Source organism: Sarcophilus harrisii, chromosome 5 (genome assembly GCF_902635505.1).
Source record: "Sarcophilus harrisii chromosome 5, mSarHar1.11, whole genome shotgun sequence".
NCBI classification, from domain to species: domain Eukaryota; kingdom Metazoa; phylum Chordata; class Mammalia; order Dasyuromorphia; family Dasyuridae; genus Sarcophilus; species Sarcophilus harrisii.
The window spans coordinates 13980976-14053064 of NC_045430.1; the positions used below are offsets into that span (position 1 = coordinate 13980976).

The 72089-nt window shown below is 41.3% G+C and overlaps 1 protein-coding gene across 2 annotated transcripts; it reads left to right on the forward strand.

Moving 5' to 3' along the window:
* Positions 1–1547: 1547 nt before the first annotated feature.
* MFNG (MFNG O-fucosylpeptide 3-beta-N-acetylglucosaminyltransferase) lies at positions 1548–26621 on the forward strand. Of its 2 annotated transcripts, XM_031937982.1 has the most exons (9): positions 1548–1697; positions 1953–2332; positions 10060–10108; positions 11891–11993; positions 17709–17862; positions 21378–21463; positions 22112–22277; positions 23837–23922; positions 24849–26621. In XM_031937982.1, the coding sequence occupies exons 2-9, from the start codon at positions 2108–2110 to the stop codon at positions 24898–24900; spliced, it is 921 nt and encodes a 306-aa protein (XP_031793842.1). In that variant the 5' UTR covers positions 1548–1697; positions 1953–2107; the 3' UTR covers positions 24901–26621. The 2 variants fall into 2 exon arrangements, with proteins under 2 accessions (XP_031793842.1, XP_031793843.1); XM_031937983.1 differs by lacking the exon at positions 1548–1697 and having other exon boundaries at positions 1815–2332.
* Positions 26622–72089: the final 45468 nt, after the last annotated feature.

Consider the following 72089-nt stretch of genomic DNA (forward strand, 5'->3'; position numbering starts at 1 on the left):
TGGGGGGGAGGGTACAGAAAGATACAAAAGTCATGTATGGGAAATGTTTGGCAGTGGTGACCAGATCACTTTGGAGTATGAGAGTGCAGAGTTGTAGTGGGAGGTAATAGAGGGAGTTGGAATAAATCATAAAGGGCACTGAATGCCAGGCAGAGGAGTCTGAATTTTTCATCTTGTTGGCCATAGGGAGCCACAGAAGTGTCTTGAGCTGGGGTGTGAGTGTATGATATGAATTTGGCTTTAAGATGATTGCTCCAAAATCACATTCAGGACTGAATGCTCATAGTACACAAATTGTCTCCATCTTCAGCTAGCTTTCTAATGGAGGGAAGAGGAGGGGACTTTCTCAATCTTAAAAGTAGAAATAAATGTATAAGGCACCTAGGTGGTGAAGTGGAGAGAGTACTGGGTCTGGAGTCAAAAATATCCGAGTTCAAATCCAGCCTCAGCTACTTAGGGTGGTGTAATTCGCTTAACTTTTTTGCCTTAGTTTCCCCCCTTTGTAAAATGGGTTTAAGGGCTGTTATTATGAGCTCAAGTGAGATAATATTTGTAAAGTACTTAGCACAGTGCTTGGCACATCATATAGGTGTTGAATCGCGTTTCCTTCCTCCTAAAGCTGATCTTCCTAGCCGAAAGGGGAGTATAGCAAAGTTAGGCAGGGGTCTGATGAGGGGGGGGGGTCCTAGAGTGGGAAAGTCCTAGAGATCTAGGAAGCTGGGTTCTGGAGAAGCTCAGGAAAAGCAGGATCGGGTGCTGGTGTGCTTTGGGTAAGGAAGGTGGCAAAGCTTCATGGGATTTGCTCTCAAAATGGAGGAAGTGGGTCTAATGTGGGAGTGTGGGGGAGTCTTCAGAGAGCTGCTCTCTCTGAAGCTGGAAGACAAGGCAAAGTACTCGAACTCAATTGAAGTACCTCCCCCCAATATCCTCTGGATCCAACTTTCCCCCCATAGGATTTTCATCTTAATATTCTGATCTATCCTTGTCTTGTCTTGCTCCCTAAGGGTTCTTCCTCTTTTAGGGTAGGGAACTCTGCCCTCTCTGGGTGTGGTGGACAGGGCACTGGGACCAGGAGGTAGGAAGTCTGTTTTCTTGTTCTAGTTCTGAAATCCCCTTTTCAGTGGGATCTTAAGTTCATCTCCCAGTCTCTCTGGACCTCAGTCTTCAAGGAGATAAAATCATATTTCGGACTAAGTAATTTCTAAGAGGCCTCCAGCTCTGACATTCTATGTTCTAAGGTCCCTTTTAGCGTTGCCATTTCAAGTTCTAGATTCTCTTCCCACTGGAACCTTCTCTGTTTTCAAGCTCCCTCCCAGCAGCGACAGTCCATGTTCCAACACTGGACGCCCTTCCTGGGCTGGCGTTCTGTGAATCCAGCTTTTCGTGGCAGGCCTCCCTCTGTGTGCTGTGGATTTGCTGAGGACTTTTTCACTTTGATAGAGTTGAATTGGGACTCCCGCAGCTCAGGAAACCTGGAGAGCTCCCGCTGTCTCTGGTTTCCCTTCCTCCCTCCCTCCTCCCCCTGCTTCCCCCTCCCCCTGCCCAAGGGCAGCAGCTGCCAGGGCTCCCTGGAAGGCCAAGGAACCCCGCCCCAGCATATAAAAGGAGGGGGCGGGGCTCAGGCTGGCCCTGGCAGCCTCGGCTGCCCGCTGGCCCACCGGCTGCAGATCGAGCAGGTGGAGGACAGGAGCTGCAGGGTGGGTGTCGGAACGGGGATCCCAGTGCTCTGCTCTGCTTTCTCTGGTCTCCCCTCTCCTCCCTTCCCTTCCCCTCCCCTTTCCTCTCCTCTCCTCCTTTCCCCTCCCCTCCCCTCCCCTCCCCTCTTCTCTCTTGCCCCATTCTCTCCTCTCTCCCAATTCTCTGGGTTTGGGGATTTCAGGGTTCTCACATCTGTTCCTCCTTGTCTTCTCCCCTCTCACCCCAAGTTTTTCTCTTCCCTCTTCTGCTTCCAGACCATTCCTGTATCAGGCCCTTGGCCCTCGAGGCTGTTGGATTTGGGACAAAGACTGGTTATTCATCCCTACTTCCTTTGGGAAGAAGGGATTGAACTGGGACTTTGAGGACCACACGTAGAGAAGGGCTCCCTCACCTGTTCATCTCGTACCCGATGCGGGCTCGTCTCCTGCATGGCCTCTCGGGGGTCTCTGTCACCCTTTTCTGCATCGCCTTCCTCTCAGGGAGACACAGGATCCCAGGACTCAGTGGGCCCGGCTCTGGGCTGGGGGCTCTGGGACTCACAGAGGTCTACATCGCTGTCAAGACCACCCAGAACTTCCACAAGTCCCGACTGCAGCTGCTGCTGGACACTTGGATCTCAAGGGCAAGGAAGCAGGTAACTTGAGAGGGCTGGAGGGGACTGGGTCAGATGTGGCAGGGGCCTCAGGCTGTAGAGAAACTCTGTCCTGAGCAGTGGCCCGAGGGGGCTGGCTTGGGGAGGGCTTGCAGAGGGTCAGAAACCACAAGACAGGAAGAAGAGCTATCCCAAAGTGAAAAGTTCTGCCCTTCCAGAGAGTGGCATCCCTCTCTCTGGAAGCCTTCCAGGAGAGGCTGGAGAAGTACTTGGATAGGATGGAGAGGTAATTGCAGCCTGGCTAGGGGATGGACTAGGACAATATCAGGGGTCCTCAAACTTTAAATAGGGGGCCAGTTCACTGTCCCTCAGACTGTTGGAGGGCCAAACTATAGTAAAAAAAAAAAAAAACCACTTTGTTTTGTGGGCCTTTAAATAAAGAAACTTCATAACCCTGGGTAAGGGGGATAAACATCCTCAGCTGCTGCATCTGGCCCACGGGCAGTAGTTTGAGGACCCCTGGGTGGCTGGAGCAGCCTTGGCTATGCAATAAGAGGACCTGGATTTAGATCCCACATCCCATTCTACCTTTGTGACCCGAACGTGTCACCTCCCCAAGAACTGACTTTAGGATTGGACTCAGGCCAGTCCCTTTGATTCTCAGAGATTCTGTGTTTTTCTGGGCAATGTTATCTCTGCTAGGAGCCATCCCAGGTTAAGGTTCTGCTCCACTAGACCTAGCACTGAGTGACAGAGAAGTGTGTGTGTGTGTGTGTGTGTGTGTGTGTGTGTGTGTGTGAAGGTGAGTAAACTATGGCCCCTGAGGGGTTCTTACTTATTATAGAGTTAGAGTAAGGGGAATAGAATCCCAGGATCTCAGAGCTGGAAGAGGCCTGGGAAGGAGTCCTCTTGGCCATTCCAGGCCCTAACGAATCTTTTCCATGTTGTCCCTGACAAGTGCTCCTTCAGCCTCTGTTTGGAGGTCCTGAGCAATGGGGGAGCCCACAGCCCTTCTGAGACTACACCCCCACTCCGGGATGGCTATAATGCCTTGCTCAAATCCATGACAAGAATCTACTTTTTTGTAACCCCATTGTTCTCTGTCCTTTAGAGATCAATGTGGGCCAGTTAGGTGGTGCAGTGGATAGAGAACCAGCCCTGAAGTCAGAAGGACCTGAGTTCAAATCTGCCCTCAGTCACTTAACTTTTATAGGAAGAATTAAGAATTAAGTGTGACTCTGGGCAACTCACTTAACCCCAATAGCCTCAGGGGAAAAAAAAAAGAATAGAGATCAATAACTCAGTGTCACCAGGGAGACTGCTATCAACAAATCCACATTCAGATATGATGGCTCAGCAAATTAGGGTTATCTGGGATGGTGTTAATTGAGGCAAAGCCTCCGGAAATAAAGACTGCCCTACCCTGAGGTCCCAGGATCCCAGATCTAGAGCTGGAAGGGACCTCAGAGACCAGCTAGTCTAACCCCTTCGTTTTCTAGATGGGGAAACTGAGGCACAGTGAGCTGAAGTGCTTTGCCTAAGTCACACATAGAGAATTAGACTCATAGCTCTTGAGTGAAAAGGGGCCTTAAATGGCATCTAGTTCACTATTCTCATTTTTACATATGGGGAAACTGAGGCAAAATAAATTGCTCAAAATCACCCAAACTGAAGAATACTCAGAAGAGAGCAAGCGGGATGGTGAAGGGTGTCGAGGTCATCGCTTCTGAGAATTGGTTGAAAGAATAGGATGCTTAGCCTGGATGCAGCACAATGCCAGGCAAAGATCACTGGCTCTGACCTCAGAGATCCTAAATTCACATCTGACCTCTAATACTTGCCCGCTCTATGATCTTGGGCAAATCACATCACCTCTGGGAGAGGCTGCCTCCTCTGTTTGACCAGAGGGTCTCAAAACAATAAAATTAAACACTTATGTATACACACACACACACACACATATAAACAGCTGAGGAAACTAAGGTTGAGATAGTGTAAGTGATATGGAGATGATTATAGTAGCCTTTGTATAATATTTTAAGGATTGCAAAGTACTTTACAAATATTCTTTTCATTTAATCCTCATAACAACTCTTTGAGGTAGATGTTATTATTGCTGCCATTTTACAACTGAGGAAACTGAGGTGAATGAAAGTTAAGTGACTTGTCCAGGATCACACAGCTAGTAAGTATCTGAGATAGGATTTGAATCCAGATCTTCTTGACTTCTACCTACTTAAGTGAGGAGTGTGGGACTATCTCACTTCTGAGACTCCATCAGTGATGCAATCTCTTTGAGGGTCTCCCTGTTTTGAGTCTGGGGGTGACTATGGGTGGGGGAGACTGACTTCTGACTTCTGATGGGCTTGGAGCTACTTTTTCCTAGGGATCTGTCCCCATTAGGGACTCTTCTCTCTAACCCTAACTCTAACCTCCTTGTCCTGTTCCCACGAACTTCTGTCTTTTCAGATCAGGAGGGAGCTAGATGGAGGGGAAAGAGGACTATTCCTGTGTTGTCTCTTGCTGATGTGGTGTTACCTATGGTTCTCATAGTACTTTGGGGCATCTTATTTATTATGATCTGTTTTGGCAGCTCTCTCCCTCTCTGCCTCTTTTGTGCGTTCTCTCCCTCTCTCTGTCTCTCTCCCCATCTCTGCCTCTCCCCAGTTCTCTCTCCATCTTTTGCTCTCTCCTCTGCATCTCTTGCTTTCTCCCTCTCTGCCCCTCTTGCTGTCTCTCTCTGCATCTCTTGCTCTTTCCCTGTCTCTGTCTCTGCCTGTCTCTCTCTCTCTTCATCTGTCTCTTTCCCTCTCTCCCTCTCTGCCCCTCTTGCTGTCTCTCTCTTTGCATCTCTTACTCTCTGATGGTGTCTGTCTCCAACCCCATCTCTGATCATCCCCTACTCCCAGGCAGTTCTGATTGCCTCCCGGGCCCTTGGTGACTCAGTCTCCATCTTTTTCTGGTCCATTCTGTTCATCTCCCTGACCCATTAGTTCTTTGCCTTTCCTGCTGGTGCCCGCTCTCAGGGCCTGGGGCTCCTATCACATCACTTTTGCTGGACAAGGCCCGACTTACTTCCTGTTCTGTAGGGCTCTCGCTTTTCCGGAGGCCCAGAGTGGGCCAGGCTCCCTCCATTCCCATCCCTGACCTTTCACCTCTGCATTCTCCCTTTGACTATCCAGCTGGGCCCAAGGCCTCTGACAGTTTCCTGTAGAAACAGGGTTGGGGGCTGGGCTCCAGGCAGGGAGATGCTAAGGCTGGCTCAAACTGGAGGGAGAACCGGGAAGATCCAGGGCTTCTCCCCATTCTGCTCCCTTGGTACCCCAACTCCTTCTTTATCATTAAGTCTCCTCTCCTCCTTCCCCCTCTTTCTGTGAGTGCTGGATTGGGAGCAGAGAAAGCTCCGGAGAAGAATGGGCCTTGCAGGGAGGAGCCCTTTCCCCCATTCCTTCCCCCTGCCCTTCCTGATATTTCCGGATGGTGGCCCAGGGTGGGCCGGAGGGAGGCATGCTGTCACCTCCTGTGTGAGTTTCCTGTGGGGGCTGTTTTCATGGGGAGACTGCTGGGTAGGCGCTGTCTTGCTGAAAGAGGCAGGATCAGGAGGTGCTTGGCTTGTGAGTGTGGTGGGTATCCGTGGATGTGTGTGAGTGTGTGTGTGAATGTGTGAGTGTGTGAGTGTGTATGTGTGTGTGTGTGTGATAGCAAAGAAACTACTGGATTCGGGTCCAGAGGAGCTGAATTCAGATTTGGACTCTGATACAACCTGGTGACCTTAAGAGACCACGGTCATTTGATTTCTGGGGCTTCTCTAAAAAGGGAATTAGACTAAGTGACCCCTGAGGTCCCTCCTTGATCAAAAAGCTTTTGATTTTAAGTATGTGTCTCAATGAAGGAAGTTTACTAAGGGAGGAAATAGAAGAATAATGGGATTATAATAGGATTAGAGCGTTAGACCTGCTGCAGGCTGGCTTTAGAGCTCATCAATCCTCACTCATTTTACAGATGGGGAAACTGAGGCTCGAGGATATTAAGGGATTTTTCCAAGTGACAGGGAGGCCACAGAGATAGTGGGAGAGGTGGGGAACCCAGGATTCCAGAGCCAGGGTTCCTTCACTACAAGCACTGAGATAGTGTAAAATGTTCTGAAAACTTGAAAATATCATAGAAGAGTCAGCTGGTATGATTCCCTTTAAACCCTGAGTTTCTGTGATCTTTGGAGCATAGTAAGCACATATTAACTTCTAATTCTTATTAAATATTATATTTATATTTTAAATATATATTTATATAAATATAAAATAAATAAATTTATTAAATGTTCTAATTCCTTCATTAATTAATCAATCCTGTGGGGTTCCTGGATCAAGAGAAGTGCTCCCCAGGGCATCCTGAACCCCAGCAACTTTCTGAGTCCGGCCTGTGTGAGCATCTGGCCCCTTCCAGCTGCGGCATCATTCCCTTGACAGGGTTGGTTGGAGGATGAGGAGGAGGGGGGATGCTGAGGTTAACTCTTCCAAGCTGATCCTCCCCCAGCTCTAGTTCTGTGTGTTAAGTGGGCAGAGCGGCAGGTGGGGCCATTGTGTGACAGTTTGGTTCATGGGCCTCTCTCCATTGTGTTTGGGGGGTGGGAGAAGGCTCCCATCCCTGTTTGTTTGCCCTGCTGATCCTGTTGCCCTCCCTCTCCCATGTGGTTGTGGATGGAGTTGGGCGGGGGCAGCCCAGTGGGCGGGAGCCCCATGGCCCTTTTCTTTGGAACAGATGTGTCTCTTTTCAATCTATTGAACCCTGGGTGGCAGCTTTCCTTTCTGTGTTCCGGCAGCCGTTGGGCATTTTTACAAAGTCTTGTCTTGTTCGGCCCCTCCCTCCTCTCCCCTTTCTCCTGCTTACCCAGAGACAAGGAGAACTTACAAAGATTACAGAAAGGATCACAGAGGGCACCGAGCATCCTAAGATGCTCGGAGGTCAAGTCTGTAGAAAGCAACAATGGCGAGCGCCGAGTGTTTACTACTGTTAATAGAAACTCAGGGCAAATGACTCGCTCGTCATCATACTCACTAAGTGGCAGGGTCAGTGTTAGAACCCAGATCCTTTGTCTCCAGCCCCTGGGATCTCTCCCAGGCACTTCTGGGTATAGAATTAGATCAAGAACGGGCTCATTTTACAAATGGGGAAATTGAGACCCAGAGAAATTAAGTGACACAGAACTAGGATTCCAGGTTCTACTACTCCACATCCAACCCTCTTTCTATTGGTTTATAGATTTAAAATGGGAAGGGGCATTGGTGGCCATACAAGTCAACATCTCGTTTTTATAAATCTTTCTATCGAGAAAGCTAGATGAATCTGCTGTCCATGGTTGTAGCAAAAATAAGCACCAGAAACAGGATCAGAATCCAGACTCAGTGGTTCCTATCCAAACCCTTCCTTCTTGAGTCAGTCCCCTTGGAGGTAGAAGCTGGCAGGGCAGTCCCTGAGCCTGCATCTGAGGCAGTTCCATAGCTTAGCATGATGGGAATTAGATCTGGAAGAGAAAAATAAGGCTAATCCCATTTCCACAAGATAGACCTTCAAATACTTGAACACCACTATCTAGCTTTCCTCGGAGTGAGACGACATATGGAAAGTGCTTTGCAAACCAGAAGGTCTTTCGTGAATGGGACCTATTATGGTTGTCTATGATTCTATGATCCTGTCCCCTGAGGGAAAATGAGGCACAGTGAGGATGATTTATAAAGCCAGAGGTTACAGAGAGTCTCAAGACTAAAGAATAAGCGATGTACTTCTTTGAGTGGGAGTGGGGAGGAGGGTTAAAGAAGAGTATGTATGTGTGTTTGTAGTGTGGGCGTATGTAGTATGTGCATATATGTATATGTATGTAGTATGTGTATGTACGTGTATGTATGAAGTATGTGCACGAAGCATGTGTATGTATCTATGTAGTGTGCAGTGTATATGTGTAGCATGTTTGTGTGTATGTCTATGTAGTATGTCTATGTAGTGTGTGTATATAGTATCTATATATGTCTATGTAGTATGTATTATCTATGTAGTATGTGCATGTGTGCAGTGTGTGAATGTATGTATAGCACATGCATGTGCGTATAGCGTGTGTATGTACTGTGTGTGTATGTGTGCATGAAACTAAAGCCAAATCCATTTCCCAGGGGTCCAGACTTAGAATGAATTAACCAAGAAATCAGCAGAGAGGATGAGAAATGGGGTAGGGGTGGGGGAGCAAATGAAAAGCTGGAGAAGAGGAAAGGGAGAGGAAATGACTCTGCTGGAAAACTGCCTGCTGAGCTCCCCATTTCCCCCTGCCAATGGGAAGGCCAAGCTGGGAGGCCCTGAAGGATGTAGGGAGCTAGACTTAGGAGTCTGTACCTGTGTGTCAGGGGATGCACGTGATACTGATAAGGATGTTACTGTAAAGTGTATACGTGTTGGGGAGACTGGACACAAAGTGTGTGAGTTAGAGAGAGAGAGAGACCAACAGAGAGAGAGAGAGAGAGAGAGAGAGAGAGAGACAGATACACACACAGAGAGAGAGAGAGAGACACACACACACACATACACACACACAGAGAAACACACACACACACACACACACAGACCGAGAGACAGAGACAGATACACAGAGGGAGATAGACAGAGAGAGCGAGACAGACACACACACACACACAGAGAGAGAGAAACACATAGAGACAGAGACAGAGAGAGAGACACAGAGATAGACAGAGAGACACAGAGAGAGACATAGAGATAGACAGAGAGACAGAAAGACGAAGAGAGAGACAGAAACACAGAGACAGAGATAGAGACAGAGACAGACAGAGACAGAGAGACAGAGACACAGAGATGCAGAGACAGAGACAGAGAGAGACACACACACACACACACACACACACACACACACACAGCTCTCTACAAATATCAGACTGCAGACTGCTACTTGGTAGCAGGAATTTACTCACCTGGGAGTTCTCTAGACCAGAGAAATCACAGATCCAGTTCCTATTTTTCTGAAAAGTATGTGTGCATTAATTTTAGTAACAGCTACCTGAGATAATTAGGAGGTAGGGTGCTGGGTCTCTAGTTGGGATGACCTGAGTTCAAATCTAGTCTTGGATGTTGTGTGATACTGGGCAAGTCATTTATGTGTTTCCTGCCTCAGTTTCCTCAATTGAAAATGGGCATCACACAGTTCCAAAGGACTCATGATGAAAGATGGTCTCTACCTCCAGAGAAAGAACTGATGAAATCTGAGTGCAGATTGAAGTTAACTATTTTTTGCTTTAATATTTTGAGTTATTTTTATTTTGGTTTGTTTCTTCTTTCATAGCATGACTAATATGGAATGTTTTATATGAATACACATATGTATCCTTTACCAAATTGCTCACTGTCTTAGGGACAGGGAGGGGAGGGAAGGAGGGAGAAACTTAAAAAAAAATGTATCTTTATATGTAATTAGAAAAAATAAAATATTACTTAAAAAAAGAAAAAGGAGATCATAAAAGCCCCTACCTTCCAGAGCTGTTGAGAGGATCACATGAGATAATATCATTAAAGCAGTTAGTGTAGAACCTGGCACATAGTAGGTCCTTTATAAGTGCTTCTCTCCCCCCTTTTTCCTTCCCCTGTCTCTGTGTAAGAGGACATAGATGTATTGAGCTAGAGAAGCCACACGTGTCTGCCATGGTCATCCTAAAGGGAAGGGTCTGTGACCAGCTCCCAGTAACCCCTTGTTCCTTTCTGACTTTCCCCTGTAGACTTACATCTTCACTGATGGAGAGGACCCAGCCCTTCAGGAGAGACTAGGTAACACCCCCCCCCCACCTTTTCTTTCCTAGGTCGGGTACCCCTACTATGGGACTGAAAGTTGAAATGGGATTGTAGAGTTTCCTAATCTGATGATGAGGGGGACATAAAAGGCTTTAGCCTTTGACTTTGTAGGTAATAAGGAGAACTTAGGATCTCTGACTTGAGTTGCACAGATTGCTTTTTCCTTTGTTCTCTGCTGCCTCCTGGCCCTGGGGCACTGAGATGGGTACATGGGAATCCTTGACACAGTATTTGGGGAAGAGCAGGTGAAGGGAGGGGAGTGCCTCCTCTCCTCCATTGCCTCAGTTTTCTCAACTGTAAAATGGGGTTCATAATAACACCTCCTTCCCTGAGCTGTGAGGATCAAATGAGATAATTGGAGAGCACAGTCCTTGGGACATAGTAGGTACTCTATAAATACTTGTCGTTTCCTCTTTCCCCGATGTAACAGGATATAGATTTATCTAGAAAAGAAGCCAGGATGTGTCTTAAATAGTCATACCAATGACTAAGTGAGGAGAGGTCTGGGGAATCTGATTCCCCCTCCCCCCAAAGTTAGAGTTATTAGCTTCTGCTCTGGGACCATTTTGAGGAGTGATCATTCTTTGAGGGAAAGGGGATGACACTCCTTTGGTACCTGATTTTCCCTTCAACAAAAGATGGGGCTGATCTTGTGAGTTGTGAGGAGGAGAGATGATGCCTTAGGAAGCAGAGGGAGAGTAGGGAGGGGAAGCAGCATGGCTAGGATTGGGGGAGGGAGATAAAGATGAAATGATCATTGGAGAATCTGGAAGTGAGTCTTAGCTCTGTTACCTAATGAGATAGAACATGTTGGGAAAGTCACTTTCTAAACCTCAGTCCTGCTGATAATTATAAGAAGAAGATTTGCACTAGATAATTCTGATGTCCTTTCCAACTCTGACATTCTCTATTCTAAGGTCCTTTCCAGCCCCGACATCCCCTGTTCTATGCTCCTTCCCAGCTCTGATATCCTGTTCTAAGGTATCCTCCCAGCTCTAACATCCCCTACTCTAAGCTCCCTCCTAGCTCTGACATCCCCTGTTCTAAACCCCTTCCCAGCCCTGACATCCCATGTTGTGAGCTCCCTCCCAGCTCTGACATCCCCTGTTCTAAGCTCCCTCCCAGCCCTGACATCCCCTATTCTAAACCCCTTCCCAGCCCTGACATCCCCTGTTCTAAGCCCCTTCCCAGCCCTGACATCCCCTGTTCTAAGCCCCTTCCCAGTCCTGACATCCCCTGTTCTAAACCCCTTCCCAGCCCTGACATCCCCTGTTCTAAACCCCTTCCCAGCCCTGACATCCCTCTGTATTGAGACCCTATCAGCTCTGATACTTTCTCTTCTAAGGTCCCTCTCAACCCTGACATTCCATGTTCTAAAGTCCTTTCCTTAAAGGACTGGCCTTGGAGTGAGGAAGACCTAGATTCAAGTTCTTCTGCCATAAACTGATGAGAGACAAGCCACTTCATCTGTTGGCAACTCAGTAAATTATAAGTTGTTGAGCTCCACAGGTGAAGGGAGTTTTCCCACGCTGATGAATTCATGGATCCCAGGTGCAGACCAAGCTCTCTTCCCATTCTGCATTTCTGTGAGTCAGAATATTATTCCACCCCCTGAGCAGAGAAATGAATTCCATTCACTCAGCACCTGAGCCCTAAATTCTGGGGGAGACTAGACTGTTGAAACACAGCCTAGCAAGGGTCAATGGAGCAAAGGTACAGAGAGCCCCCTTTTCACTGATTTTCCTGTCTTTTCTCCAGGGCCTCACCTTGTGGTCACAAACTGCTCTGCTGAGCACAGCCACCCAGCCTTGTCCTGCAAAATGGCAGCAGAATTTGATGCCTTCCTGGCCAGTGGGCTGAGGTGAGTGGGTTTGGGTGGTGTCGGGTAGGGTCCTGTCCCAAGTGAGGTGGGATGGTTATGGAGCCAGGTTAAGGACCCTGGGGATTCTTAGAAGATGGTAGTTTTAGCTGAGGCTGAGTGGTTTTAGCCTTCATCATAATTATGGGAGCTTTTTGAGGGCAGGGACCCTATTTATCCCCACTCTTATCTCGCATGAGCACATGGCTGGATGAATAAGTAGCTAGCTTACTGACCATCCATCAACAAGCATTTAGTATATCCCTACTATGTGCTAAGTATTGGGGCTACCAAGACAAAAAATGAAATAGATCCTGCTCTCAAGAAGCTCTTATTTTACTAGGGGAGAAAAACTGTAAATAAATAAACATATACAATGGGTGGATGAGATACATACAGGGTGTATTTGAGGGGGAAAATGAGGCACTCGCTGTTGGGAAGGGATAAAGAAAGGCTTCTCCATGAAGGAGAAGATGCTACTGGACCAGTTTTGAGGGACACAAGGGCTTCTGGGAAGTGGAAGTGATTTGAGAGGGCAGAGACATGTCCATGAATTGCTCTTTGAAATTCCCTCTCCTCAGTCTGTGAGCCTTTCTCCATCTGCCTTTATCCCTGTCCTGTCACCCCTCCCCTCATGACACAGGTCACCTTTTTCTTGGTGTTATATTTCTTTGTGGACACTTAGATAATTGGATTGTAGATTTAGAGATGGAAGGGACATCAGGTCATCAGATCCAATCCTCCCTTTTTTTTTTAAGTTAAATTTTTTTCAATGAATAAAGATTTATTGTTTCTCCACCTCCTCTTTCTTGGAAAAAAATAGAAAAAAAGAAAAAAACAAAAGCCTTGTAATAAATATTCCCAGTCAAGCGAAACAAAGTCCCACATTGTTATTGTTGCTCAATTGTTTCATTCGTGTCTGATTCTTTATAACTCCATTTGAGGTTTTCTTGGCATCGATACTGGAGTGATTTGCCGTTTCCTCTTCTGATTGGTTTTACAGGTGAGGAAACAAGCAAATAGGATAAAGTGACTTGCTCAGGGTCACACAGCTAGTAAGTGTTTGAGCCAGATTTCAACTGAGGAAGATGAATCTTCCTAACTCTAGAGCCTGCATGCATTGTGCCATTTACCTGGCCCCACATTGTATGCCCCAAATGTGTTTAATTGTAGATCTTGAGTCCATCACTTCTCTGTGAAGAGGTAAGTTGCAGATTTCATTCTTGGTCCTCTGGAATTAAAGCTGGTCACTGCGTCAGAGTGCTTAAGGCTTTCAGAGCTGCTGTAGGAACTGAAGGAAAGTGAATAGAAACAAGAGCACAATTTATCTAACAGTAGCAATATTGTAAAAGTAATTAACTTGGAAAGACCTTAGCATCTCTGATCAGCACAATGACCAGCCATAATTCTGAAGGACTCATGATGAAAGATGGTAACCATCTCCAGATGGAAAACTAATAGAACTAGAGTATAGACTAAAGCATATTTTTTTCTTCCTCTCTCCCTGCTTTTCTCTCCCCTCCTTCCCTCCCTCCCTTCCTTCCTTCTTTTCTTTGTCCCTCCCCCCTCCCTCTTTTCCTTCCTTCTTCTTCTTTTCCTTTTTCTCTTTCTTTCTTTCTCTTTCCCTTTCTTCCTCCTTCCCTTCCTCTCTTCCCTCTCTCCCTCCCTCCCTTCTCTCCCTCCTTCCTTTCCTCTTTCCTTTCTTTTCTTTTCTCTTCTTTCTTTCTCTCTTTCTTTTTCTTTCTGTTCCTTCCTTCCTTCCTTTTTTCTTTCTTTCCATGGTTCATTCCCAAATTTATTTTGCACAATTCCACAATTTTGTGATGGATTTGTCTTTTTTTTCTTCTCAGTGGATAGGAAAGGAGAAAAGAGAAAAGAAGATAATTTGAAATAGAAAATAAAGCTAAATTCTTTAAAATGTAGTTCTAACCCCTTCATTTTACAGATGAGTAAATTGAGATTGAGAGTGGTTAAATGACTTATTCAGGGTCACAGATCTAGTAAGTGCTTGAAATAGGATTTGAAGTCTATTGGAGTTCAAACTCTATTGGATATTGATGCTCTAAGCTTTGTATTCTATCCAATGATTAGAAGCTTCTCAAGCTCTGTACATGTTTGATGGAGAGAGTTAGGAAGCTATGCCATTGGATTTTCTTATTTATTTTGAAAATTTTTTCAAATTCATTATTTAAAAAACACTTTAAAAATCACTTTCATATGAATCACCTTGGGAGAGAAAAATCAGAACAAAAAGGAAAAACCACAAGAAAGAAATATAAAAAGCAGAAGAAAGAAAAGGTGAAAAATAGCATTTTTTTGATCTACATTTCATTTTTATAGATCGTTCTCTCTGGATGTGGATGTGGACGTGGATGTGGATCCAAAATTTATTAGAATTGCTTTGGATCACTGATTACTGAGGAGAGCTAAGTTAATCACAGTTGATCATCACACAATCTTGCTGTTGAATGCTTTCCTGGTTGTACTTACTTCACTCAGGATCAGTTCATATAAATCTTTGCAGGCTTTTCTAAAATCAGCTTATTCATCATTTTTATAGACAATAATATTCCATCACTTTCATATACCACAACTTGTTCAGCCATTCCCCAATTGCTGGGCATCCACTCATTTTCCAATTCTTTGCCACCACAAAAAGAGCTGTGACAAACATTTGGGTTCTTCCCCCTCTTTTATGATCTCTTTGGAATACAAGAATAAAGTGATATTGCTGTATCAAAGGACATGTGATTTTATAACCCTTTGGGCATAGTTCCAAATTGCACTACAGAATGGCTGGATCATTTCACAACTCTACCAACAACGCATTAGTAATCCAGGTCTCCCATATCCCCTCCAACATTTATCATTATCCTTCCCTGTCATTTTAGCTAATCTTAGAGATGTGAAGTGGTACCTCAGAGTTGTCTTAATTTATATTTCTCTAATTAATAGGGATTTAGAACTTTTTTTTTTCATGTGATTAGAGATGGCTTTCATTTCTTCATGTGAAAAGTGTCTGTTCATATCCTTTGTATGTCAATGGAATATGAAGAAAGAAGATATGAATTTTTAGCTCTGGCTTGATGGGGAAACAGTTAAGCAATTCAGTGGATGGAATTTGGGGCCTAAAGTCAGGAAGAACTGAGTTTAAATCCTGACCCAGACAGTTACTAGGTGTAAAACACTTATTTCCCTCAGTTTCCTCAACTGTAAAGTAGGGATAATAACAGTCCCTAATCCCCATGGTTGTTGTGAGGATAAGATGAGATGATAGAAAAATCACTTAAGAGTGCCTAGCACATAGTAGGTGCTTGATGAATGAGAGCAAATCACTTCCTCTTTGGCCACTTCCCTCATCTATATAACATGTTGGGGTTAGACTAGGTTGACTGGCTGTTTCCTTTTAGTTCGGGACATTCCTGTATTCTGTGCTTCTGGCCCGATAAGCAACGTAGATTATACACACTCCATAGGGAGGGGGAGCTCAAATGTACTGGAGTGGTCAGGGAGGGCTTCTCAGGGGAGGGGGCTCTTAAACTGGGTCATGAAGGATGAATAGAATTTCTTTTAAAGAAATGAAGATGGTCTTGGGGAGAGAGAACTCCTTCTGTTTCCAATTTCTGGCTGTTATTGATTGTTCACAGCTCAGTGTGAATTCATTTAATTAGATGGCTTTCCTCTTGACTGTTGGCTGGGAGCCTCCACACTGAAGGAATGGAATGAATTGGGATGGAAAAGCATTTATTAAACCCTTTCTTTGTGCAAAGTCCTATGAAGTGACAGGGCTACAAATAAGAAAGAGAAACAGCCTCTGCCCTCAGAGAGCTTACACTTTAATTAGGAAACGGGACACACTTAGAAAAGGGAAATTTGGGAAAGAGAACATGCTCATTCATTTTTAAAAATAATACTTTTTTTTTAATAGCCCTGAGGTACTAATAACACCATTGCTTTCATTTGGCCTGGGGGAAACTGAACCAGAGAGTTCAGTGACTTTTCTAAATTGGTAATCTATAAGTATCAGACTTTGAATTTAAATCCAGATTTTCTCATCCTTCCTTCCAACACCACAGTTGGAAAGATGCAGTGCAAAGAGAGCAGGACTTGAGCTCAGGAAGACCTGATTTCTATTCTGCCTGAGATCCTAGCTGTCACACTGGCCAAGACACTTTAATCTCAGATTAATTTTCTCCTTGTCTGTAAAATGGAGAAAGGGGGATTTGGATATGATAAAAGGGAATTTGGAGCATTGATTGGTGCTATACTTTATTTTCTAGGTGGTCAGAGAGCAAAATGAGAGAGGGCATTAATTCTTCTCCCCCCACCCCCAATATTTTATTTTTCCAAATATGTGTAAAGATGGCTTTTAACATACATTTCTGTAAACTTTTTGTTCTAATTTTTTCTCTGTCTCTTTTATCTCTCCTTCTTCTCAAGACAGCAATTAATATGATATAGGTTATATATGTGCAATTCTTTTAAATACATTTTCATGTTTGTTAAGTTGTGCAAGAAAAATCAGAACAAAAAGGGAAAAAAAATACTTGAGAAAGAAACAAAAAGGTGGAAGTGCTTTAATCCACATTCAATCTCCATAGTTCTCTCTCTGGATGTAATAAACATTTTCCCTAAAGGAATTGATTCTCAGTGGGAGGGAACATGAAGGACAAATCTTATCTGTTTTAAAATGTTGTCTGGGATCTGCCTTTGCTTTACTATGTGCTAAAACTTTGGAGAAGGCTTCCATACCTCCCATCCTTTCTCTGTCTTTTTGGTCAAAAGCCTCATATTCATTTTTTTCATTACATCTTAATAGGTTTTAAAATCAAATCCAATTCCATTGTCAAAACATTTATGAAGTTCCTAGGTATGGTCTAGTGTACTGGGGGGGTGGTACAATTAGTTAAAAGAACAGTCTCTGCTCTCAAGGAGCTTAGACTCGAATAGTGAAAACAGGCAGAGCAGCAAATGTTGTGGGGAGTCCCTAAATTGAGTTTCTACCCTCTATAAAGGAAGACATTGGGAGGAATCAGATAATCTACCCTTCAGCCCTCAGAGGGCTTGAGTTAGCAGCTCGATAATGAGATTAGAGGTGAGAACTTTAGCCTGGGAGGAATAATTTGTTCCTGGTGGAAACCAGCAAGAGAGATTGCTGCAAAGTGGAGAGGCTTCTCCAGAAAGAAAGAAGGGAATATACTCACCCAGAAATCCCAGAACCCAGAACTAAAGGGAACCTCAGATGCCAAATCTGATAATCTGTCACTCTAACATGTCATCAAAACTCTTCTTGAAGGCAAGTACTGCCTCCAGAAGGCTATTCCGTCCCACCAAAGTACTCTTAGGATATTCATGTCTTTTTTATCCTACAATGAGTCTGAACCCTCCTCCTGTAGGTGTGATCTCTCCCAGTTAGAATGTGATTTCCTTGAAAGCTGGGACTGTCTCATTACACCAGTAAGTGCTAAAAAAAGGCTTTTTCATTCATTTTATGAGGTCCTCCACCATTCTGTGACTCTTTTGTTTATGGTCCATTAAGCTCTTCAGCTCTTTTTCAAGAAAACCGTTGTCTAGCCAGTTAGCCTCCTTCCCTCAATTCTCGGTTATCATTCCCTCCATCTCAAGTAAGAGGTTATATCACTACTTGGTGTGAGGCTAGAGGGATTGGGGATTCCAGATTCTACTTCAAGAGATTATTGTGTCTGTCTCTTCTCCCAGTTGGTTCTGCCATTTGGATGATGACAACTACCTGAACCCAAAGGCTCTGCTGAAGCTCCTGTCCTCCTTCTCACCCACCTTGGATGTGTATGTTGGGAAACCCAGCTTGGACAGGCCCATCATGGCTTCAGAGCCAATGCCCAACAACCAGACGGTTAGTGCTGTCCCTTATTGGCTACATTAGCTGGGAGTTCTCGGGGAGGAGAGAGAAGGAAATCTTTCAAGATGACAGGCTCATCGATTAGAGGAATGGGGAATGGGGACTTAGCAGCTATAAGCATTGCACAGCAGAATGAGCATTGCCTCTGGGATCAAAGGACCCGAGTTCAAATATTACTTATGGTTTATGTTGCCTTGTGACTTTCAGTATGTCACTTGGCTTATCTATAGACTGAAGAGGTTGACTTGATGTCAGTCAGAGAGAGGAAATGACTTGTTCATTATGGAATAGAATGATAAATTTGAAGTCAAGGAAACTTGGGTTCAAATCTTATCTCAGACATTTGCTAGCTTCACAACCTTCAGGAAATCCCTTTCTGAGGCAATTGGTAGCAGAGTGGATAGAATGCTGAGCTTGGAGTCAGAAAGACCTGAATTCACGTATAATTTCAGATACTTGCTAGCTATATGATCCTGCAGCACTTAAATCTCTGCTTGCCTCAGTTTCCTCAGCTGTAAAATAGGGATAATGACGGCCCCTAATTCAAAGATTTGTTGTGATGATTAAATGAGATATTTGTAAAGTACTTAGTATAGTGCCTGGTACTGTAGCCATGTCCATCTCTTCCTTACTCCATTTAGGGTTTTTTTAGATACTGGAGTGGTTTGCCCTTTCCTTCTCCAACTTATTTGACAGATGAGGAAACTGAAGCAAAAATGGTTAAGTGACTTACCCAGAAGCACATAACTAATAAATTGGTGGGACAGATTTGAACTCAAACCCTCTTGGGTCCAGGTCAATATCTAGCTGTCTCATAGGTGCCATATAAATACTTATTCCCTTGCCTTGCCTTAATTAAACCTTCCCTTTCTGAGCCTTAGTTTCCTCGCCTGTAAAAAGTGAGGAAAAATACATCTATTGTGAGGATTAAATGAGGCACTCTGTGTGTGTGTGTGTGTGTGTGTGTGTGTGTGTGTTTGTACAAGGCTTTGTAAACATCTAAGTGTTATACACATGTAAGCTATTTCGATTATTATCTCGTTCTCATCTTTTTTTTTTTAATTTTATTTTTTTTTATGCTGTTCAGTTAGAAATTGTCCTGGGACGAGCTGATACCTTGCTTTGTTTAGTGTTTAATGCAACCTACTGGATAAAGGGCTGACTGAGCAGTCAGGAAGACTGCTCCAGTTTCATTTCTGATTCGTGCTGATTGTGTAACTCTGGGAAAAACCACTTAACCACTGAGTGCTCTAAGACTTTAAGTGGCAGAGGAAGTGCCAACCTAGATGGCAGAAGGATTTTCCTTACTTGGGAAAGCCCTAGATCTTTTTGTTTGTTTATTCAGGGAACTTTATTTGACAAAATGTTACACAAGTCATTGTGGATGCCATTTTTAACAGGGGTGATTCTTTGGTGGAGATATGGAGAATGTTTTCATTTGGATTTTCCATAAAACAAAATGTAAAATGGAATAAAACCATTGCCCATGAGTGCCACTTTATCAAGGCCAGCAGTTACATAGGAAAATGTCAAGTTATTTCAGGTTTAGTGCATAGAAATGAAGCACTGAGTTTTATGTTCAAACAGATTTAGTGGGAGAAATCTCTATATTTTGAAAGCTTTTCATCCCATGTAGGCTGGAGATATTGAGTTTTTAGTATGTGACGCTTATTAAAATCATTGTCCTTAAAGTTTTATGGATCAGTGTTATATCTAGGTAATAATTCTGTTTGTCATGATTGTCCAAGGTTAGTGTCGATTATGACTTGAGTCTTGATTAACTTTTGCTTTTACTCCACCGTCTTGACTTTGCTCCCTATGACTTAAATTTTCAAGGATAGTTAGGGGGAGAGAAGATATTTACTATTATTATTTTAACCCAAGGTCTTATAGCAAGTTAGGGCCAAAGTGGCAAGCCTAAAAGTCAAGGAATCAGAAGGAAAAGAGTTTGGCAAATGGTACTGAGAAAACCAAGAGAGGAAATGGGGTCAAGATCAAGAGTGTCAGATGTCTTAGGCAAGTCACATGAGGTCAAGGCAAATGAAAAGGGTCCTTAGATTTGTCAATCTGGAAGTCACTACTGATTTTGGAGAGAGCAGTTGCGGTTGATTGGGGGGATGGAAGCCAGACTGTGAAGATTTGAGGAATGAGTGGGTGGTGAGGAAGTCAATGGAAGCAGTTCGTGTTGACGGCTCTTTCTAGGATTTTGGCAAGGAAGGGGAGGAGAGAAGGAAGGAATGACAAAGTATTTATTAAGCAGATGGTCAAGGTCAAGGAAGCTTAATTTTGTTCCTTCTTTTTTTTAGTTTGGGGAAGCCCTGAATATATTTATAGGCTTTGGGGAAAAGAGCCAAGAAGAAGGAGAGATTAAAGACGTCTGAGAAGAAGGGATGATTGATGAAACAAAGGCAAGGAGGAGAATTAGAACATGATTAGAGTCAGAGCTGGAAGGGACATTAGAGTTTTCTAGCTTAACTCTTTCATTTTACAGAATAGGAAACTGAGACCCAGAGATGTTAAGTAATCTTCCCCAACCCACACAGGAAATAAGTATCAGAACCAGGATTTGAGATGGAGCATATAAAATGGAATATACCAATAGCCTTGGCAAAAGGGATGGCCACTCCATCTCTTAAAATTTGTGGGAAGGAGGAGAAGATGGGTGAGATACTGAGAGTTTTAGAGTTATTGAGGGGATAGTTAAATCAATTTCCCACCAGATGACCACAATTTTCTCAGTAAAAAGGTAGGTGAGATTATCTATCATGAGGGATTATTATGAGGTCAATGGATAGTAAATGCTTCTTATAGATAAAAGACTGGGAAAAAATGTGGGAAGTATGATAGATAACAGCCAAGAAATGTCTATAAGGAAGATTACATAGCAATGGTAGCCCAGTTGAGATGAGAATACATGATTCTATGACATCCCTGCTCACTTGGCTTAATCTAGAGTAGAAGGGAGAATTGTAGGCAGTGGAAATTGCTAATTGATGGGAATTGCCTGGGTGGAGAAACACAGGAAGCTCAGAAGCAAGAGATTTCAGGGGAAAGAGAGGGTTACTCACAGTGGCTGGGTAGGAAAGCTAGAGGTGTCAGGAAAGGCTTCTTGGAAGAGAAGGATTTCATAGAAGCTGAGTTCTTGGGATGGAAATGGCCTTTATATGCTTATAGAATGTCTGGTTTGGAAGGAACCTTTGAGATCATCTGGCCCAATCCAGTTATGTACAGATGAGGAAACTGAGGCTCACATAGAGAGAGTTATTTGCCAAAAGCATCAGAGATAAATTGTGAATCTAAGGTATCTTGATTCCAGATTCAATGTTCTTTCCACTCTACTTTCCACTCTATCCTACTGTTTTTGGGGAGACTGGAAGATGGGACCATTGGAGTATTTCTCATGTTGAACCACACAACTGCTCTGGTTGGGGGGATTTGAAGAATCTAGTCATGTTCTAGGGCCCATAAAATCCCTAACCAATTCCATTGTTTGCTCTTTTCTCCCTCAGAGGCCAGTACGATTTTGGTTTGCCACAGGTGGAGCTGGCTTCTGTATCAACCGAAAATTGGCCAGGAAAATGGTGCCATGGGCCAGGTGAGCAGAGACCCCCAAGGGATGATCAGAGAGTGTACAGCTAGATGGTATGTTTGGATATTGGGGCTAGAGAGAAGTTTCTTCTGTAACAGGAGGTACTTTCTCATATGTAAAATAAAGTTATTGGACTAGATGATCTCTAAACTTCTAGTTCTACATCTATGAGCCTACCTATACAACTTTGTGTTTCTTTCCTCTGGGCCTCAGTTTACTCATTTCAAAGTGGAGCAAGACAATAATGTCTTTCAATTTTTTTTGAAATGTGTTTAGCACGAGGCCTGACACACAGTAAGCACTTGATAAATGCTCACTGACTTACAGATATCATAAGACTTTATGTCAATGAATGTTGAGGATTATCAGATTGGATGATGTAGGATACTGCAATGGAGAGTTCTGAATTCAGGACAGGAAATTCCCTACCTCCTAGCTGAGTGATCTTGGACAAATAACAGCTTTCCTGGGTCTCAGTCTATTGATATTTTGGCACTTAAATGAGATGAGGGTCATCTGATGAGAGGGAGCAGAGGTGATTATGAAATGCCTCAAGAAGGAGGACTTTGAAGAATGATTATGAGCCAAGACCAGCTAAGTCTACTTTGGGTTTTGTCTCAAGTGACTCAACAAGAGAGTTTGTTCTTTTCTCAGTGGCTCCAATTTCCTGAGCACTTCTACTAGTATCCGACTACCAGATGACTGCACTGTGGGTTACATCGTTGAGTCCAAGCTGGGGCGCCGCCTGCTCCCCAGCCCTCTGTTCCACTCCCATCTGGAGAACTTGCAGGTTCTTAGGGCTGCCCAGCTCCCAAATCAGGTGAGTTGGGAGAGGCGGGAGAAATGGATTCGCAGGTGGAAGAATTACAAATGGACCGAGGACTATCCCTGCAGTGGGGATATCAAATCTTTCTATTCCTGTGTCCCATTGGGGTGCCTCTTTTACTAACTCACCATATAACTTTGAGTAAGTCACATCTCTCTGTCTCATTTCCCAATTCTATAAAAAGAGAGTTTGGGAATAGAAGGGCTCTTCCTTTCAACTTTAAAGTTCCATGTTTTGAGGTCTTAGAATCTTAGAAGTACAGCTGAAAGGGATCCCAGAGGCCAAATAGTTCAACCCTTCATTTTACAAAGTGGGAGACTGAGGTGCTAAGTTACGAAGGTAGTAACTACAAAAGTTGAAATTTGACCTCAGATCCTCTTTCTAATGAATCAATCTTTCCCAGCTCTGATATTCCATGTTCTAAGATAGTCTCTGTTTTCTGTGGGTATTTCATGGCCTGCATCTTTCCACAATCCCCCAAAGAGGAGCCACTTAATATACAGAAAATCTGTTCCTGATTCTGTTAATACACCAGAATATAAACATATCGGGGGTAGAGATGGTTTCATTCTTTGTGCACCCACAGTTCCTGGATACACAGGAGGCAATTAATAAATATTCATGGATTTCTTGGTTGATGTGTACATTCTCCCCAAGAGAATATAAGCTCTTTTTACGCAGCAATTGTCTCATTTTTGTCTTTTTATTCCTCATTCCTGGTATATAGCGGACTCTTAATATGTGACTGTTGGTTTATGGATTGAAGCTATTCATCACTGGCTTTTCATTTTCACCAGCTCGCTGCAAGCCCATTATACATTTCTTCCATGAAGTCTTAAGACTTATCATGGGTATTATGATATGGCCCTATTCCCACTATACATCAACTTGTTGTTCTTTGTGTCACTTCTCTTTGTGATTTTCCAAATATCATGTTCGAGTCCCAGGATCCATGTTATGATAAGAAATCTTAGTTGTCCCATTTTTGAATCTCATCATGGAATGCATAAGTGAAAAAGCATTTATTGAGCATTTATTTGGTGTCAGACACCCTGCTAAATGCTTGGGATCAAGCAGAAAGACAAGACCATGGCTACTTTACAAGAGCTTACACTCTTATAGAGGAAGAGACCATATATAGTAGATTCTTGCTGCAAGTCAGGAGGAGAGACTTCAGAATTCTTAGTGTGCATTCGCAAAGTAGAGAGAAATGGATCTTCTTTAGTGTCATTTCTGTGAAATAAAATCCTATCAGTTTCCAGTATTGAATCATTTGACAGCCCTGGGTCTTCAGTAGCTATTGATCAAAGATTTAGAACTGGAAGATTTATCTCCTTAGTTATCCAGTCCAACCCTCTCACTTTGCTGAGGAGAAAATTGAAACCTGAAGAGATTAAGTGACTTGTACATGATTGTACATGTTGTCATTAAGAGGGCAAGATTTGAACCAATATCTGTCAAGTCCAAAGCCATTGTTCTTTCCACTTATCTCTGATCCTATTCCCATGTCCCTTCCCTCCCTCAAACCCTTGTCTTGGTTTCTCTCCACTTAGGTTACTCTCAGTTATGGAATCTTTGAGAAGAAACTCAATACCATTGACCTGGAAGGTCCCTTCTCTGCCCAAGAAGACCCCTCCAGGTGTGTCCTTCTCTGATGGATCCAGAAGGGATGAAATTGTGTTGGGGGGGAGATGAGAAGGGTAGATGTGGCTAGAGAGGAGAGAACGATATATGGGCAGGTTTGGGACTGTTATTTTCAGTGGAGTCAAGAAGGATGAAGGTGCTAAAGAGTAGGGATGATATTTTAAGAGGGGAGAAATGATCAGAAAAAGAGATTTAATCTACAGAATTTCCCCAGTTTGATCGATAGAGTTTGCAATGGAGATAACCTAGAGTAGGAACCAGGACTGGGAGAACTGGCATTTCAAAATCAGAGAGTTGGAAGGGACCTTCAGGATTATCTTGAGCAGCTCTTAGAGTAGCAAGGTCCTCCCTAATATGCTCTACATACAAGTGACCAACTCATTTTCACTCAAACACCTCCAGTGACAGAGAATGCAATACCTATTAGGATAGCCCATTTGATTGTTGGACACCTCTGATTAGATTTGTTATATTGAAACTTGAATTTTCCTCCCTCTACCTTATACATAGTGATCCTGAGTCTTCCCCTTGGGGTAATAGAGAATCTTATAGAATATGATGTGAAGGAAATTTACAGGGGGTATGTGTTTTGATTTTTGGTGCTTATAAAATTATATTTCCATTTATTCCAGGGTAGCTAGGAGCACCATTCCCCTGTCTCCTCCCTCCCCTCAATTTCAATAGGAGATGACAGTCCCCAAGACTGACACCCCTTACCTATAGCAATTTACCCCCTGCCAAACCTGCCCTCCAGGAAATGTGGTTTTCCTAGTGTAGCTCATCCAAGGGAGTGCCTCAGACACTTACCTAGTAGAGGGAGCAGGGAGGACTTGGGTTTCAGGCATTTGGACAGTAATTTAAGGGGGAAGTTGGAGGATAGGAGAGAGTCTCATTTTTTCTTTTGTTGGTTATTCTTGTCAGGTTCCGATCCCTTCACTGTCTCCTCTATCCTGACACTTCCTGGTGCCCATAGCAGACTATCCAGTGACTCCTGACATCTCTGTATTGGGACAAAGGCCAAGGGAGGCTTTTGGTTACTGGGTCACATATAGAAGATCCAAGGGTTACTTCCAGCCCAAAGTATCCTTCTGCAGCAAGCTCCCCAGAGTCCTCTGGTCCTCGGGGAAGAGCAAGGATATTCCCAAGGGTGGAGTGTCTTGGTTTCCTGACCTCCTTCAGGATGAGGTCTGGGTTTGGACAATGGCTATCATCTAAGGCATCTACTGATTTCCTCCATTAATGGGATGCCATTTCTCGCAGATAACCTACTGAAGTATTGAGTGGCTAAGGAAGCTGGGAAGATTAAGTTGGGAGGCGGAAAAGATTGAGCTCCATGAAAACAGGATTAGAATTAGGGACAATTTTTTTTTTTTTTGAGAAAAAGGTCCAGGATGTTTCTCTATTTTCATGGAGTGGGAGGTCCTTGTCTGTCTACAAAAGGCAAAACTCTCAGTTGAATCTTGGGGCAGAGTTGACCTTCTTTAAACCTTTCTTACCTGAAAAATGAGAGGATTAGATTGGATGGGTTGTCTATTAGTTCTGCCATTCCATATTCTAAGGGCCCTTAGCTCTGACTGTATATTCAGATCACTCCCACTTTTTCCCATTACTGATATTTCATGTTACCTTGACATTCTGTAACTCCCTCTTTATTAACCCAGACTTTTGCTGGAGCTCTATCCTCCTGATGCTGTCTATCAATACCTGTGACCTGGTTACATCTCTCAGTAGAACAAACTGAGATATTAGAGATCAGTCAAAAATTAGGTTCTTTTCCAAAAGCTTATGAATATATGCTGGGACCCATCTTAGGACACTTATATGGATCCCTCTAAGACTCTAAGTGACAGAGAAGTTGCTAATTTGCATCAATAAAGGGAATTTCTTCATTTGGGAGTTCCTTACACCAAAGAAATCACAAGTTCCCTCCCTCCCCCCAAAGCACCTTGCTACAGAGCCAAAGAACAAGAGAGTCCATTGAGTAGCTGAGTCTGCAGATAAAAGTCCCATCCCTCCTACTTTGGCCCTTCTTCTTGTCCTAGACATCCTTCTCCAGTGATCAGTACTAGGATCTAGAGCAGGCAAGGGACCTTGGAAATGATATGGCTTTAGTCTCCTATTTTGCAGAGGAGAAAACTGAGGCTTTAGAGGGAAATTAATTTGCTCAGGTCACACGGGTAAAGTATATCAGTTCAGCTTAGAAACCACATTTTCTGATTCCAAATCCAAAGCCCTTTTCATCACTGGACTTCAACGCCACTCCTAGCTATGCTGTGCTGTTATGATGGCAAAAAAGTATGTGGGTTGGTGGTAAGGGAGGAAAGGAGTATCAAGAGGCAGGGACTCTGCTTTACCCTTTGGTCCAAAAAATGGAAATGGCTTTGAATTGGGATGTGGAGAAACAGGTTACTGTATGCTTAAAGCTGAGTTAAATAATCAGAAATATGAGATAGTAAGGGAGGTCCCTGAGGATAATGATCCTGGGCCTGGCACATAGTAGGTATTTGGTAAATTGATTGATTGATGGGTGTCTGGGAAGATGCTGGTTGGATCGGGGAGAGATTAAAACATTGTTACTTTATTGATGGTGTGTTTTCTCTTACATTGCTGACATTTCCCAATGCACCTTTTCCTCCTTCACCATGAAATTCTATAGCATCGTCTCCAATCCAAAAAAAAAAAAAAAAAAAAAAAGCTAAGAAACAAATCAATTCAATGTCCTTGTCTAATAACATACATTTCATTTTTTACCTGTAGTTCCCGACTTCTGAGGCAAAATAAACCAATTCCTTGATGGTACCTCATTGCTAGGCTGTAGCTCTCCTCACATTTTTCTTTCTTTCTGTTAATGAACATTTATTTTTTCTCCCTCCCTCTTGTAATTTGAAAGAAAAAAAAAAGGAAAAATAAAGTCCTCGTTACAAATCTGCCCAGATAAGCGAACAAGTGCCAACATTATTCATGTCCAAAGATGTGTGTCTCGTTGTGCATCTTGAGCCTATTACTTCTCCAGCAGGAGATGGACAGCTGGCTTCACTGAGAGTCCTTTGCAATGGTAGTGGTGGGGTCATTATGTAGATCAGAGCTCCTTTCACAATTGTTCATCTTTGCAGTGTTATTGTATAAATTGTTTTCCTGGTTCTGATCACTTCATCCACAGAAGTTCCTACAAATCTTTGAAGGCATCACCTTCAGCATTTCATAATATTCATCTAACACAGTTTGTTTAATCATTCTGCAGTGGATGTTTCTACCTTCTCCCATCTTCCAGTCCCAAGATTGGGTCAAACCATTACATTGGTAATATCTTACTATATATGTATCATTCCTCACCCATAGTATCTACCTTCTCTCTAAAAGAGGGAAATAAATTTCAGTGTGAGGAAGGAGATTGGGGAGAGGGGGAAAGAAAGGAAATAGATTTCGCTCTCAGAGTGAGGAGGGAGATTAGTCTATCTCCAATGGTGTAAACACCCATGTTAAGAAGAGAGGAACTCCATGTCTGACTCATCTCCTCCCCCTTGAGGTCCCCCCAACTGACTGTAAGCAATAGCAATTGGGACCCACTCTCTTACCACTAATTTTCTTTTGGGGTCGATAATTTATTAGTTCCATACAATTCAATCAATGCAATCAACATTTATTTAAAGGTCTATAATGTTCAGGCTGGAAGAGATCTTGGTAGTTAGATGATGCAGTAAATAGAGTTTGAGACAAATCCTGAAGACTTGAATTCACAGCTAATTTAGAGACTTACTGGTTGTGTGACTCTAGGCAGGTAATATAACTTCTCTGTACCTCAGTTTCCTCATCTGTAAAATGAGGATAGAAATATTATCTACTTCCTCAGGATTGTTGTGAGGATTAAATGATATGAGACTTCTAAAGGTACTTTGAAAACTTTAAAGTGATTTATAAATACTAGTTATCACCATCATCATTAACATCATCTTCTAGAAATGATTTTGCTATAGTCTTACTTAGGCCCGAGACTGGGATATATGGGGATGTAAGCAAGGTGTAGTGAATAAGAGTCAGATTTTAATACCTTTGTGTAAAAGCATGATACAAATGATTCCTCTTACTTATCATGTGTGATCTTGAGCTGGATGACCACTTGTTAGGTTGTTGAGGGCATTTTTGCTCAGGAACAGATTGGACCAAATGATCCCTTCCAGCTCTGAGATTCTGTGATCTTAATTAAGTCATTTATCCTGTGCATCAGTTTCTTCATCTGTAAAATGAAGGAGTTTGACTAGATACTCTCTAAGATCCCTTTTGACACTGTAGTAGATAATAATATTCAAATTTTGAACCCTCAGTTACCTCTGATGTTCAGAGGGGAGAATACAAGATGTTAAGGTACTAAAAGAAGTCCATTAAATGGATGCTCAGTAGGGAGGCAAGAATGGGACTCATATGAAGATTGAGCCAAGTGTGACTCTCTTATGAGTCTATTGTGAAGGTAGAGGGAAAGTATTTAGGATGAGAAGAAAAGGCATTTTGCAAACTTTGTAACTTTTATCCCATTACATGCTTCTCGGATATATTAATAAAGATATAGATGATTCCAGGTCAAGTAGGGATTAATTTAAGGGTAGGGGTCAACCTCTGAGACTACTTCCAACTTGGAAATTCTATGAAATTCTGTGAAAATTATTCAGTCTGCCATTTATTAGATTGGAAGCTCCATGTAGACAGAAACTTTTAATATCTCTCATTGTTGAGCATAGTGCTTTACCATAGTAGATGATGGGCTCAGGAGTCAAAAAAGATCTTGGACAGAATTTAAAAAAGTGAGCTGAGACAAATGAGATGAAGTTAAACACAGATAAATGCCAAGTTTATAACTGGCTTAAAAATAATGTATTCAATACAAAATAGAGGGAGTATGTAAAATAGACAACATGAAAAAGACCTAAAGGTCTTGGTGGATTTCAAGCTCAATGAGAGGCTACAATGATGCAGTAACAAAGAAATCTAAAGCTGGATTAGAAGAAGCATAGTGAACTGGAGTAGGGTGATGGAAATATGGCCATATTCTATCCCAGGTAGAGCAGGAAATTTCTACTCCACTCTGATTATCCTCTTTTAAGAAAGACTCTTTTAAACTAAAATAAATCCAGAGAAAGCATCCTGTCTGGTGAAGAGACTAGAGGTTATGTTATAAAGGATAGGTATCAGAAACCAAGCCTGGAGAAGAGAAGATTTGGATGGGAGTGGGGAATATTGAAGCATTTAAAGTATGGCCATGTACAGGGGGATTCAATTTGTTCTATTTGGTGCCAGAGGGAAAAAGTAGGAACCAATAGTGGAAATTGCTAAAAAAGAGATTTAGGTTTGATGTAAGAAAATGAGAGTTATCTGAAAAGGGAATAAGTTACCCCGGGAGGTTGTAGCTTCCCCACTGAAAGTCTTCTGGAGGAGACTAGAAAAATCCCTTGTTGGAGCTGCTGTGCAGGAGATCCCTATTCAGTCATGGGTTGAATGAGATAATCTTTTAGCCTCCTTCCAGCTCTTGAGTCTCCCAACCTCATGAACACTATGAATGCTGAGATTTTAGGATTCTGTGGATGTCATTCTCTTGTCTGTTTTTAGAAATACAGGCAGATTTGATAGCCTCTGATGGTGGGTTGCTGAGTATCCAGGGGGGTGGAGAAATTGAGAGTCCTGCCATCTGGCTCCATTGTCCAGAAATTGTAGAGGGGGAAGGGGAGACAGAGAAGACAAAGAAGGGGGATGGAAAAGGGAGGAGGAAAAAGAGAAAGAAGAAGAGGAGGAGGTGGTAACAGAGAAAGGCCTGGGGAGAGCATGGGTTTCTATTTACTTATTCACTCATTCATCTATCTATCTATCTATCTAACATCTATCTATCTATCTACCTACTTTACAAATCAGAGGCCTGGCTTTACTATTTATTTGCCAAGTGTCCTTGGGAAATCAAGATTCCCCCTCTGCTCCTTAATTTCTTCATCTGTAAACTGACTCAGGTAGACGTGATGATTTGTGAGTTCCCTCTAAGCTTTGACATTTTGTGATAATAAAGGAAAGGATTATTTCCCCAAGAGTACCCAGAAATCATTAAGGGTGCAGAACTACTATTTGCCTTGAAATATTTACATAGTCATCCTCCCTCATATTCATCTGAGTCCCTTTCCCCTCCCCTTTCCCAATAAATCCCCCAGCTCAAGAAGTTATTTAGTAAACACACTTTGCCCGTCTCCATCCTCAACAAAAAGATCGATTGCCTCTTCACCCAAATGTGGAATGGGAGGGGGAAGAGCAAAGAAGGAAAAAAATACATTAGTCTACTTTTAGGCCACTTGCTTTATCTCTCATCAATTTCTTCAGCACTCATGGGACCATCAGGTGTTGGAAGTCAATTTTTTTGCCCCCTTCTTCTTCTTCTTTTTCTTTTTTTTGGTTGAGGCAATTGGGATTAAGTGACTTGTCCAGGATCACACAGCTAAGAAGTATTAAGTGTCTGATTTGATTTGAGCTCAGGTCCTCTGACTTCAGGGCTGGTGCTCTATCCACTGCGCCACATAGCTGCCCCTGCCCTTTCTCCATAGTTAGAAGCATAGATTTCTCCATGGGATAGTGGAAAGCATACTGGTTCTATAATGAGAATATTTAAATAAGATCTCTTTGATAAATATCATCACCTTTCTGAGGAGCCTCAGTTTCCTTCTCTACAAAATGGGGATAATAAAATGACTCCTCATACTAGGAAAAATTGAACGATAGAGGATATGGCTCGGAGACTCAGCACTTGAGGGCAGAAGGTGAATGAATATTCAGCACCATGGACAAAGACATTTCTTCATCTGCATAGGTAAGTTGGGGGTCTTGTATTCTCTAGTTTAGAAGTATACTACTGAACTCCAAAGTTCCCTTTTTCCCATTAGAGGGCAGGAAATCCTAGCATGTGAAAGTTGGCAGGAGGACCTGGGAATATTTGAAGGGAAGCCTTGAAGGATTCAAGAGAGCTGTCTACAAGTAAATGAAGGGCTGTCATGTGTAAGTGAAATTGCACTTGTTTTGTCGGCTCCCACAGGGCAATCCTAAGAGTTCTAATTTCAGAGAGATAGATTTTGGCTCAACAGAATCAAAACCTTCCTTGATAATGAGAGCCATCTCAAAATATAATGATTGAAGGTAACGTTGTCCAATACCTGAGCTCTTCAAATTGGATGACCTCTTGTTGGGGATGTGGTAAAGGAGACACCTGTTCAGGTCTGGCTAGGGCTAAATGGCCTCTGAGGTCCTTTTGGTGGAATACTCGGTGATTTTGTGTCTCGTTCTTTTTATGTCATGGCTACAATGCCTTTGGGGTCTACATTTGGAAGGATGAGCTTAGCCTGGAGCAGCATGTAATTGATTTTATATAGAGGGAGCTGTATGATTAATATTCTCTCTAACTTTTAAAAAATGAGTTTAACCAGTCATGGGCCATGAATTTTGTAGTCTTGAATAAAGGTTAATGATTCAAGTCAACCAAGATTTATTGGCTTTAATAATTAATCTGTATTGGCTATCTGAAATTGGGTCTGGACCCCCAAATCTAGGAATAACAAGCACTGGATTTAAAGCCAGGATACCAAGCTTTGAATCCTTTGTAGCCTTTATAATTTATCAATTTATAATCTGTGTGACCTTCAGTAAATGATCTCTGTGGGTCTTAGTTTACTTATCTATAAAATGGGTATAATAAAAGTTTTGGAGGATAGCTAAAGTGCTACATAAATATAAATTATTACTATTATATGATCTATCTTTGATCTCTAAAGTCATTCTTCACTCTAAATCCTATTGTCCTATCTTCTTATTCAGTATTTAAGAAATTAAAAGAGAATACAGCAGTATGGAAATCCAATTTATTTACTGTGTCTGACAGGATGTTATTTATATGGTACCTTCTCCATCTCTTCCCACTGTGAGTACTAGTACTTGGATAGAAACATGACATACACACATTCTCTCTAACCATCCTTTGTGCATGCAGCTAACCTGCTTCAGCACAAAACAAAAAAGAGGTTGGGGCAGTGTACATAGTTGAATTAATTCATAGCCCAAACAGATATAACTACAAGACAGAGACAGAGAGACAGAGAGAGAGACAGAGACACACACACACACACACACACACACACACACACAGACACACACAGAGAGAGAGAGAGAGAGAGAGAGAGAGAGAGACAGAGAGAGAGAGACCGAGAGAGGGAGGGAGAGACAGGGAGAGAGAGAGAGAGAGAGAGAGAGAGAGAGAGAGAGAGAGAGAGAGAGAGAGGGGGGGGGAAGGAAAAGGAGGAGGAGGAGAAGAAGAAGAGGAGGGGGAGGAGAAGAAGAAGAGGAGGAGGAAGAGGAGAAGGAGAGGAAGAGAAAGAGGAGGAAAAGAAGGAGAAGGAAAAGGAAGAGGAGGAGAAGGAGGGGAAAAGGAGGAGGAGGAGAAGAAGAGGAGGAGAAGAAGGAGGGGAAAAGGAGGAGGAGGAGAAGAAGGAGAGGAAGAGGAAGAGAAGAGGAGAAGGAGGGAGAAGAGAAAAAAGGGAGAGAGAAGAGAAAAAAAGAGAAAGAAAGAGAAAACATATCTAGATGTTTTACAGTGTGAAAAAGCCAGAGCCAAGAACTACTTTTGACCTTGGCTCTCTCAGGGCTGTGATTGGAGGAATTTGAGCATAAAGAAGCCTGATAAATACTGGAGAGTCTCAGGATGGAGTTTGTTTTCTCAGCTGGAAAATTGGGATCATAATCCCTGTTCTCTCAGGGCTGCCATGAGGATGAAATGAGAGAATGAAAGTGAGTGTTGTGTTTTGTAAACTGTCTAGTTCTGGAGGCAGGTAAAGGTTGAGAGTCAGCTTTAGAGTTAGAAAGAACCTTTGTCCAGCTGCCTTAGTTTATAGAAGAGGACATAGGTTCAGAAAAGCAGGACTTACCCAAAGTAACGCAAGGTTAGGACTTACAAGTCTTTTGTAGGGTTCAAAGAATGAATTTCAAATGGTGAAATTTGGGGCCAACGTGACAAGACAATGAGGGAAGCTATGTTGGGAGAGGGGAGGGGGCTTTCCTGGCATCTAGTAAGCCGGGGCCCCTGGGCAGCTGCATATAGTGCTCATTACTAAGGCCAGCAGGCCCTGTGCCCGGGGACAAGCTGGCCCTACTGAAAGCCTGTAAGCTTCAGCTGCTGTCCATCCCTGGCTCTGACTTGGGCTATGTTTGGCATATTAGGTTGCTGTGATTGGAACTGGGCGCTGCTCCCCTGTGCTCCATCCTCCCCCGGTTACCGCTTGGATTCTGTTCCCTGCCCGCCTCTTGTTTTCCATCCTGTTCTTTCTTTCTCCAGCAGAAAGAGATAGGACACAGATATGGATTCTAGCTTTGCATTTTAGGTGACTCAGGCATGCCATGTCAGTAAGGTTAATTTTCTAAGCCTCAGTTTTCTTACCTGTAAAATGGGGGTAATAAAACTTGCTGGAGCTCCTTCCCAGGATTTCCACAAGGGATTCCTAATATGCCAGGGGATCTGTGATCTTTTTCAGTCACGGATACTGCAGCCCAGCTTTCCCTTCTCCCCCTGTCCTGTGCCACTCTGCTTCGGGGAGTGAGTGACAAACTAAAGAACCACAGGAAGTCGAGATATTATTGTTATTATCCTGCAGGGCTGGACTCACCCATAAGCAGATTGAATGGTTGCCTTCAGAATGTAATTTGAAATGTGCTAGAAAGAACTTCCTAACTACAAAAATGCTTCCTATTTAAACCCAGAATCACAAGAGTGTGTAGAATTATGTCCTACCAGAGTTGATTTAGAGCTCAGAGAGAACTTGAGGGCATTTTTCCGGGGCACAGGGCCTGCTGGTCTTGGTAATAGGAAGATTGCGCCTCTAAGCCCCCTCCCTTCTCCAACCACATCTTCCCTCATTATGTATCATGTTGGCCCCGAATTTCACCATTAGAGATTCAGTCCTTTAGCTTCCCAAAAGATCTTTAAGTCCTAATTTTTATCTAACACCTTTTAAAAAAAATTAAAGCTATATTAATACCTTTATTTAATATCAGAGATATTAAATAACTTGGCCAATGTCATAAAACGAATAGATGGCTGACATGGGATTTAAACTTGGGTTTTCCTGACTCTAGGACCCTAACCACTGCACCATACCATGGAGCAAGTGTATTGGGTTTGAAGGCAGAGGACTGGATCCAAATCTCAGTTCTTTCAATTGATGCTACATTGGGCAAACCACTTAACCCCATTCAGCTTCAGTTTCCTCTTCTATAAAAAGAGAAAGTTGAAATAGATAGATATTATCTAGAATATACATAATATATAAATATCACACACTATCATATATTATACATAATATATAAATATCACATAATATACACCATGTATAATGTAGACGATTCCATACATTATACATAATATAGAATATATCACGAGGACGTTAGGTGGCGGAATGGAGAGATGCCAGGTCCGGAGCCAGGAAGATTCTTTTCCCCGAGTTCAAATTTGGCCTCAAATACCTATTATATATGTGACCCTGGGCACTTCACTTAAAACAGTTTGTCTCAGTTTCTTCATCGATAAAAATAATGGAGAAGGAAATGGCAAACTACTCCAGTGTCTTTGCCAAGAAAATCCCAGTTGGAGGTCACAAAGAAACGATTGAACAAAACCCAATAAAATAATGCATCATACATTATAGATAACATAGAACATACTACACATAATATATAACACATTATACATAATGTAGAACATATCACAACAATATATTGTACATTGTACATAATGTAAGAGAAAGATTTGAAGTGGAGAAATTCAACCTTATTTCCCCATCGCCCTCCTTGGTTTTTTTTATCTGTCCACCATGGATTATGTCCTTTTCCTAACCTGTGTTTTCTCTCTATAGAAAGTTACAAACAAATAATGAAATATATAATAATAAATAATAAAATTGACCTCAAAATAAAAGTGATCTTGGTTAGAAATGATGTGCATCATGCTATAATATGGAGCTAATAAAAATTATAAATAAATAATGATTTATATAATAAATAATATTGACCTCAAAATAAAAGTGATCTTGGTTAGAAATGATGTGCATCATGCTATAATATGGAGCTAATAAAAATTATAAATAAATAATGATTTATATAATAATAAATAACAAGACCTCAGAATAAAAGTGATCTTAGTTGGAAATGATGCACATCATGCTGTAATATGGAGCTAAGAGTTAAGGAATCAGGGGACAGCTAGGTGGTACAGTGAATAGAGCATCAGCCCCAAAGGGTCAGGAAGACCTGAGTTCAGATCTGGTCTCAGATACTTATTACTTCCTAGCTGTGCAACCCTGGGCAAGTCACTTAACCCCAATTGCTGAGAGAGAGAGAGAGAGAGAGAGAGAGAGAGAGAGAGAGAGAGAGAGAGAGAAAGAGAGAGAGAGAGAGAAACACCCTGGGCAAGTCACTTAACCCCAATTGCCTCAGCAGAGAGAGAGAGAGTGTGTGTGTTAAGGGACCTGCATTCAAATTATGGCTTTTGCTACTTAATGCTGCACAAAAATTTGGATGTCATGTTGGGCCTTGGTTATCTCCCTTGTAGGATGAAGATGTTGGACGAGATGACCTCTAGCTCCCTTCAAGTCTTTTTTTTTTTTTTTTAGGCAATTGAGTTTGGAGTCAGTCAAAGACCCAGATATGGATCAATGACTTGCTCAAGGTCACACAACTAGTAAATGTCAAGTATGAGAAGCTAGCTATAAACTTGGGTTTTCCTGACTCCATGGCTAGTACTCTATTCATTGTGCCATTTGACCCAGGCTCCTTTAAGTCTTATATCTATGACTCTATGAAATAAAATCCCTTAATGGATGATAGAACCAGAAGGCAACAGATAGGCAACCAAGATGGATGAGTTGGTCCCAGAATTGGAGGGAGAGTGGGTTGAATTATGTTTGAAAAATTACACAGTGTTTGTTTTTAACCCTCTCAAGCAGCTCCCTGACCCTAATTCCCATCCATTTAATATCCATGCACTTCTGCTGATGGCCTGGGGTTTAAACTTTGGGATCTCATAATCTCTGAAGAAGCAAAACCCTGCTCAATCCTTGGAAAGGCAATCGATAGAAAGACCAGAGTGGTGATGGGGCTAAGTTAACATGGTTTCGGTTTGTAACCATGACTTCTTTGTAAGAAACAGCTTAAGAGGCAGAATTTAAGAAATATGAGGTCACAGTAGGAAGTGGACTAGTCTTGTTAAGAGAGCAAAGGATTTGCTGATGGAAAGCCACATACAGAGCCCATTCAAGGACGGAGACTTTGGGTGATCAGTTTGTAAAGGCTGCCTTCTCAGAATCATATTTTTATATGAATAAAAGAAAACATGAGATTACAAAGAAAATAAATAATGTTAAAATAAAGCTGGAATTTCCCCCATTTCCCCCATATTTTCCTGGACTTTTTCTTGATTCTCTTTGAAATACTTGGCTCTATCTGTTCTATCTGTAATTTTTTTCTGAAACAATTGGGGTTAAGTGGCTTGCCCAGCTAGAAAGTATTAAGTGTCTGAATTCAAATGTGAACTCAGGTCCTCTTATTCAGGGTCAGTGCTCTATCCACTGCACCACCTGCAAATATTTTTAAGGTCTATAATAAGGTCTATAATATATAATGGAGGTTTCCTCAGGTGGACCCCAGAAAGGAAATCAGGGACCAAAGAGTGCAAGATTCTGGGAACTTAGAGTCTGGCTTAAAAAAAAATAAAGTTGTTTATATTAGAATGGATTCCCTTAGGAAAAAACAAGTTCCCTTCACTAGAGGTCTCAGGCAGAAGCTGGAAGCTGCTTTTCAGGGATGTCTCAGCAGCAATTGCCGTTCTTGTAACAGATGACCTCGGAAGTCGTTTTCAGTTTCGAGATTCGGTGATGCTATAATCAGACAATCAGTGAGACTGTAATCACAGAGACATCAAGCTAAAGGGGCAGTAAGATTTGCCCTTGGGTCACTAGATCACAGGATTTAGAGTGAAAAATGGCGCAGAGATCACCCAGTCCAACTTCCTGATTTGTGTGTGAGTACTGGGGCTAGGACCTTAGGACTCCTGGTTTTTTATAGTCAGGGCATGGAGGCTCATTCCCTGAGTCCAGGTCTCCCCCTTCTATATATTGCACACACCAAGTGATCATGGTATGGGGCAGTCCTGTAAAAGGAAGGGGAGGCAGAGAAAAGTTACTCTGGAGTCCAAGTGAATGGGAAAGTGATTAGGTTCAAATGGGTGTATCTCTCCTGTGGAGGGATTGGGAATGGAGTAAGGGGGAGGAGAAAATGTGGGGGGAGAGAAGGAAAAAAAAGGGAGTGAAGGAAAGAGGGAGAGGGAGGACACTCGGCTTGAAGTTGTGGTGGGTTCTGAGAGGAAAGAGCAGAAAGCTGCTCAGGTGTGTGGGGAATAATTGTACAAATAGCACCAGCAGAGGGCGATCTTGTCTTACCACTCATTTGACAGACTCCGGACTGTCAGAGCAGGGAGGGAACTTAGAACAGGGAATGTCAGAGCTGGGATGGTTTTTAGAACTGGGAATGTCAGAACTGAGAGGGGCCTTAATGGTCAATTAAACCAATGCCTTCATTTTTACAAAACAGAAGTATGAGGTTCGGAGAAGGGAAGTCACTTGCTTAAGGTCACACAGTAATTTAGTGGCACATCAGAAATTGAACTCAGGGCTGAGCATTAGGAGTTGGCCAGAGAAGATGGAGCAGTTTATTTATTTCCTGGGATAGTGATGTTGGTGAATTAGGCCTGCCCTGCTCAGATTATATCTTATAGGAGGGCTAGTCTACACAGTCTATTTACCGTGTCTGTCTACGCCATCTACTAGTCACCTGTTGTAAAAGTGGAATGAACAACCTCAGGAGGTAGTGAGCTCCCCATCATCGGAAGGAGGTCTTCAAGTAGAAGATTGGATAAATACTTATTGGAAATGTTTTTAATTGGGTCTCCTGAACACATTTGGGGTTTCTGAATTTCTGAGTTTCCTCATTTGCCTTCTATGTATGACTGGACTGATGAGGTGAATGGCTCCAGCAAAAGACCATATCCCTGGTAGGAACTCAGTATCTGAGTGGACTCCAGTGAGGGCTAAACTGTACCTCCTACCTAGAATGGTCCTCCTCTCTTTCACTTCCACCTGATAGTTCTCTTCAAGATTTAGCTTCAGGACCACCTGCATTTCAATATTTTTCCTTATTCTCCCAGTTGTCAGCATTCTCTCCCACTTGAAAAAGTAACATTGCCCATTAGAAAGCATGAAGCAAGGTTTCAGGACCTTTAATCCAAATTGTCCATTTTACAGATAAAAAAACTGAGGTCTGTGGCGTTATCTTGTACAGACAGAACTATCGTGTACTGATGCCCACTGTTATCTTTGACAATCTGGAGGTTAAGCCATAGACATCAGCCCCCGAGACAATCTTATATAAACAGGATTGCCACGATTAACACACACAATTAGCATAGTTAATACACTCTGCTTAGAGTCTTTTCTCATAAAAAGTTCCACTTTCCCCCTCGTTAATTGTGAGTTCATTAAGAACTGTGCCTGCCTTATGGCATTATAATAAAAGTTTACTCGTTGACATGGAGATGGTTTGAGCCTATGAATTTACTCCAGAGAACTCTCTACCTTCCTGACTTTTTTGTGACTTGTTGGATCTCATCATGGACCACCCCATGGTTCATCTCTATCTTTCCTCTCTGTTTCCCCACCAATATCCCCAAAACCTCCATGGAGACCAGGTGGTGAAGCTCCCTTTGCTCTCACCCCATGAAGATGAGGGCCATCCTTACAGTCCCTTCGGGTCCCATTTCCTATCTCTTAGGGACAATAATCCTCAAAGATGAATGGTATTATTATCATGAAAACTTCTAGAACCATACAAAGGATTGGCTTCATAGCAATCCTGTCTGGGAGGGGAAGCAAGGATGACTAAATCCCATTTCTTTGGGGTCTAGACTTGAGAGTTCATCAGGCTAGGGGATTTCCTGTACAACAGAGACTCCCTCCACCAAGATCAATCCACAACTACTCTGTGCTTTAAAGTCTTAGAGAGCTTCTGGAGGATGTCGAGAGGTTCTGTGATTTGCCAAGAGTCACCTGATCAGTTTGTATCAGAAGCTGGACTTCAATTGTATTGAAATGCAGTTATGAAAATACATGAATAAAAGTTCCCAGACTCCAAATTAAGAAGCTCAGTTTTCCTGCTTCATCCAGTATACTAGCTTGCTTCTCATGATCCCATTTTATAGAGATGCAAACAGAGGCCCAGAGGGTTTTAAGGATGGCTACATAGCAGTAGAATCAGGACTTGGGCTCACGTCTACTAATTCTGAAACGCAAGTGCTTATGGGAGGAGTATTGATGATAGTGATTCTAACATGAACTTCTTTTCCCTCTACTGGGTCCTTCTTGGGAGTTGGGGCTAATTTATAATCTGAAAAAGTCCCTGCATAATTGTGCCTTGATTAAGCTAGTATAATTAGGGGCTCTGGATTCCTCTCCCCTTTTCCCTCCGATTATTTCTGCCTAATTGCTTTAATCTGTATTTCCAGTACCCGGTAGGAAATCAGAGGCGGCTGTCCCAGGGGAGGCCTGGGGCTGGTGAAAGCTCATTAAGGGAGACAGGAGCTGGCTGGGTGTCCTCCCCAACTCCAAAACCTCTGTGTAGTGGAAAACCAGGGCGGGGGGAAGGAAGGAGAGAGAGTAACCGGAGCCAGAAGTCAGAAATGTTCTGTTTCCTAAAGTTCTGATTTATTAGTAAGGGATCCTAGAGGTCCCAGAAAGGGTCGGGGAAGAGAGGAAATGCCAGAGTGTTTGCTCCCCTTCAAGAGGACTCTGGAGATCAAAAAAGTAGAGAGGAAAGAGTTCTGGCTCACCTCTTCTTAAGGACATTACACCATGTCCAGAAAGTGAAGACAGTCACCTCCCCACTCTGGACCTGAGTTTACTTATCTATAAAATGGGCAGTTTGGATTAAATGCCCTGAAAGCTTTCTAATGGGTAAAGTTATATATTTTTTTAAGTGGGAGGGGATGCTGACAACTGGGTGAATAAGGAAAAATACTGAAATGCAGGTGGTCCTGAAGCTAAATCTTTTTTTTAAAAATCATTCCATATCTTTATTTTTTTTTTATATAGCTTTTTATTTACAAGAGATATGCACGGGTAATTTTACAACATTGACAACTGCCAAACCTTTTGTTCCAACTTTTCCCCTCCTTCCCCTCACCCCCTCCCCCAGATGGCAGGTTGACCAATACATGTTACATATGTTAAAGTATAAGTTAAATACAATATATGTATACGTGTCCATACAGTTATTTTGCTGTATAAAAAGAGTCAGACTTTGAAATAGAGCACAATTAGCCTGCGAAGGAAATCCAAAATGCAGGATAAAAATAGAGAGATTGGGAATTCTATGTAGTGGTTCATAGTCATTTCCCAGAGTTCTTTTGCTGAAGCTAAATCTTGAAGAGAACTACCAGGTGGAAGTGAAAGGGGGGGAGGGGAACCTGTACAAAGGCATGGAAGTGGAAGATGTGACATGTCAGTTACAGGAAGCATCAAGGACTCCAGTTTGGCTGGACCAGAGTCCATGAAGAGTAGTAATATGGGCTCATTCTATAAAGGCAGGTTGAACGCAGAATTTGAAAGGCTTTCAATGCCAGCTAGAGGACTCTGAATTTCATCTTAAAAATAAATGATGGGCAGCTTGATGGCACAGTGGCTGAAGCACCGGCCTTGGAGTCAGAAGGAACTGAGGTTAAATCTGGGATCAGGCAATTAACACTTAGTAGCTGAGTGACTCCGGGCAAGTCACTTAACCCCAATTACCTCCCCAAAAAAGAAAGAAAAGAAAGAAATGAGATCCACATACGGTTTTGAGAAGGGGAGTCACTCAGAATATTTTTAATGACCTACTTTGGACTTTTAGGACCCACAGAGCGGGTGAGTAAACAGCTTTTTGGGTCGCTTGGTAAAGAGGTGAGGGATAGAGGGTTGTGCTAAATGTAGCATTTGCTGACAAATAGTGTCAGTCACTGAATCTCTTTCTGCCTCGTTTGTAAAATGGGGATAATTATAGCATTTGTTTCCCAGAACTGTTGTGAAGAGTAAATGACATAATATTTGTAAAGGGCTTTGAAAACCTTCAAGCTCTATAGTTGTTATTATGATTATTTCATATTCCAAGGTCCCTCTCAGTTCTGACATCCCACATGCTAAGGTCCCTCCCAGCTCTGACATCCCCTGTTCTAAGGTCCCTCCCCCCTCTGACATTCTCTGCTTCAAGGCCCTTTCCATCACTATCAGGTAGTGATTGTGACTTCTTGACCTGAAAAAATTAAATAAGGATAGTGGGATTCATCTAATAAAGCTCTGACATCCCCTGTTCTAAGCTTCCTCCCAGCTCTAACATTCCATGTTCTAAAACCCTTCCAGTCATGATATTCTCTGGCTCTCAACATGTGCCTGCTGTCAGATCAGTTCCCTCCCACTCACCTGCCTCAATTGAATTGTTCTTCCCTTGGGGTGAGAGTGTGTGGGTGGCCATTTCTCTGGGCTGCTGAGAGCAGCAGGACAGGCAAATGTGGACTCTTGACTTGCTGACTTTCTTTTTGCTTCCATGAAACTAAAAACCCAGTCTGGGTGGAGCCATGCTTTCCCAAAGCACTTTTGATTCAGCAAATTTGATTCACTAAGTTTGATTTTCTCTCTGCAGGCCTCAGTTTCCCAATCTGTTAAAATAAAAAGATGAGGTCAGATGTTCTCCCTCTCTGTCTGCACCTTATGATTCTGGGTAGAATCTGTGTAGAAAGCAGCCTGGGCCTTAAGTCAGGAAACCTAAGGTTTCTCCTGGTTCTAGGGCAAATCACTTTAAATCTCTGGGGCTCAGTTTCTTCACCTGTAAAATAAGAGATCCCATATTTTTTGAGTTTATGACTCAGTATTCAGCCAGTGAAGGCAGAACCTTGTGCTGAGCCTTGGAGAGATACAGTGTTTCTTTTTTGTGATACAATGGTTCTTTTTTGTGTTATAATGTTTCTTTTTGTGATATAATGTTTCTTTTTTGTGATACAATGTTTCTTTTTGGGTGATACACTGTTTCAACAAGATACCATGCCTGCCCTCCATACAGCTTACTGTCTAGTAACTTTTTAATCTCTTACTTTCTCTGATTTTCAAGAGCAGTGGGCAGGAACAATTACTTTCACTTGATTGATTGATCGATAGATCCATTCATGGCCACACATAGTGTTAGAACGTCCCTCAGGGGGAAGGGAATTCCCTATCACTGAGGTTTTTTGGGGTGTTGTAGAGGGAGAGAGTTCTTAGAGTTGAGGGGGGCTGCCAGTTCTCAGATTCCAGAAGACTTTGGCCTTCCTGAATCTTCTCATGGATTTTGTTGCTTTCAAGAGATCCCTCCAAGTGGGAGATGGGAAAAGGTCTGGAGAGAAGCTAGTGGGGCTGAATTTCCTCCTCATGTCATCCCTTCCAACATCCCAAACCTTTGGTCTGATCCCTCCCTTCCCTCATTTCCCCCCCCAAATGTCAGTTTCTTTTCTAGCATTGATTTGTTTTTAATCCTGCCTGAAAGATTAAAGCCAAAGAGATTAATAGATTAGGATAGGCAGAGAGGGGGTGGGATCTGCTTTCTCTTTCTCCCTCTGGGAGGTGGAGAAGGAGGGAGGAGGCTCTGGGTCCCTCATTCTCCCAGCCCTCTGGCCCCCAGCATCTGTCTGCTGCTGGCAGATTGGGAATCACGATGCAGAGAAGAGGGCTGGCTCTCGGGAGATCTGGGTTCTTGTCCTGGCTGGTATTTCCCCTGAGATTTGGGATTGATAACAGCCTCTCTTTGGGCTGCCATTTCTTCTTCCATTACTTAAATAGGTTGGATTTGAGCAATGGCTCTTAACTTGGAGTCAATGAGCTTGGATGAGAGAAATTACATCTTCTTTCCCAGTATAATTTCATTATATATAATTCAGAATAGTTTCCATTATAATCCTATGTGTTTTATTTCATACATTTAAAAATACTCATCTAAGAAAGGGTCCATGGATCTCATCAGATTGTTAAAATGATCTATGACGCAAGGAAGGTTAAGAAGCTTGAGTTAGATCTCTTTCAGCTCTAATACTCTATAAGATCCTTCCCTGTTCTGACATTCTTTATTCTAAGACCCTTTTTGTTCTACATCCCATGTTCTAAGCTCCCTCCCTATTCTGACATTCCCTGCTCTAAGACTCTTTCCAACTTTGAGTTAAAATATAAAGGTCCCTCCACCTTGTGACAGGAGTGTGTGTATAGGGTCAAACCCATTTCCCTTTAGTCATCCCTTGTTCCCTTCTATCTCCTCCTTTAGAAAGCTCTGGGTCTGACTTCTACCTTCTGGTCCCTTAGCACTGTGGTATGCCCTTCTCTCAGGGACCCGGATCAGTCCCCAGGTTCCAATTCACTGGATCTTAGAAATTGAGGTTGAGGTCAAGGTCAAGGTAGAGTCAGAATGTCTGAGCTGGGGTAGCTTTAAAGATGACATTACATGTGGGAAATGGGAGGCAGGGGGAGACACAGGTACTTATCTAAGGTCACATATAAAGTCAATGGCCAAGGCAGGATTTGAATTCAAGTCTCTCTGACTCTTTCTGCTGCCTCCCCAGTCTTGGACTTTTGACAGTTTTTCCTTACTTTTTTAGTCAATTTCCAGTTAATCAATAAGCAATTTTTATTTTTATTTTATATATATATATATATATATATATATATATATATATATATATATATATACACATTTTTTTAAAAATAACTTTTTATTGACAGAACCCATGCCAGGGTAATTTTTTACAGCATTATCCCTTGCACTCACTTCTCTTCCAATTTTTCCCTCCCTCCCTCCCTCCACTCTCTCCCCCCAATGGCAAGCAGTCCTATACATGTTAAATAGGTTACAGTAGATCTTGGATACAATATATGTGTGCAGAGCCGAACAGTTCTCTTGTTAATAAGCAATTTTTAAAAAAATGAATGAGCATCTATTTTCTTTTCTTCCAATTCAACTGGAAAAAAGGAAGGAAGGAAACAAGCATTTATTAACTACTTCCCATGTTCCAGGCACTGTGGTAAGTGCTATTTATAAATATTATCTTATTTTATCCTCGCAATGACCCTGGAAGACAGGTGCTGCTATTATCCATATTTTATAATTGAACAAACTAATTTCCCAGGGTTACCCAACTAATAAGTTTCTAGAGCTACATTTGGACTCGGTGGCCCCGTCCTCTATCCACTTAGCTTCCTAGAAAACCAAACCAAACCAAACCAAAACAAAACCCTTATAAGAAATTTGCAAAGCAATTCCAGAAAAAGCTGGGTCTAAAAATGGAGGTGCTGTCCTGTATCCTGAGGCAGAGAGGTCATTTCTCTATCAGGAGATGGGGATAATCTTGTCTAGAATCACATTAGGTTTTTACATTGACCGGCATTCTTAAGTCTTCCAAAGTGGTTTGTCTTCTTAATGAATCAAGGAATATTTATTAAGCATCTACTATGGCTCAGGCACAAGGGATAGAAATAAAAGTGAGAGATTCTCTGATTTCCAGAAACTTACATGATACTGGGGCATGAAATGTGGTTCTCAGATAAATACAAGACACTTGAAAAATAAATACACGGTAATTGGAGTAGGGATACTAGTAATTAAGAAAATCAGAAGTGCCCTCATGAAGGGGGGAATCCTTGAATGGAGCCTAAAAGAACTCAAGATTCCAAGATGGGGAAGTCAAAGTGGAGAGTATTCTGGAGATGGGAGGCAACCTGGACCTAGAGATGGGAGAGAGGGATAGTAACAGGCAGGAAAGCATTCAGGATTTCAAGATGGGGGTCAGAATAGAGAGTATTCCAGGGATGGGAGCAACCTGGACATTGAGATGAGAGAGAGGGAACAGTAACAGACAGGTTGGCTGGAAAGTGGAGTAGGAGGAATTTATGAGCCACCTGAAAAGTGGGACTGAAATCAGATTGTGAAGAGCTTAAGATGCCAGACAGAAGAATTTGTATTTTATGCTAAAGTCAATAGTGTTACAGAAACTTTTTGGACAGGAGAGTGAAATGACTGGGTCTGGGTTTTAAGAATATAGATTTTTTGACTGTTTGGAGGATGGATTGGAGAGCAAGAAAACAGAGATCTGTTGAGGAAGTATTGCAATAACCCAAGCGAGAAGTGATTAGCGTCTGAACTAGGAAGGAAGAGCTGGGAATAGAGGAGGGGTGAAAGGGAAAGTGACTTTTGTGAAAGTGGGATCAAGAGATTGGACAGAGGATTGGTTATGGGGGCTAAAGGAGGCTGTAGTATTGAGGGTAATGCAAATATGAGTGGCTGAATGAATGGTGGTAGGCTTGACTGAAAGACAGGAAATAGGAAGGATGATTTTAAGGGGGAGAGATAATGAGTGTGAGTGCCTGTGGGACATCCTAGTGGAGATAGGAAGCTGGCAGTTGGGGATATAAGCCTGGGGCTCAGGTGGGAAATGAGGGCTGAATATGGAAATCTGGGAGTCATCTGCATAGAGATAATAATCAAACCAGTGGGAGCTGCTGAGATCAGCAAGACAGAGAGTGTAAGGGAGGAAGAGAGAAGATGAGAAGACCCAGGACGGAGCCTGAGGGTACACCCACCAATAGAGGCAGGACATGGATAGAGATTTTGCCCAGGAGCCTGAGAAGAATTGGTCAGACAAGTAGGAAGTGAACAGCCACTGTCATGGAAAAGATTTCCAGAAGGAGGGGATGATTAGAGGCTGCCAGAAGGTCAAGAAGGCTGAAGATGGGGAAGAACTCACTGGGTTTTGAAATAAGATTGTTGGAGATCTCAGAAAACAGTTCAGTCCAGTAGAGGGAATAAAGAGATTCTGAGCAACTAAGAAAGAATCCAGAATCCTTCAAGAGTCCTTCCTTCCTTCCTCCCTTCCTCCCTTCCTCCCTTCCTCCCTTCCTCCCTTCCTCCCTTCCTCCCTTCCTCCCTTCCTCCCTTCCTCCCTCCCTTCCTTCCTTCCTTCCTTCTTTTTTTTCCTTTCTTTCTTGAGGTTAAGTGACCAGGGTCACACAGCTGGGAAGTGTTAAGTGTCTAAGACCAGATTTGAACTCAGGTCCTCCTGACTTCAGGGCTGGTGCTCTATCCCTTGTGCCACCGAGCTGTCCCTAATAGATTCTCAATAGCAGATGCTGGCACTCAGGGCTTGGTGAGATAGCTCCTGGCAAATGGCCTTTTACATCAACAGTACAGGTGGCTGGAGCTGAGCCCTCTGACTGCTAATAAAGCCTCAGACTTTGCTTAGAGAGGTGGGAAGAAGTTTAATGAATATAATAACACCTTGCAGGAATAGGTAGTATCCCATATTATACAATTTAAATACTATTTTCCTATTGTGCCCATTTGACTGGAGGGGTAGGGAGTGGTGGTAAATCTGTCCACAGTTTATCTATCTGTGAAATGGGTAGAATATTTCCTGATGAATGCTCTCCTGGACTTCTTGAGGAGAAGGGGGGAATGGTCAATGAATCTGGGAACTATAGAGGCTCTTCCCTGAGCTCTTTTGAGGAAAGTGTTTTATTAGCTGTGAAGGGCCAGGGAAATGGGTGATATTTTTACAAGAGACTGCTTTTGAGGGTAATCCCTCTTTGTGTCTCCTTAAAGAGGTGTTAATCCCTTGATGAGATTAGCTCTTGGATAAAGTATGAACTGGCTTGAACCTTGGGTTTTCACTTACTCTTTTAATACTGAAAGAAAGGTAATTGGCTGACTCACAGCCAATTCAGGCACCTCGACTTGGCCTTTTCCTGAAGGGTTGGGAGAATGAGAGCTTAGAGATGCAAAGAGGGAAAAGGCTACACACAAATATTTGGTCTCTGTTCTTCAGAGGGGGAAATTGATGTATCCTTTAGTCAATACACATTTATTAGGCACCTACTGTATGCTAGGCGCTGTGCCAAGCTCCGGGAATACAAAGAGAGGCAGAAAGGAGACCCTTCCAGAGAACCAGGGAATCCTAGAAGTGGCAGTAGCTGAAGGTAGTGATAGAGACCTGAGAAATTTCTAGCCCAAGCCAGGAGCTACAGGAATCAATTAACCAAACGGTAAGCATTTATTAAATGCCTATTGTATGTTAGGCACCATGCTAGGTCTGGGAATGCAGATATGAAAACGAAACAATTCCTGTATAAAAGCATAAACTCTATTTTAAAAATATTTTTATTTTTTCTGGCTATACATGTATATTAACTTTTTAAATACACATTGCTTTATGAATTATGAATTATGAATGAGAAAAATTAGAACAAAAGGGGAAAACCATAAGAGGAAAAAAAAACAGGAAAAAAATGAACATAACATGTGTTGATTTATATTCAATCTCTATAGTTCTCTTTCTGGATGCAGATGGTATTTTCTATCTAAAGTTTATTCAGATTGCCTTGAATCACTGACCCGCTGAGAAGAACTAAGTCTTTCATAGTTGATCATCCCATAATCCTGCTGTTACTGTGTACAATGTATTCCAGGTTCTGCTTGTTTATCTCAGCATCATTCATGTCAATCTTTCCAGGTCTTTCTAAAACCAACCTGTTCATCATTTTTAAAAAATAGAACAATAATATTCCATTACTTTCATATACAACAACCTATTCAGCCATTTCCAAGTGAACCAATAGAGGAATACTTACCCAAGCACAAGATGGACTCATAGGAGCAACAATGGACAGGACCACGATGTGGATGAGCCAACACGCCCCTTGTCCTTTCTTGATGCTGTGAGCTCTATGGATTGTGCAATTGGTAAGTGGATGGAAGAGGATTAACTCAGCTTTAGTGAGGGCATTCCCCTGATTAGGTGGGAATAGGTGAATTTCTTTAACCTTAGGCTAGAAATATAAATATGGAGAACTAGATAGATTCTCAGGAAAGAATAGGCTCAATGGAAGAGAAAGTTTCTTGACTTTCTTGTAGCGTCAAGTTTTTTTCCCTCATGGGAAGATGGGAAGAGTTCACCTAAGATGGTTACTATAAGTCTCTGGAAAGGTGGAGACCTTTGAAGAGGGGAAGAGAGTTGTCTTGGATAAAGGGTCCTTATACTTTTGTTTCTTAGTCTAGATAAAGTTCATTTGTTAATTAATAGCTTGTTAACCTGAGAGTTTGCATAGGAAATGAAGTCTCTTTTTCTTTGGCTGTGGAGACATAGACATAATCCAAATTCTGATGTTCCCTGGGCAAACCATGGATGTTGGGAGCATGCGTCAAATTATTATGTTTATATAAGAAAACTCCAGTACTGGATTTTATTGTTTAAATCCAGACCTTTGGCTTGGGAGCAAGAGGAGAGAGAGAGAGAGAGAAAGAGAGAGAGAGAGAGAGAGAGAGAGAGAGAGAGAGAAGGAGAGAGAGAATTCAATCTAGCACACATTTGTTGAATGAATGAACTACAGCAACAGAGAGAGAAAAAGAGGAATCTTTCCATTAACTTTTCAGATACCTCTGTCCATCAATCTCCTGTTTCTGGGGAGAGAGGGAAGTTGAGAGAATAAAACCCAAAATGAAAACAACAAAAGCCCATTCTACCCTTCACTCTCAACCCCATCCCCCAACAGCAAAAGGAAGAAATCATAGGAAAGAAAATTGAATCGAGCCAAGGCCAGAGAAAGCTGATTCATCCTCTGCCCAGGGCCAGCAGCAGGCTCGGAAAGGAGCTGTAAAATCAACCTGTCACTGTCCTCTGCATTCCGGAGACAGCTGTGTGCTGTAATCAGCCTCTTCCTGGCCTTGGGCTCTGGAAAACAGCCTGTGGGGGCTATGGAGATGGGCTTCGGTGAGGGGAATCCCCTCTTGTTGGGGTTAAGCTGCGCCCTAGAGATCCTAAGCTGGACTCCCTCTCCTCTTTCTGGCTAGTGTTCCTTGGTGTCCAGAATCCTTTCCATGCTTCTTCTCTGCCTGTTTCTTGCTCACTCTTTAATGTCAACTCAAATGTCACCTCCTTAGGCAACATCCCTGGTCTCCCAACTCAGTAATCTTTCCCTTCCCATCTCCCACTGCAGTCACTGCTTGTTCCCTCTGCAGTGCACATATGATTTTGTATACATTAGGGTCATGCTGCTACACCCCAAGTTGGGCCTCAGTTTTTCCATCTGGTGGATGGCTGAAATCTTCGGTATTTGTATACATCTTTAGACTCTAACCTCTCTGAGGGCAAGAACTATCCTACTTTTTTACATTTGCATCCCAGACTTACTAAATTCCCTCCCTCCCTCCCTCCCTTCCTTCCTTCCTTCCTTCCTTCCTTCCTTCCCTCCTTCCTTCCTTCCTTCCTTCCCTCCTTCCTTCCTTCTCTCCCTCCCTTCTTTCCCTCCTTCCTTCCCTCCCTCCCTTCTTTCCCTCCTTCCTTCCCTCCCTCCCTTCTTTCCCTCCTTCTTTCCTTCCCTTCCTCCCTTTCTTCCTTCTCTCCCTCCTTCCCCTCCTCCTTTCTTTCCTTCCTTCCCTTCCTTTCTTCCCTCCCTCCTTCCCTTTTTTCCTTCCTTTCCTCCCTCCCTCCCTCCCTCCCTTCTCTCCCTCCCTCCTTTCCTCTCTCTTCCTCCCTTCCTTTTCTTTCTTCTTATATTTGTTCACATTTTCTCTCCTATTAGTACAAGTTCCTTGAGATCAGAATTTGTTTATTTTGTTTTTGTATTGTCAGAACTTAGCATACTGCTTGGGCACATAGTACGTTACTAATAAATACTTATTGATTAATTGACTGATATTGTGCAATATTGCATATCCTAACCATCTCTGTGCCTCAGTCTCCTCCTGAACTATGCATTCCTTGGGGGGCATCTTAGCTAAATTTTGTATTTCTCCCAGGATCAGGGGTTAATACACTGTAAGTACTTAGTAAAAAAACTTGTTGAATTGCCTTCTTAACCTTCCAGGCTTTTCTAATCCCCCTCCATTTTTTCCAGTTCCCATGGGGAGGCGAGTTCCCTCTCTCCACACCCTACTCCCATGGTGAAAGCAGGAGGGAGGAAAGTTTGAGAGATGTAGGCTTCAGGCAAGAGGGGGTCCGTTTCTGAAAGAAGGTGCCAAAACGTCAGGAAAACATCTGTGTGTCCAGCTGGAGTGTGGGTGTGTGGATGGGGTGGGAGGAGGAGGGGGACACAACTTATTTTTCTTTAGGCTGTCAGTGAGTCAGTGGGGCATGGGATGTTTCATGTTTCTTTGGGGAGAAATCACAGGTATGAAAGTGGGAGAGCTGGACGTCAGGAGGTTTGGTTCAAGCTCACCTCTGTCTGTGACTTTTAAGCCTTCATCTACAAAATGAAGATAATAGACCGAGTCTTTCCTTTCATAGGGAATTAGGTGAGGGGGAAATCAAATGAGGGGAAAAGTATTGGGAAAGCATACTGCTATGCGGTGTGAGTGCTGAACCTAATAGTGCTGTATAGTTGCCTAAAGAATAAAGCACCTTTCTTAATATCAAGAAGACCTGAGTTCATGTCCAATTTCTGACACGCATTAGCTGTGTGACCTCCGGCAAATCCTTTAATCAATTTGTCTCACTTTCCTCATCTGTAAAGTGGGGATAATAATAGCCCCTATTACTTTCTCAAATGAGATAATACATGAAAAGATGTTTTGTCAACTTTAAAGAGCTATAGACGTATTTGCTGCTATTATTTCCCACAAACGCTGATTTGTACTCAGGGATGATTAAATTTGTTGTGTTCCTGTGTAAGTGTTAGCCTCTGTGTCTCTGCGAGTGAGTCTTGCCTTGCTGTTCAAATCAGCATAACGTACAGCAGCATATACACACAGAATACAGCATTGGGAAAGAAGCTGTACCCCCTGCCCATAAGAAATTCATGGTCTAGTGGTCATCAACAACATTTATTAAATACTTTTTTACTATGTGCCAGCTACCATGCTAAGTGCTGGATATGCTAACCCATAGGGTTATTATAACACAGTATTATTATATGCTAAGTGCTTTAGAGAGGGGTAGAATAAAGTTTTATGTCTGTTCTGACTCACTGTTCCTCTTAATAGAGTGAATATTTTTGTCTCTTTCCTTCCATTCTTCTCTCTCTCTCTCTCTCTCAATTGGGACAAATTGGGGTTAAGTGACTTGCCCAGGGTCACACAACTAGGAAGTGTTTAAGTGTCTGAAGTCAGATTTGAACTCAGGTCCTCCTGACTTCAGGACTGGTTCTATCCACTCTGCTGCCTGGCTGCCCCCATTCTCTTCTCTTTTAATATAGTGTATTGATGACGTTTGTCTTTAAAACACAGCCACTATACGGGGGAATAAAAAATTCTTCCTCCATTCCCACTTCTCAGACTCCCAGCCTTTTCCACCTCCAGGTTATTTCCACCTTTGTATCCAAGAAAAACATTGAGCCAAAAAAAAAAAAAATTAAGAAAGGAAACAATGGAGAAATACAGTAAACAATAACCTACCCTAATATTTCCCCCCCACAATTGTTTTCCACAAGGAGAAGGAGGTTTTAATATCTATAATCTGGGTCTTCATAATTTTTTTTTTAATTTTATTTTTTCCTGAGGCAATGGGGTTTAAGTGACTTGCCTAAGGTCACACAGCTAGAAAGTATTAACTGTATGAGGTCAAATTTGAACTCAGGTCCTCCTGACTTCAGGGCTGGTGCTCTATTCACTGCGCCACCTAGCTGTTCCAATAGGTGAACTTTGAGTCAGAAAGAAGTGAATTCAAATCCAGTCTCTGATATGTACTAACTTTGTGATCCCGGGCAGCTCACTTAATCTTCATCTGCTTCACTTTCCTTATCTGTTAAATGGGGATAATAATAGCATGTATTTCTCAGCATTGTTGTGAGGGTTAAGTAAGAATATTTGTAGAGCTCTTTGCAAGTAGAAAGGACTATTGTTAAGGAGTGTGGACATTTTAGTCACTCCCCAACTGCCCCCACCAATTCCATTTTATTTTCCAGAAGTGTTGAATCAATTCACAGCTCCACCAACAGTTTATTGATGTGCTGTCTTCCCACAGCCCTGCCAACACTTACCATTTTTGTCTTTCATCATCTCTGCGAATCTGGTGGGCTTCTGTACCCTTCTCCATGCTGTTCTTTCTGCCAGAAATGCTTCAGAAACCTCCTGGATGAGTTGATCTTTCACTTGAGATTCTAACCTTTCTCAATAATTTAAATGTTCCCTTTCTTTCAAAAGCAGCTTCCACCTTACCAGCTTCAGAAAGCCTTCCTCCACCCTCCAGGGCTGAGTAATTACTAACCTTCCCCCCTTTTCTCTTTCCTCCCCTTTTCCTCTCTCTCCTAACTTTCTATCTTCTTTCTCTTCCTCTCTTCTCACCTCCTCCCCTTTCTCAACTTCCTTTTCTGTCTTTCCTCTCATTCCTCTCTCTCCTTTCCCCTCCTCCATCCTTCCCCCTTTCCTCTCTCTTCTTTTCTTCTCTCTCATTAATCTTTCCAAACCCCATCTCCCTCTCTTTCTCCTTTCTCCTTTTTGTCAACACCCTTTCTCTCCTATCCCTCTCCTCCCCTCCCTTTTCTTTCTTTTTAAAAATTTTCTGAATAAATTTATGTATTTTTAATACACATTGCTTTATGAATCATGTTGGAAGAGAAAAATCAGAGCAAACCTCCTTCTTCTTTTCCTCCAGGCCACCTTCTCTTTTTCTTTCTTGTCCTTCCTCTCCCTTTCTCCCCCTCTCACCTATCTTTCTTTCACTCTCTGCTCTCTTCCTTTCCTTTTCTCCTCTCTCACGTTCTTCCTCCCACTTTTCTTTCTCTTCCTTCCCTCCCACTGTCCCTCTTTTTTCTTTTCTCACCTCTGCGTTCTCTGATAGCCAGGACTACACATTTCTGGATCAATCACGTGTGTCCCTATTGCTCTTTCAGTCTTCAAGGACCTATGATTGTGTTCATGTTGTCCTTCCCCTTTTTCACCAGAGCAGGTCAGCATGCCTATGTGACTTAGTAGTTTCTGTGACTGAAAAATTTATCCCTCAGCAGACAATGTAATGAATAACCCCTTGGAACAGCAGACAGCAGACTTGTAGTCTGCTTCTTTGTCTATATATACAGGTTCTTAATAAATGCATAGCTTTGGCTGCCATCCATATTCACCTCTATACTATGATGAGGATGGCAGTGAAAGTTTTTTTAATTATATTTTTTTCCCAAAACTGCCTTTTCTTTTTCCAGCTTCACTCTTTCCCTACCTACCCCATTTTGAAAGAGCAAGAAAAAAACAAAACAAAACCTTTTTATTACAAACAGGGGATAGTTTCAGAGAAGTCTGGGATGACAGGTATGAATTGATACAGAGTGAAGTGACCAGAACCAGGGGAACGATTTCTACAATGACAACAAGGAGTATAAAGATAAACAACTTGGAAATTCTTAGGAACACTGATCAACACAATAACCAACTGCCATTCTAGAGAACTCATGATGAAATAGTCTCTCCCCACCTCTTAATGGAGAGGTGAAAGACTCAGATAGAATTCAGGTAGAGATATAAATTTTCTAGATGTAGCTAATTCGGGACATTGTTTTGTTTGATTGTATCTGTTTGTAATAGAGGATATTGTTTTTCTTTCTCTGTCATCCTCATGCGATGAGACAGGAAATAAGTAACACTTCAATATAATAGTATGGGAAACCTCAAAATGCCCTCCATCGATACTATTGTGCTGCAAGAAATGATGTCTTGTCATTTTTCACCGAATCTCAGAATCTGAGAGTGGGAGGGATCTTGGAGGCTCTAGTTAAACCTGTCCCTGAGCAGAAATTCTATCATGGCAGACTAGACGAGTGGTCGTCCAACCTTGGCTGAAAGACTTATGGTCAAGGAATCAAATCGTCGGTCTTAGGAATGGGCAATATTGGATTTTTTTTTAAGAGAAAGATAGGTAGCAGGAAGAAGGATTCATATAAAGATAGAAGATTAGAAAGAGAGAGGGAAGTAGCACAGTGGAAAGAGCATTTGAATTAGAGTCAGAAGTCCAATGTTCAAATCTAGCTTCAGATATTTACTAGCTGTGTGAGTCACTTAATTTCTGTCTGCCTCAGTTTCTTCACCTGGTAAAATGGAGATGATAATAATACCTGTCTCCCAGGGTTATTTGAGGATCAAATAAGATAATATTTGTAAAGTGCTTTGCAAACCTGAAAGTGTTTACTTTATAAGAATAGTAATTTAATAATAGATGTCATTATTTATAATAATTTGATTGAAGAGATGGGATTAAAGAGTAATTAAGAAGTTCTGACTTTGCCTTTCTTTGAAATTGGCTTTGTTTCTGAGAATTTAGATGAGAGGATCGTGCCATTGTTAGATGTGTATTAGACACACTCTTCCTAGAATGGGGGATTTTTCAGAAACTCAACTCACTGCAGGGCTCTGAGGAGAACCAGAATCATTGACCTCATCAAAGACATATTGCTTCTGGAGGCTGGGAGAAGTTAGAGGCAGGAAAATTGGGGAAGAAGCTCCAAGAGTTTTCTTGAGTCAGAGCTGGGATTGGAGTCCGTGGTTGTTGGGCTAAAGAAGGAGAAGATCAGGGAAGAGGACAAGCCGACTCATGCTGGATGTACCAGAGAGAAAGCAATCCTAGTTGTTTGACTCCAAGGAAATGAGCTGGGGACTTGGTAGCAGTGGTTTGGTGGAAGATGGACAGGAAATGGGGAGAGGGGGAATGGGATTGAATTGAGAAGATTCTGCTTTAGAGCCTGTAAGATTGTACAATGGCACTGTGGAGTCAGGGGCCTCCCCTTGTATTTCACTATTCTCTTGTGTGTAAAATGAATAAGTAGTACTAAAATGATTAATTTGGGAGTATTTATCTGGTGCAATGGCTAGAGTGCCAGACCTTGCTTGAGTCAGGAAGATTCGAATTCAAATTCAGTCTCAGACATTTACTAGTTGTGTGATACTGGATAAGTCATAATTTGTTTGCTCCATTTCCTCATCTCTAAGATAAGGATAATAATAGCATTTGCCTCCCAGAGTCATTGTAAGGATCAATAAGATAATAATTGTAAAGCACTTAGCACAGTGCCTGGCACATAGTAAGTGTCATAGAAATGCTATTATTATTGTTATTTCTTAGATTTCCATTAACTTCAACATCCTATGCTTTTTTTGAATCCCTGTTGTTTTGAACTCACTGAAATAGGAAGCTTTGGACTTTCCAGATGAGAACTATTGTAAAAAATTACAATCAGGGAAAGCTACAGCTTGTGCCCTTCTTAAAGGTCCAAGCAGGGACATCTCATGCCATGGGGAAACATCCAAAAATTTTGGTGAAGCCTTTGCGTATGGACCCTACTGGGGGATTATGTCTGTCTTTCAAGGACCAGTCACTCTGGAGGATGGGGTGGGGAGTTTTCTGACTCGAAGGCTGTTTACCAAGGGCTGACTTTTTGGGTTCAGTGACTCACTGAAGACTCTTATTTGAGGTGTCGTGGGCTTACCAGTGTCAGTTCGACATGATGGAAGGAAAGCTCAGTGGGAGATGAAAGGAGACTGGAGTTTGAAACTTAGCTTTACCGCTTCCTAACTGTGTGACCCGGAATAAATCATTTCATCTCATTAAGCCATAGTTTCTTCCTCTGTGAAATGGGGATTATAATATTTATATTACCTCTCCCTCAGGCTTGTTGAAAAGAAAGCACCTTGTAAACTTTAAAGTTTTAGAGAAATGTAAACTGAAGCTATTATTGCTAAAACTTTATAGAAAATAAGTTTTTGTGTTATTAATTAATAATTATTTGATACACAATTTGATACACAATGATAATTTGTCAATAACCATTTAATAGAGTACAAGCTTGGGTGGATTCTTTTGAAACAATAATAACTCTATGATTGTTTTTGAGCATATTTAATAAGGATACCTTCCCATAATTATAATAATAGTTATAAAGCAATAATAATATTAATTATACTGATATTATTTAATAATATTTGTAATGGTTGAAGGGGTATCAACACGGAGGGAGCCAGGGACCTTTTGAAGTGCTGAAGCAAGACCTCTCAATTATTAGAATGCTGCAGGCAAGTGTGACTTCTCAGTTTCTTGTTGACATAATCACTCCTCTGTTGATTCTGACTTGGGCACATAGCTTTCATCCCAACTTGGACGGGAGGCCTGTCAAACAAAAACATTTGGTGACCTCCACAATCCCTAGGGAAGGTGTGAGTCACAAAATAGCAAACTGAGAGAGAGGGAGAGGGAGGGAGGAAGGGAGGGAAGAAGAAAAGGGAGACAGAGATAGAGAGGCAGAGACAGAGAGAGAAGGTGGAGGAGGAGAAGGAAGAGGAGGAAAGGGAAAGAAGAAGGAGGAGGAAGAGGAGAGGAGGAAGAGAAAGAGGAAGGGGAGGAGTCAGAGTTGGAGTCGGAGTCATCTTGTTCAGGGACCCTGCTGATTCCATGACTTAAGAGAGGATGTTGATCACATCTTGACGCATCTCAAGGTGCCTTCTTTTTGAGGTTTCTCCCTCTCTTCTTGGCTTCAGAACATGATCATCTTGAGATAGATAATTTGTAATCCTCTATTTTCCAGCTTTCCATAGTCCAACCCACTAAAACTGCCCAGCTGTATAGTTCCAAGCATCCACCCATCATTGTGTTCCTCAAACCCAAGTCATTCTGCTGCTTCAGCAAGGATTTTCATTTAGTAGGAAAAAGATAACACAGTAATTCATGAAAACTATTTACTGTTATAAAAAAGGTTGCAACTTACATCATTGGGTAGATCAACCATAACAAGGAAATCCAAGTTTTTGAAATCCTGAAGTATGTTTATTTTTTTTTCCAGGAAGGATGATAAATAAATAAACTGCAAAGAGGAGATAAGAGTCAAAGTTCCAGATTTGAATTAACAATCAACAAGTATTTGCTAAATGCCTACTATGTTCTAGGCACTATATTAGGTAGTGAGGATACAAAGAAAGAGTTTCTGCTCTTGTGGAGCTTACAGTCCAGTCAGGGGAGACAACATTTACATGCATATGAATATATAAAATAGATATAAAATATTAGGATCATAGCTCTTGAAAGAACTTTACAAGCCAATCCTCCTCCCCCTCTCTCTTTTCTTCCCTCCCTCCCTTCTTCTCTCTCCCTCTCTCTTTCCTCTCTCCCTTGCCCCTCTGTAAATTGTTTTTTTTCCCTTTTCTTTTATTTATTTTCTTCTTTTTAAGATTTTATTAAAACATTTTATTTACAAAACACATGCATAGGTAATTTTTCAACATTGACCCTTGCAAAACCCTCTGTTCCAAAATTTCCCCTCCTTCCCCTTCCTCCCTCCCCTAGATGGTAGTTAGTCCAATACATGTTAAATATGTTAAAGTATGTTAAATCCAACATATGTATACATATTTATACAGTTATCTTGCTGCGCAAGAAAAAATTGCATCAAGAAAGAAAAATAACTGAGAAAGAAAGCCAAATGCAAGCAAACAACATCAGAAAGAGTGAAAATGCTACGTTGTGGTCCACACTCAGTTCCCATAGTCCTCTCTGGGTGTAGATGGCTCTTTCATCACTGAACAATTGGAACTGATTTGAATCATCTCATTGTTGAAGAGAGCCACGTCCATCAGAATTGATCATCGTATAGTCTTGTTGCCGTGTACAATGATCTCCTGGTTCTGCTTATTTCACTCAGCATCAGTTCATGTAAGTCTCTCCAGATCCCTCTGAAATCATCCTGCTGGTTGTTTCTGTGAATTGTTTTATTTTAAACTTTTATTTATAGTTAAACTTAAATACAAAACGAGAAAATGAAATAAAACCATTGCCATGGTCACATAAGAACATAAAAGAGGATTTGGTAAAAAGCAATACATTTCCATTTCAAAAAAACCTCTATGATACACTACACATTGTTTTCAAAGCTGCCCAGCTTTTGCTTCCTTGTTGGTTTTCTTTGGTTCTCTGCTGTGCAATTTTCACTTTATTTCCCCCCTCTCTCTCTTCCTCCCTTCTATCCCAAAGAAGACTACAATTAATTGTGGATATATATAATATAAACATATGCACATATGCACTCATACATATATATGTAAGACTATATTATGCTAATTTCCACTTATCATCTATTTCCCTGAAGGTAGATAGCTTCTTCTTTCATAAGTCCAATCTTTCTAACCTTTTCTAAATCAACCAGCTTGTCATTTCCTATACCATAGCAATATTCTTATCCAATCATATCCTATCTGATATCTATGAAAGATTTCCCCTCTCCTCAATTTTCTGCATTCCTTCTATTCTTGACTACATAGGTTTTACTTATACAAGAAAATTTTAATTTAAAATAATTGAAATTATTCTTTTTATCCTTCAACAGTGTTATTATCTCATAATATAATTTAAAATGTGATACCGCTGAATCTACTTCCTTTATATGCCCCCCACTCTATTTCTTTGAAGTTTATGATGTTTGTTTTTTAAATAAACTTTGTTCTTATTTTTTCTAACTGAATAAAATAATTTTTAAAGATAATTTAATTGAAGTGACATTGAATACATAGGCTAGTTGAATAAAATTGTCATTGAAAACTTATTTTGACTTTACCTATCCATGAACACTATTACTTTATTTATTTGAATCTAATTTTATTTGTATAAAACATATTTCACATTTCCTGTGTCTGGGCAAGTATACCTTCAGGTATTTTATATTGTCTAGGTATTTTTAATGGTCTAAAACAATATTGAATAAGAGTGCTAACATATGGTGTCAATCCCCTAATTGTATAGAGGTGGAAACAGAAGACCAGAGAGTAAAATGAGTTTTCCCAGATCACATGGATAATAAATGGCAGAGCCCAGAGTTGAACCTCCATCCTTCCTCCCAATGTCATAGTTCTCCTCACTGGGCCGCATATCTTAGGTACTTTGGTAAAGCCAAAGTGTCATTCCCATGGGTTCTCCATCCATCTATGCCTCCATCCATCCATCAGGGCAGGCAAGGTTGGAGTAAGGAGGCATGAACACCTGGGAGGATACCTTTCCATGTCCTTTTTATCCTATAGGATTTTTGTAGCCCTTTCCACATAAAGCCTTCATTGATCAGTGGTTCCCCACTTTACACAGATCTGCAGGACAACATCAAACCTGGAGTTATTGGATCTCTTCAAATGACATTCAAATTCAAGTCTGTCACTTACTATCTATATGATCTTAAATAAATCACTTGTCTTCTCTGGCCCTCAATTTTCCCACATATTCGAATAAGTTGGACATGATGAATTCCAAGTTTTCTTTCAGCTCTAAATTTATAGTTCTTTTTAAATATAAGAATCCCTTAAATTTTTTGGGGGGGCTGATAATTGGAATTAAGTAACTTTCCCAGGATTGTACAGCTAATAAGTGTCTGAGGCTGGATTTGAACACAGGTCTTCCTGATTCCAACTCTACCCCCTTTATAACAAAGGTTTTTGTGACTCTCCACATGATACTTCTGTTATTTGCAAGTATTCATTAAGTAAAGATAGGTATTTGCTTTGGTAGAGGGAGCTTTCTCAGCCTAGGATTGCGTATACCAATGAAATCACAAGCTTAGTCTCATCCTCTAGCCCTTTGTTCTTATAGTACATCATAGTCCAAGAGAAGCAGTAGAAAGCAGTGAATAGAAAGCTAGCTGTAAAATCGGGAGAGACCTGAGTTCAAGTCCCATCTGCCATACTCAGGCTGTGTAATTTTAGGCATTCTGAAGGTCCTATTGTTCCAGACAGTCCTCTAAGACTCAGGAGCAGAGGAGGTAATGACCTGCATTGGAAGAGAGAGTTTTCTCATCTAGGAAATTCTCTACCAATGAAAACACAGGTCTCCATCCCTATTAATTTCCAAGTCTGTTTCTTCCCCACCTGCTACTTTGTAAGACAAATTGCACATCCTTGAGTTGTTCAGGCATGTGGTCAGCACTACTGGGCAAACCGCTCATAATAAAATTATAAAGGAAAAAGGGAAAACATCTCAACTAAACCAACTACCACATCGACAGAGACCAAACATTTCCTTTTTGGTAGACTTCAGATCTCTAGGACCCAGCACAGTACCTAGTACATAGTGGACACAATTTTTTTTTTGCTGATTGATTGACTACATCTGGCAGTCCATGTAATGCAGTCCATGTAATCTTCCACATCAATAATTCCCTTCTTCTACATGAAAGGAGGGCAGTACAATTTGGGATCTTACTTTCTCCTGGAAGGAAACATGTAAACATAGGTAAATAGATGCGCGCACACACACACACACACACACACACACACTCCTGCATGCAAATGTAGAAACAAGTAGATTCACAGATAAATATACAAAGTAAATGTAAAATTTTTTTGGAGGAGTGGGGTTAAGATTGGAGTAAGGAGGCATGAACACCTGGGAGGATACCAGGGAGACTCTCCAGATATGGGACTCAAACTGAGTTTTAAAGGCAGTGAGGTATTCTGGGAGACAGAGGTTAGGAGAGAGAACATTTCAGGAATGGGGGAAAGTCTTGGAAAAAGCAGAGAGTTGGGTATTGAGAAAAATAGCAAGTCAGTTAGTTTGGCTAAATTCAGAGAAGCTAATCAGCAGAGGGTTGGACTCTAGGGATGAATTATTTTGGCCATAATAACTGATAAAAATAAATGTAGGATTTGTGTTTGATGGCAGAAAAAAGCCTGGATGGTACTTTAGTTTTATGTAGTTGAAGAAAACCAGGGACACTGGGCAGGACATGGATCATTAATTCACAGACCCTTGAAATGTGTGCCAGGACTTTGAGGCATTGGAGGTTTAAAAGATACATTCATTACTTTCGAGGATTTGTATTGTCTAATGAATGGTACACAGGTAGGTGTAATTAAGGCATGGGCAAAAAGTAAAAGGGGAAGATCAAGCCTCTCTTTATCTCCAACATAACTGGATATAGTTTGTATTTAGTTTTTTGTGCAAATTTTTCCTTTAGAAGAATGTCAACTCTTTTAGGGTAGGACTTTTTCTGGTTTTGTCTTTGATATCCCAGAATCCAGCAAGTCCCTGACATGTAAGAATATTCCCATTTTTGGATGAAGAAATCAAGGCAGAGAGTGCAGTGACTTATTCAGAGTCAATACAGCTAGCAAGTGTCCCAGGCTGCATTTGAACTCCAGTCTTCCTGACACTGGGGCCAGTGTTCTGTACACTATAGCACCACCTATCTGTTTCCAACTTCATGAGTTCCTCTGTTCCTTGATGAGTTCTTCCCTTTTGAGGAAGCATCCTCATCACCTAAGCTCACATCATAATTCCTAGAACTACTTTTCCATCTCCTTGATTAAGGTGTTTTGTGTGGGTAGGAATTTTTTGTTTGTATTAATACTTGAAACACTTAGCACAGTGCTTAGAACATAATAAATGTTTTATCTGTTTAACTTTATCCCTCCCTTCTCCTATGCAGCTCTTTGAGTCAAATCTTTTAACAAAGAACAAAAAAGAAATAAAACAAAAATCAGTTCTGCAAAGCTAGCTGGCACATCGACCAAATCTGAAAGTATTTCAACATTGCAAACCCATTATGCTCCACCTCAGAAAAAAAAAAAAAAGGAAGAGGGGCATTTTTTTTTTCAGCACCAAGATTATTGACTTTACTGAAAACATAAAACTGAAAAATACTATATGGAGCCAGTGAGAATTCAAGAGAAAAAAAAAACTAAGTACAAAGAGCGCACTTTATTAAAATCTAAACAGAAACTAAGTATAATGTGTGCTTGTTTATCTTATTCCCATCTAAAGGTTCCTCCAGATCATTCTCATTGATCTGCCCCTGGATATTCTAGCTTATTCTAGCTGATGATAAAGTACAGTTGTTAAATATCACATTGATACCTACTCCTCTACCAAAAAAGGAACATCTATAAGTCTCATTTATTTAGTTAGTCTCTTGTATTTTCCTGATTTTAGTGATCTCTTTGGGTTTTCCAAACAACAACCCCTAAGACATTTTTTTTCTTTTTGTTTCTCCCTGCCCCTTCCATGTTCTTTATCTAAGCTATTTCCTATTCTCCCTGTTTCTCAGATGGCTCACGCTGAATCATCAAATCTTAGAACTGGATCTTGAGAAATCATTTAGGCCTAGTTTTCTCTGAAGTATAAATTCTGTCTATAATGTTCTTAACAAACTGTAACTCATTCTCTACTTGAACACTTCCACTGACAAGAAACTCACTACCTACCAAGAAAATCCATCAGTGTTGGATTTTGTCTTTAGAAAATTCTTTCTTATAGAGATAAAATCTGCCTTTTGTAATTTCTACTCACTAACCTATGTTTTACCATTTGGATTTCTGTAAGGAAGTCTAATTCCTCTTTCACATGAAAGATCATTAGATATTAGAACACTCCTTCCCCCTTTTTAAAAACCAGACAGCAATCATGCATGTCCTCCTGATGTGTCCTTGGTCCCAGATTAAACATTTCTAGATACTTCCAACTGCTCTTTGCTTGGTCTGGTCTCCAGACCCTTTACATAGTTTCTTGACCATAGTCTAGTTTGTCAGTATGTCTTGCTAAAAGATGTGCACAGAGTTAGCACAGTCTTCTAGATATTATCTTATGTTATATGACTCAATGCAGTTGAAGAGCACTTATTTTTGGCTACTGAATGCCAAATATTATTGAATGCTCAATAACTGAACTTGGAGTCCACTAAAAACTTCAGTTATTTTTTTCACAGAAATGTGTCTGTCCCAATTTGTACAAGTGTCATTGATTTTTTGCACTTAAATATAGAACTTTACATTTCCCCATATTATATTTTATTTTGCTTCTTAATGTCTATTATTTTAGCTTATTTTTACTCCTGATTCTGTCACTCAGCATATTTCATATTTTCTCCATTTCATGTCATCTATATATTAATACATGGATCATCTATGCCTTTATTCAAGTCACTGATAGAAATGTGAAACCTGGCTAGTTACAGATCTGGGGACAATCCTCTGGAGAAATTTTTTGATGATTACTGTAACTCAATCAATCAATCAATCAAAAGTAGTCATTAATCTCTTATTATATGTCAGACAATGTGCTATACACTGGAAAATTACCGATTTTCATAGATGAATGGGACTTCCCTATAGTATTTCAGTAGATGGTCGTTGAGTCAGATCTCTTGTGAAGACCACCTCCCGAGACATTTCATTGTACCATTTACTACCTTTTTGAGGAAGTCTTTCCATATAGCAAACCAAAATTTGCTTTTGTTAGTAACTCCCATAACTTCTAGATCTGTCCCTTAGGGCTCAGCAACACAATCCTAATGCTTCTCCGGCAAGGTTCTTTGAATACTTGAAGAAAATGATCACATTTTCTCTGAGTCTTCTCTTATCCAGGATAAACATGTCCATTCTCTTCAACTGCTCCTCCCATGGCGTGAATTCAAGGCCCTTCACTATTTCCTTTAAACCGTCTCCAACTTCTTGATGTTCTTCCTCAAAAGTTGTATCCAGAACTGGCCATGGCACTCCCTAGTGTGGTCAGACTTTTTGTTCAGTCATTTTTCAGTCATGTCTGATTCCTGGTAACCCTATTTGGGGTTTTCTTGGCAAAGTTACTGGAGTGATTTGCCACTTCTTTCTCTAGCCCATTTTATAGATGAGGAGAGTGGTACAACTGGATAATAGTAAACCAGAACCAGCCTCCTTTTTGGAGGCTATCTCCTCTACTTTTTTGTTTTTATTGTCAACTCATTCCAAAACTAGTTCTCCTGAATGTACCATTGTCTAGCTGAGATTGTTCCATCCTGTTCTCAAGAATGATTGTGTTCAGTGCTTTGTGGGAAATATGAGCCTTCTTTGTCCAGAGAGGGAGGACATCCACATGCTGTGTTACCCCCTTTCAGCTGCAATTATAGTTCTCAGCCCATTCTCTCTGGCAGACTGATATATAGATGATTCCACATTTTACAGTGGAAGTGTCAAACATGCTATTCCTGACTGAGGCCTGAATCAGATGAAAATGTAATTGGAAATATTTTAAAAATGTTAATAAAATAAATAAAAATACATAATGTTAAGATGTGGTTTCCTCAGTCAATATGTGGATCATGCTTCATGGTTTAGTGACCCCCATTTGTATTTTAATTGTATATCACTGTTTTACCACATAATCTTTTATTTAAAAAAAATCATGAACTTTAGAAACACCAAATAATTCCTTTGTTACCACAGGACTTCTTTTGTTATTTTTTTTATAGCTTTGTATTTTTCCAAATACATGCAAAGATAGTTTTCAACATTTATCTTTGCAAAACCTTGTGGTCCAAATTTTTCTCCCTCCCTCTACCCCACATCCTCTAGACAGCAAGCAGTCCGATATAGGTTAAACATGTGTAAACAGTCTAAACATATTTCCATATTGGTCATGTTCCTCAAGAAAGAAAAGATCAAAAGGGGAAAAACATGAAAAAGAAAGAAAACAAGCAAACAAACAATAACAATAACCAAAAGGTGAAAATACTATGTTTTGATCCACATTTAGTTACCATGGTTCTCTGGATACAGATGGCTCTCTCCATCACAAGTCTATTGGAATTGCCTTAAATCACCTCGTTGTTGAAAAGAGCCAAGTCCATTATCACATAATCTTGTTGTTGCCATGTAAAATGTTCTCTTGGTTCTGCCCATTTCACTCAGCATCAATTCATGTAAGTCTTTCTAGGCTTTTCTGAAATCTGCCTGCTCATCATTTCTTGTAGAACAATAATATCCCATTACATTGATATACCATTACTTATTCAGCTATTCCCCAACTGATGAGCATCCAATCGATTTTCAGTTCCTTGCTTCCATAAAAAGGACTGCTACAAACAATTTTGTACATGTACCATGGAATTTCTGAAGGGATCCAAACACTAATTCCTATTCTGAACATTAGGCTGGTATAGGGATTGGACTGGTTGACTAGGGGACGCCATAGTCCATAGAGTGCTGTTTCTGAAGTCAGGAAACCATCTCCCCGAGTTCAAATTTGGATTCAGACACTTATTAGCTGTGTGACCTTGGGCAAGCAACTTAACCCTGTTTGCCTCAGTTTTTCATCGAGATGGAGAAGGAAATGGTAAACGGGAGTTTACCAGATATACTTCAGTATCTTTGCCTACAAAACCCCAAATGGGGTCATAAAGAATCAGACATGACTGAACAACAAAAAAGGACTGGATTATGATTTCAACGATATAGAGAACTTCCAGGTGAAGAAACTCCTTCTACTAGTTCAAGTTGCTTGAGAAGTTAAATGATTCACCCATGGTCACACAGCCAGGCAGGACTGGAACTCATGTCTCTCTCTGGCTTTGATGCCAGCTCTATCTAGTAGAACTCACTGCCTTTCAGACATTAGCACTGTAGCCAATAATTTTTATGTCTGGGGAAAGTGCTATGAAATATATCCTCTATACACAGCTGGGGAGGAGGCTGCAGGCGGGCTGCCCAGGAAAAAACTCACCTTGGTGGTGTAGTGGCCACGCACCATCTGTTAGCTTCCTATTTTAATTAATTATTATTGTTTAAGTGCTAAGCTTAGTTGTTTCTAGTTGTTGGAGGACCATGAGGGCTGTTGGTGTTCTCTAAATTTCAGTGCCTTGTATTGATGCTCTGATTGCCATGCCCCGATATGCCATGACTCTGGTGAATCCCATATGGCTTAAAGAAAGATAAATCATCCAACTCTACTAAATTCAATTCATTTTAATTTCATAGATACTACCGAGTAGCACCAAAGTGCAGTAGATTTGTATTCTGATGGCCTAGGTTGAAATCCCCCTTCTGATAGTTATTGTCTAAATGACCTTGGGCAACTGACTCAGCCCATTTATTGTCCAGTTTCTTGTTCTGTAAAATAATAGGGTCGCATTAGACTTTTGAGGTCTCTTTCAGTCCAGAATCCTATGATTTTGTTATTTATGTTAAATGAAAGTCCTTGCACTCAGAATAGACATGAGAAATGCCAAGATGAGGCATCCATTCTAATTAGGGATAAAACATATACACAAACTACAATGTGAAAGATTTCTATACATAGTCATTTTCTTCATTTGACTGGTTGAAATTCAAGTGCCTTCAAGTAGGGGAATAGCCCTAATGGAAAGTGTAGAGGGGATTTAGAGTCAGAAAACCTGGATGTTATTCCTAGTCCCTTCACTGTCCAGCTGTGTGATCTTGGGCGATGCACTTAATCTCCCTAGGATTCCATTTCCTCTTATGTAAAATGAGGCAGGTTGATTAGATGGTCTCGTGGTCCTTTCCAGCTCTGACATTTTATAATCACAAGGCTGTCTACTGTTAGTATGTATTGAAAATATTCAGTTGATACAATCAAACTTTGATCAATCAGTCTGCTCAGGGAATGGAGTATTGGGATCTATTTAATTCAATCATCTACTCAGCAGTATGTGCTGGGAACCTGTGTGTAGCTGAGCTATAAGTGCTGGACTTGAATCAATCAACCAATTAATTATCTATGAAGAGTCTTCTATGTGCCAGGCACTGTGCTAATAGCGGGGGATATGCAGAAGGTGAGAACACTGTTCCTGATCTCAAGGATCTCATAGTCTCATAGGGATGACTATATAAATAACAACATCCAAATAAGCCATCGATAATAGAGAAAGAAGATCATTTCAGAGAAGGTACTGGGAATGGGGAGGAACCAAGAAAGGTTTCATGCAGAAGGTAAGATTTGAACTCAGTGTTGAAGGAAGCCAGGCAAGTTAAGAAGTAGAAATGGGAAGGGAGGACATTCCCCAAATGAGAGTCAGTGAAAAGGTACAGAAATAGGACATGATAGTATCATGGATGTAGAAAACCAAATAGTTCATTATAGCTGGATCTTAGAATACATGTAAAGGTGAGAAGATTGGAAAGGGAGGAAGGCACCAGATTGTGAAGAGCTTCAGGTGCCAGATGGAGGCATTGGGAGTCTCTGGAGATTAGTGAGTAGAGAGGCAACAAGGTCAGATCCACATTTTAGAAAAAACACTTTGATGGCTGTGTGGGGATGGATTGGAGTGAAGAGAGGAGGTCTGAGTCAGGGAGAACAGCCAGGAGATTATTGCGATAGGCCATATGGGAGGTAATGGGAGATTCAACTAGGGTGGTTGTTGGGTGAGTGGAGAAAAGGAGGATATGTATGGGGAATGTTGTGAAGGTAGAGATGACAAGATTTGACAATGGATTGAATATATGTAATGAGAGTAAGGAGGTTAGGATGACTGAGGTTTCAAACTTGGCCATAGATAGATAGATCCAGGAATCATCTAGATAAGCGATTATAATCGAACCTATGGGAACTGATGAGTTCACCAAGTGAAATAGTTGAGAGGACAAAGAGAAGAGGGCCAGGAGACAGGCTTGAAAAATATCTATGGTTAGTGGATGTGATGTGGATAAAAATTCAGCTGGGGAGAGGACAGAAAGATAGGAGAAGGAACATGAGAATAATGCCATGAAAAACTAGAGAGGAGACAAGATGGTGAACTATAGTGTCAAAGCTTCAAGAGAGGTTAAGAAGGATTTGAATTGAGAAAAGACCATTAGATTTGGCCATTAAGAGCTCATTGGTACCTTTGGAGAGAGCAATTTTAGTTGAACCATGAGGTCAGGAACCTGATTGCCGAGGGTTTAGAATAAAGTGAGCAAAAAGGAAGTGGTGGTATTGGTTGTAAGCAGCTTGAGTTTAGCTGAGAATAGAAGGAGAAATAAAAGATGATTATTAGGTGAGATGGACAAATCAAGAGAGAATATGTAAAGGAGGAGAGAAAAAATATGGGTGTCTTTGTAGGCAATAGGGTAGGAGTCAGTAGATAGAGATTGAAGATTAGAGCATGGTTAAGATAATTGAGGCAATCTGCTGGAGAAGACAGGAGGGGGAGTTCTTGTAGAAGGGTTGGTAAGAAGGAGAGGAAAGAGAGTAGGGGGAGATGTATGAATAATGTGCAATGAGAGGGGAAGGGTGAATGGTTTCCATTTTGGGGTGAGATCTGAGATGAGGTTCGTGCTAAGAAGGCAGGAAGAGGAAATACCATTGGAGGCTTGAGGAGAGGCAGGAATGATTGGAAAAAGCTATTGAGGAGAGTGGGAAAACTGATCTATTAGGGAGTAATTGAGTTTGAGTCTTGGAGTGTGATGCTTAATAAGTCACGTGTATCCACATTGATTCCACCGTCTGAGTCTCATTTTCCTTATTTGAACTTCACATCAACTCTATACTATAGGTTCTACAGGAATGATTGCATCCATTTTTTAAGATGAGGAAACTGAGGATAAAGAAGTTATATGACTTGTCTAAAATCAAGCAGCTATTAAATGTCAGAGGCAGGTTTTGAATCGAAGTCTCCATGGCTCCAAATACAGCATTAACCAATGTTGTCACTGGAGTCACTGGTTAGTTGGACTTACAAACCCAAACTTTTCTATGGGAAGCCAAAATTTGGCTGTCAGAGATTCTCTGGCTAGTCAAAGCACAAATAAGAAAGAGAAGCATAGCTTTAAATGTTGCTCTTTTTAAAACCAACATCTGGATTCAGACCAATTCCAATGGTTTAGTGATGAAGAGAGCCATCTACACTCAAAGAAAGGACTGTGGAAACTGAGTGTGATTCACAACATAGCATTTTTACTCTTTTTGTTGTTGTTTGCTTGCATTTTATTTTGTTTCTCTTTTTTTCTGGTTTGATTTGATTTTATTTGTGCGGCAAAATAATTGTTCAAACATGTAGGTATATATTGGATTTAACTATATTTGTTTAACATATATTGGACTACTTGACATCTAGGGGAGGTGGGGAGGAAAGGGGGGGGAATTGGAACATAAGGTTTTGCAAGGGCTAATGTTGAAGAATTGTTCATGCATATGTTTTGAAAACTAAAAAGCTTATTTGGAACTATACTCAAAAAGTTATCCAACTGTGCATACCCTTTGATCCAGCAGTGTTACTACTGGGCTCATATCCCAAAGAGATCTTAAAGAAGGGAAAGGAACCTGTATGTGCAAAAATGTTTGTGGCAGCCCTGTTTGTAGTGGCTAGAAACTGGAAATTGAATGGATGCCCATCAATTGGAGAATGGCTGAATAAATTGTGGTATATGAATATTATGGAATATTATTGTTCTGTAAGAAACGACCAGCAGGATGATTTCAGAAAGACCTGGAGAGACTTACACGAAGTGATGCTGAGTGAAATGAGCAGGACCAGGAGATCATTATACATTTCAACAACAATACTATATGATGATCGATTCTGATGGACACGGCTCTCTTCAACAATGAGAGGATCCAAATCAGTTTCAATCGATCAGTAATGAACAGAACCAGCTACACCCAGAGAAAGAATGCTGGGAAATGAGTATGGAACACAACATAACATTTCCACTCTTTCTGTTATTGTTTCCTTGCATTTTTGTTTTTTCTTCTCAGTTATTTTTATATTCTTTCTAAATCCGATTTTTCTTGTGCAGCAAGATAACTGTATAAATATGTGTACATATACTCTATTTAACATATACTTTAACGTGTATTGAGCTACCTGCCATCTAGGGAGGGGGTGGAGGGAAGGAGGGGGAAAATTGAAACAAGTTTTTGCAAGAGTCAATGTTGAAAAATCACCCATACATATGTTTTGTATATAAAGAGCTATAATAAAAAATAAAATAAAAAGCTTTAATAAAGAAAAAAAATAAAACCAACATTTGGTTTCTCTGAATCGATTGGTGAATTTCCTGGGATTTTTTTCCTTTGAAAATGGCAGTCTTGAATTCTAATCCTGACCTTGTCATTTTCTATCTTTGTGACGTTAGGTAAGCCAGTTGTCTACTGTGGGCCCTGGTTAGTAAGCTCAGAATTTGGACTAAATGACTCCTGGGACTCTTTCATCTCTGAAGCTATGATTGGGTATAATAAAAATAGTCCTTATATTTTTGGAGGACTTTGGACCTTTCAGAGCATTTTCTTGGAAACAGCCCTATGAGGTATCAAGCCTAAGTTATCATTGTTTCTATTTTATTAAATTGGTTCTCTTCACTTCTCTTCACTGCATTCCATCCTGATTCAACAAACATTTATTTTTTTAAAAAAAGAATTCGATGGGAAAAGTACAAGGCATATTATATAATTTACTAGCAAATATAAGTGGGAATTAAATGTCTCAGATTTGTCTGTTTCTGACAATAAATGTGAAGTAAAAATTGATTGGTAGCCTTTTAAATACCCCAAACATTTATTAAGCACTTACTACATACAAGATACCAGTCTTTGCCCTCAAAAATCAAAGAATTTAGAGCTGGAAAGAAACCTTAGAAATAATTTAATACTACCTCCTAATTTTTCACAATTGAAACTGAAATTGAGAGAAGTTATGAATATCCAGGATCACCTAGCTAGTGAGAGCAGGAATTAGATCCATATTTTCTAATTCTGTATTCCCTTATCTTTCCACTATACCACAGTTGTTGTTCTAGGAGGAGTAGACAGAAAAAACATTTTCGATAGCTGTATGTATTACAAGTCTGCTATCAAAGGGAGGTAGGGATGGGCAAGGATGTTTGAGAAAGCTTGGTGGCTGAGTGGGTGAACACAGAACTCGGGATTCAAAAACAGACAGATTCTAGATCTACTTTGAAACAGGATATTGTTATTAAGTCATATCCAATTCTTTGTGATCCCTTTTGGGTTTTTCTTGGCAAAGATACTGGAATGGTTTGCATTTCCTTCTCCAGCTCATTTTACAGATGTGGAAACTGAGGTAAATAGGGTGAAGTGATTTGCCCAGCTAATAAGTGTGTTGGAGGCTGGATTTGAACTCAGGTTTTCCTGACTTCAGGTCTGGCACTGTATCCACTTTACCACCTACTTATTCTTGAAACAGATTGGGAGATAAAAAAAAAAACAAAACAAACCAGGTGTAGCTCTTTCCAAAGATGATCTGGCTCAACATCTGTGTATTTCCCAAACCAACCCCTAGGGTGCTTTTCTGAAGCTTGACTTTTAGGAATAATGCCTACATCTGAGAACCTGGGATGGCCCAGTCAAATGGCATCTTGTTTTGGGGATGTAGATAAGAGGACGTTCTTTTGGTTGGGCATGTTTGAGGCTGGCTGGAGCATGATGACATCTTCAACTAGACTAGAAGGTAGGAGAATCGGGTCCTTTTCTTAGGTCTGGACGATGGCATGTTCTCTGGGTATTTTTGCATGATTCAACTCATCCAATCTGATTTTTCTATGGTCAAAAGTTCTATATTTAAAGGCATTTCAAACTCTGGCTTGAATATCCTTGACATATTCTGTTCTAAAGTCTTTCCCAGCTTGGGGTCACTTATAATAGGAATGGACATGCCATCTTCTAACTTCTAACTTCCTCCAGCTCAGTCTATATTCTAACCTACTATATTCTTCTTTTAAAATAAAGCTTTTTATTTTAAAAACACATGCATGGATAATTTGACAACATTGACTCTAGCATAACCTTGTGTTTCAGATTTTCTCCTCCTTCCCCCACCCCCTCTCCTAGATGGCAAGCAATCCAATATATGTTAAACATGTTAAAATGTATGTTGAATCCATTATGTATAAACATATTTATGCAATCCTCTTGCTGCACAAGAGAAATCAGATCAAAAAAAGAAAGCAAATGAGTAACAGACTTATATTCTAACATTCGATGTTCTAAGGGCCCTTTAGTTCGGACATTCTCTATTGTAGAGGATGGAATTTAGAGGCAGCGAGCTGATGAAGAGAATAAAACTCTAGATCTGAAAAGAGCAACATGTCAACCCAAATCTACCCCAGATTAGCTGGGTGATTCCGGCCAAGTCGCTTACCCTTTCCCTGCCTCAGTTTCCTCAATTATAAAATGGGGATAATAATAGCACTTAGCTTTCAGGGTCATTTCGAGGAGCCAAGGAGACATTTGTAAAATACAGTATGGTGCCCGGCACATAGTAGGTAGTTTACATAATTGTTCATTTTCTTCCTAAAATGGCACTTCCAGTTCTGACAGGCTCTGTTCTAAGGTGTCCCCTCCATCCCCCCCAAGTCAGACACCCTGTT

Bases quoted from the DNA above. Each gene is read 5' to 3' on its own strand.
- MFNG (XM_031937982.1), top strand. From the start codon at position 2,108: ATGCGGGCTCGTCTCCTGCATGGCCTCTCGGGGGTCTCTGTCACCCTT. The intron at 10,109-11,890 runs GTAACACCCCCC...TCTTTTCTCCAG, and splicing joins AGCCCTTCAGGAGAGACTAG to GGCCTCACCTTGTGGTCACA. The intron at 21,464-22,111 runs GTGAGCAGAGAC...TTCTTTTCTCAG, and splicing joins AAAATGGTGCCATGGGCCAG to TGGCTCCAATTTCCTGAGCA.